At 42.2% G+C, this 72,089-nt stretch overlaps 2 long non-coding RNA genes and 1 other non-coding gene across 3 annotated transcripts; 1 reads left to right on the top strand and 2 right to left on the bottom strand.

Annotated features, from left to right (window-relative positions):
* Positions 1 to 9,247: 9,247 nt before the first annotated feature.
* On the bottom strand, positions 9,248 to 11,435 carry LOC123334895. Its single transcript, XR_006553088.1, has 2 exons — positions 11,127 to 11,435; positions 9,248 to 9,472 (listed from the first exon to the last, which is right to left on the bottom strand). It is a non-coding gene; the product is annotated as an uncharacterized LOC123334895 (long non-coding RNA).
* A 7,016-nt stretch (positions 11,436 to 18,451) lies between these two features.
* LOC102406841 lies at positions 18,452 to 32,280 on the bottom strand. Its single transcript, XR_003110995.3, has 2 exons — positions 30,220 to 32,280; positions 18,452 to 18,690 (listed from the first exon to the last, which is right to left on the bottom strand). It is a non-coding gene; the product is annotated as an uncharacterized LOC102406841 (long non-coding RNA).
* On the top strand, positions 19,801 to 19,873 carry TRNAW-CCA. The gene has a single exon. It is a non-coding gene; the product is annotated as a tRNA-Trp (tRNA).
* Positions 32,281 to 72,089: the final 39,809 nt, after the last annotated feature.

The following is a 72,089-nucleotide window of genomic DNA, read 5'->3' as shown; positions in this document are numbered from 1 at the left end:
ACAATATCTCTGGGGTCTGTTTGCTTTGATTCTAGAAAGAGTCATCAAACATTGAAAATGACCATGTACGGGCTTATACACTTTCAAAACTATATATATGTAACATATGTACATTGTAGAAAATTCTAAAAGCTCAAAGAGGCAAGAAAGTTTACCCCCAACTGTAGAAAATCACCGCTCAGATTGTGACAAGTTTCCTTGAAATCTTTTCTGTGTATATATTTTCATTCAAAAAATTAAACATTGCACATGCTATTTTGTAAACTGTTGAGTGTTTTATGACACTTAATAGATAATGGAAATCTTCCCCTGGTCTAGGATTCTTCTACAACATTATTTGGATTAGCTGACAGCTCTACTTTCAATGATCATAACTGGGTTTATTTAACACATTCCACATCATGAGCCATTTAAGTTGTGTCAGATTTTCTGGCATCATGAAGAGAGCTGCAGCACACATGACATTATATCTTTGTCAGCAGCTGTAGCTATTTTTGTAGGGTAAACTCCTATGAGAGACATGGCATACTTTCAAAGCTTTTTGTTTCTTTTGCATTTTTCTTTCTTTTCTTCCTTTTTTTTTTTTTTTTTTTGCCGGGGGGGGGGGGTGGGGGGGGGGGGGTTTGGTGTGAATGTGTTTTGGTCTTCGGATTTTTTGCTTGTTTTGGACTTATTTTATTTTTAAAATAACCAATAAATACTCTCTTTTTGCTTTGAAAAATCAAAACATTAAAAGCTTAAAAGGGCTAAAGTTCCCATAGACCAGCTTTTTCCTCCTCAATTTGGTGTGGAGCTTTTTATTTCTTTTTGTATGCATTTACAGATAACATATATGTACATATAGAAAATATATCATACTCTATAGTCTTAAATATGATTACAATAATTCAAATTGCACTCATTCTCAGTGATGATCATACATCACTTAAGAGAAAAGGAAGAGAAATTAAAAGCGCTGTAATCAGGTAAAATAAAAATAAAAGCTAAGTTAAAGAAGGTAATGATTTCCTTATTTCCTTTCCACTACTGGAAAAAGACAGCTTAGAGCTTAAAAAAAAAAAAAAAAAGTGATCCTTTCTTTACCTAGTGTCAAGTCAGCCCACAGTTTATTCAATCCATAGAGGTGATGAGAAGCCCCCTGGACTGCCAAGCAGTCATTCCTAGTATAGAATCTAATCCTAACAGTCCTACCGTGCAGTTGTGTATCCTGGTTGGCACCAACCAATATTACCTTAGGAAATGCCCAGTAGATTTGTTGACAATGAACACCAAGCCTGGACGTTTTCTGTCTTTATAACCAATTTTAGAACTAGGTAGAACTGAATTCCCGCCATAAGTACCAATAGAGAGTAGGAGCGACAGAACTGAATTATGAATCTTCCACGCCCCTTTTAACCAGTTTCGGGGAAGGTAGAGGGAGACCCGCGAGCGTGTGGCTTCTAGCGTAATGGGGGCGGGGGCTTTGTTACCTTCTTGGTGAAGTGGATGCCGCTGTGGAAGGGCTCAGGAAGAGGGCTTAGCACGTTGAAGTGCTTCCTGCAGGTATAAAGTGATCCCCAGAGCAAGGTCTCCTTCCCGGCGCTCCCTCCCCCACCGACCCGCACATTCCCGACGCGAAGCCCAGGGAGGCAGAAGCGTATGAGGGTAGTACAGGTTACAGCTGAGTCGTCGCGGGGCCGCCTCATTCCCCTTCCTCCTGACCCTTACGCACAGATGGGTCTCCAACTTTCTTTCTTCCATTCTGAGATCCCCCATTATCTGTCTCCCCAGTGGGATCACCCTTTCCTACCATAAAGGAGAAGTGTAGCCGGGACAGAGGGTTGGCCATAAGATACAGAAGAAGGGAGAGGAAGAGCTATGTAAATAATAAGAATAATATATAACTCCATTCACTTTTGTTTCTCCTTGAAAGTTCTCCCAGCATGCAAATCAACGAAACTTAATTGACCAATTAACTCCTTTCTCCGTTTCTGAGCATCAAACTGATACTAAAACGCCATGAAAACAAACTTCCTGACAGTAAAGACACAGGCTTCAAACTTATGGAAAATACTTTAGAGGCATACAAGACATCAAATAACTGCTACAAAATATTCTGATACATCCAGCCTGAAAGTATCAGAAACAGATGGGCTCACTTCCTCTTGGTATTTCACACCAACTCCAAAATAGTTAAGGAAGAGACTGAAAACAAAAAAAAAAAGAGAAAGTTTTTCCATTTGCTCATCCCATATTGGAAAATTTTGAAAAACCCCAACCCATTCTAATTATATGGTTTTACTGCACTGGGAAATTAATTATTATTGTTCCATTAGAGGTGCTGACAAACATTTGATCTTTCAGAAATGTCTGGGTTTTCTTTATGTAGTCTCTTTTACAAAGGCATCAAGTCTTTCAGGAAAAAAAAAATCTCATAGACCTCCTGGGTTCTGGCATCAGAGCTTATGCCATATTGTCCACAAGCAAACTTAAATCTTTGCACATGCATCCTTCTTGAGGTTTACCTTCAAAACACAGAATGGAGATATTTATTTTCTCTCTAATTAATATGAGCAAAAGTAGTCTCTCAATTTAAGCCACCCAGATTTCTCTAATTTTTTTCAATTTTATTCATTAACTAAATATTTTCTGAACTTTTATTTCTTTCTGAATTATAGAAAAATCTAGGAACTATGAGTATCTCTCCACCTGTGTCTATTTAAATATCTACAAGTGTGAGTGTATGGATTGCTAACATCCAAGTGCCTGGAGTAATAAAGTAGTTCCTACTTCTATGTGCAAATAGAGTGAAATTCTAGACCAAGGAGATTGTATTTGTGAGAAATATTTACTCTTAAAGACCTCTCCCTGTCATTGTTAGCCTTTTTAATTGATCATTTGGTTCTTTTTTCTGGAAAAATCCATCAAGAGTTAGGATCAAAGATGGAGACCCCAAACTTAAACCAGCTCCTTCCTTCCATCTTCTGTTTATTAAATCAAGAGTTAAGACCGGGTGAATTCAATTATTCCTTTGAAGACCACATCTTTGTTTTGAAACGCAGATCCCTAAAAGCAGCATAACTCAAGCATCTGTTCAACTGAACAGTACAGAAATGTGCCCAGCTTGTGCCAACTCTTAGTTTCAAACACAATCTGGAGTGTAGACCCTGGGGCCAGACTGATTCTCTACTGAGTCAGCCACTGGCCACCTGTGTGACCCTGGGCCAGTTTTATAGCTTTTTATGTCTCTCTCTCCTTCATTGGCATAAAGAGAATAAGAGAGCATCCACAACCTCAAGGAACTGGGGTGAAAATTATATTAATATCTGTAAAACTCTTAGTGCCTGACACATAGCAAGCAATCAAAAGATTATTTTCTCCAAAGACTATAAGTGTTAGGTAGCCTATTCAACTGAAAAACTAGAAATTCCCTTTGCCTAGAAAACAGGATATTTAGGCCTTTTCAGGAATTCTCACAAAGGAAATTTGGTCCATATATTGTGGTTAAGTTAGTGTCCCATGGGGAAAACAGGGCTTCTTATGCTACCATCTTGCTGATGTCACTTGTTATACTTAGGGCTCTTAACATGCTTTCTTTTCTCTTTGTTTCATTTTTTTCTTTTTTTTTTTTTTTTTTTTTTGCATAGGATGAGTGCCATGCCCATAACAAGTACCAAATAAATAATTTTATTGTGAATAAATGCAGAAAGAATGGACTGTGAGTTCATTTTTTAATAATGGAGGGGATGGAAGGGGTCATGTATGTGAAGAGTTGAGACATAAATAAGTCCCTCCCTTAGCACCTGCAGGAATTTGGGACCATCGCCAAGGACAGAAACTGAGAACTCTGAGTCCAGTGACCAAGAAGTTGGTTTCTAATAATAGAGCTAGCGCAGCTGACAGAAGCAGAGACAGTAGACCTGAGCGGAAACAACCCGAGAGTCAGGTAAGCTGTTTCCAAGCTTTGACTCCCTCACAAACTGTGTAACATCATCTGGGAAGCCTAGTACTCCCTCTGATGACAATGGGGATAAGAGATAGAACTGTCCTTTTGGGGTTCCAGGAACCACCTGAACCTCAGTTACTTATTTCTAAAAGGAGGATGCTAAGCTAGCCGCAAGTGACTATATCTGTGAAAGTGCTGTGTAATCTACATAAAACAATAAAAAAGTTAAAGGCATAATCATAACTGAATTAGAAGAGAAATTAGGGTTAACCCTAAGAAAGAGGTTCTTAAGAATCTATGGCATCAAGTGTATGCTCAGTCGCTCAGTTGTGTCTGACTCTGTGGCCCCATGAACTGTAGCCCACCAGGCTCTTCTGTCCATGGGGATTCTCAAGGCAAGAATACTGGAGTGGATTTCCATGCCCTCCTCCAGGGGATCTGCCTGACCTATGACATCATACCAGACCAGATTTTGAAAGGAGACTGTGGGATCTCTATATGAGAGGAACTTGAAGGAAAGGAGAGGAAAGAACATCTGTGGGGAGGGGGAGTGTAAAGTGTCCCCAGCAATGCTTTTTGGCTTTCAGATGCCATAATTATGCAGCTGCTAAGAACATGCACCATGATGCCCAGTGGCTCTCAGGATCAGGGCAGTGTCACTTCACCAGTGACATCCAGAGGAGCAAGCCAGCATGGCCCACAGGTGTGCTGGGGCATGAAAGAGGCTGGCATCTGGAAGAAATAGAAGAGCTCCAGACCTGCCGGCTTGGCAAGATCTTGTTTGATGGGTGATCTCTTTTTAGAAAGAGCGGCCTACCTGGTGCCATCTCATTTTTTTAAATACTGCCAACCAAGTTTTGTGGGGCCTGAAGCTCAAAAATTTGGGGGCCCCTCTTTGAGGAACAGATCAGGAAGCGACAACAAAAAGTCAAAATGAAGCCCAGGGTCTTGAAAGGGTGCTGTGCAGATGAGGGCCCTGAGATCTGAGGCTCATTAGCTGCCTGGTATAGCAGCCTGCCTACACTCATGTTATTATCTTTGCTCTACAGATGGGGAACCGAGGTTCAGAGAAGGAACACGTCCTGGGGCGTGCGGTTCATGAATGGCCAAGCAGGAACCAGCTCCCAGTCATCCTCGTTTGTGTGACACCATGGCTGTACTTGGAAGTAGGGTGGAGTCTCTGTTCTCACCTGCGTAAATGCAGATTGCTGGAGCCTCTATTCTGGGAAATGTGTTTGCTTCTAACTCTGAAAGAACAGCTAAATGATGAACATCCTCATACGTGAGTATTCCAAAAAATCTAGAGGTTTGCCAGGCCTTGCACACTTGAAGGTTTGATTATGGGAACTGTAAGTGGGGGCAACTGACAACACCAATGATCTATAAATGTTAATAAGAAACAATGTTTATGGCTATGATAACAGGTATAAGCTCTAATGTCTGTAGCAGAAGTCAGAAACACAGTCACAAAAGTGATCCCAGAAAGATAAAGATATCACAGATCCAGTTCAGTGCCATCTTTCTCCAACTAAAGATGAAAACTAAGGCCCAGAGAGGGTAAGTCACTTGCCGAAGGTCACACAGCTTCTAGTGGCATAGATGGAGCTAGGAATCTACTCCTGCAGTTTCACTTCTTCATTGCCAACATTGTCACTGGGGTTCTAATTCCACAAAGCATTCACTATTTACTTTCTAAACAAGGACAGTAATGGTGCTTTCAAGAGTTTAACAATTAACCATGCATTTTGATTTTTACTTAACCTCAAAGATAAATAAAACAGTATCCATGTATAAGATGCTTGGAAAAAGTCTTCAATCATGATCCTTGCAAAAATAAAGAACTTGCCACACCTTTTACATTTGGCTTTTAAATTTTATTTTCTGGTGCTTTCTATAGTTGACTAAAGAATGAGCCCATTCGGGGGTAGTGGGGAAAAGAAAGTTACCATGTCCTTTTGTTTTGGTGTCAGTGAAGGCATATTTTTATTATGAAGTAAAGGACATATTCTTTTTATTAACTTTTATAAGTTCAGTTCAGTTCAGTTGTTCAGTCATGTCCAACTCTTTGCGACCCCATGAACCGCAGCATGCCAGGCCTCCCTGTCCATCACCAACTCCCAGAGTCCACCCAAACCCATGTCCATCGAGTCAATGATGCCATCCAACCATCTCATCCTCTGTTGTCCCTTTCTCCTCCTGCCCTAAATTTTTCCCAGCATCAGGATCTTTTCCAACAAGTCAGCTCTTCAAATCAGGTGGCCAAAGTATTGGAGTTTCAGCCTCAACATCGGTCCTTCCAATGAACACCCAGGACTGATCTCCTTTAGGATGAACTGGTTGGATTTCCTTGCAGTCCAAGGGACTCTCAAGAGTCTTCTCCAACACCACAGTTCAAAAGCATCAATTCTCCGGCGCTCAGCTTTCTTTATAGTCCAACTCTCACATCCATACATGAACACTTTTTTAAGATCACCACCAATTTAAGACTTAAGATGATCTGTCTCCAGGAAACTGGCTACATCTTTCCCATGATCCCAAACCAAGAGATAAAGTATAGTGGTGAGAAAGGCAATTATCCCTCCCATTTTCTACCCTCCTGCTCCTTTTCCTACCCTGGCTACCATCTGGGTTACTGTGAACATAGTCAAGATTACCCTCTATGGCTGTGGTGTACCATAGAACTGTTCACAATGATGGAATGTCCTATATACTGTCCAATATGGCAGCCATAAGTCACATGTGTTTTGAAATTTGAAATGTGGTTATCGGGACTTAGGAACTAAATTTTAAATTTCATTTTATTTTAATTTATTTTAAATTTACATAGTCACATGTGGTTAGTGGCTATAATATTGGACATGTCCAACATAGAACATGTCCATCATCACAGGAAAATTTATGAGACAACATTGACTTAAAGGATTTACCCCTGAGCAAGAGCCTAGAGACTGTGGCTCCTGTCTGACCCTGAGCTGGGCTTCATCCTTTGGGCTGAGCTGAAAGAGAGGCCTCCAAGAGGGCCTGGTGAAGACTCCTGGGGCATCAGGAGGAAAGGAGGTGGAACAGAGTGGACTCACTCCATTGATTCCTACACAATAAAACAGAGAGGGACCTTAGCCCCTGCCCCTCTTTACAGTTGAGAAAACTGCAGAGCAATGAATTAATGACTCGGTAAAACTTAAAACAATCAGTGAGTAATTGAGTCAGGCTCCTAGTTCCCTTCCTGATTAAGTGACAGACCTGTTCCAAGAGCCAGAAAAAAAGTCATTCGTTCTTTCATTCTTTCAGCAGAGACACATTTTGTTTCCTCTGCACAAGGATTCTAGTGTGTAGGATGAACACACAAGGGAGATGTGAGTTGGTAGAGGAGGAGGAGGTGCCATCAGTGCAAATCAAAGGGCTCTCCGGAGGATCTAATAGGGTGATGGAGCAACCCAGGAGCCTGGGACTGAGCCAGTCTTAGCACTGAAAGTCCCTCATCCCAAGAAGCACCTTGGCTGTGCGTGCTCAGCCATGTCTGACTCTTTGCAACCCCATGGACTGTAACCCTCCAGGCTCCTCTGTCCATGGAATTTTCCAGGCAAGAATGGAGTGGGTTTCCATTTCCTAGTCCAGGGGATCTTTCTGATCCAGAAATGGAACTGGTGTCTCTTGCATCTTGTGCATTGGCAGGCAGATTCTTTACCCCTGTGTCACCTGGGAAGCCTAAGAAGCACCTTAGTCCAGGGCAACTCAAGATAGTTGCTCACCCTCAGACTGGTAATAACATCACTGATCCTCCAGAATCCAGGTGAAGCAGAGAATCAAGGCAAATACTGCCTTTGTGTGGGTGGCTCAGGCATTTATTAATACTTTATAAATCTGGAGGAAAAAAATGTTTCCTGGGGTAATAATATCCTGTATTTTCCCCTTCATCTGCATTCAATTGTTCTCAACCAGCAGCCTGCAAGCAGCCCAACTTTTAAATGGACCATGCCTCTTTACACAACATTACGTCTTAAAACATACCTTTAAATGACCATAACATGATTTTAAAACAGAGATATGGAGTGATTAATCCACAATGTAGAACTCTGTTCTGGAGGCTGAGACTGGTTATTACAAGGTGAAAGCACTTATACAATCATCAGTCACCTGCACCATACCTTGCTTTAGTGGAGGTCTGGGGATTTCTAATGGCCTCTTTAAGAATGTCCTGTTTCCACTTGAGTCAGTCCTAGACAGAAGCATTATTCAGGTGCCCATTGAACACCTGGCCTATGGCATCAATTATCCAAAACCCCAGGATGAAGGAGACAGCAGAGCATACCAGAAAGAGTCCAGGGTTAGGAGACAAGAACTTGGATTCGAGTTTTAATGTTGCCTTTAACTAGCCTGTGTGACCTTGGGTAAGTCACTTTAAGTATCTGAGCCTCGGTTGCCTAATCTGCAAAAGAGAGATTTCAACCCCTGCTCTGATTGCAAGAAATGTGAAAGGGCTTGGAAAGTACAAAATATTACACAATGGCAGGGCCTCTGATAAGTGAAGCTGACATTTGAAAAATGTAACTGTAAGTAGAGATCAGGTACAATTACTGGGCTCTGCAGCAAACCTTCACTTAAATCACCTGCCTCCCTGGAGGACAGGACAGGAGACATGTGAAGACAGGAAAGCAATAGCACAAAGAAGCACAAGTCCAGAGAAAACATGTCAAAGGTCTTGAGAAGTCAGAAAAGCCAGGTGATCTCATTCTGGTGTGTTCTTCTGTGACAAAGACATAACCACAAAGTGAGTCATTTAAAACAAACCATCAGAACAATGGTAAGATCCCCAAAAGGCAGAAATATGCATAAGACACACATTCTACTGATGTATCTTTATGGATTGAGTCTCTAGCCTTGGAATGTATGTCGGTATAGTTTTTCTTGCCATTTCTGTTTGCTCACAGGGCTTCATCACAATTAGATCATCCTCACCTGAAGCCCAAATCAGACTCCTTTTCCTGGAATAATTTTTATAGATAGTTCTAAGTAGTCAGCTTCTGCCACAATAATATCACGTAATAAACGACCACCAAACCTCAGTATCACACACCAATAAATATTTGTTTCTGCTCATGAGTCGAAGGGGAGTTCTGATTTGTGTGGGGCTTACTTACGCACCTATGTCAGCATGGGGAGGGCAGATACATGCTGACCCTGGCTGGGCCCTCATCTATGTCTAGGGATTGGCTGACTACTATATAATAGAACCATCTGGAATCTCTTCACATGAACTAACCAATAAAATACAGGACACCAAGTTCAACTAGAATTTCAGATAAAATATATGTGTATTTTTGAGTATAAGTGCGTCCCAAATATTTGCTGAGTCTGGGAACCCTACCTATGTGTCTCTTTCATCCCTCTAGCAGGTGACCGCGGCATGTTCACGCTGTGAGCTGGGGAAAGAACAGCAGAAGCGCACACAGCTCCTTAGACTCTGGGCTCAGAACTGAAGAGTCACTGTGTTCCATTGGCCAAAGCAAGTCACAAGCCCAGCCCAGATTCACGGACTGTAGAATCATCCTGAGAAAGACATAGATACAGAGAAGGTGAAAACTGGAGCTGTTTTGACAAATCCTCTGCTACAGTCCCCAATGGCAAAATCACCAGCCAAAGGCACAGGAACACTATTGCGTTGTTTAGTTGCTAAGTCGAGTCAGACTCGTTTGCACCTCCATGAACTGTAGCCCGTCAGGCTCCTCTGTCCATGGGATTCTCCAGGCAAGAATACTGGAGTGGGTTGCCATTTCCTTCTCCAGGAGAGCTTCCTGACCCAGGGATTGAACTCACATCTCCTACATTTCAGGTGGATTCTTTACTGCTAAGCCATGGGGGAAACGTATGAGTACAATAGCCTAGAAGAAGAGGTACTCAAATGTCACTTGTCCATTGAATTCAAGCAAGGAAGAGGCATGGATTGAGAAAGCATTGAGGACCTTCAGCTACAGGGGAGAAGACTGGGTTCTAGGCCGGCTTTGTAAATTTTCTTTGTTTCCTTGGACAGAACCCTTCTTCTCTGGGGCTCAGTTTCTTCATCTATAAAATGGTAACCTGCACTCCAGGACCTTGCAGTTCTAAGATCTGATATTCTTGAATATTTTAACTCAAGCTACTTACCTTCTTCCATCATTTCCCTTCAGCAAACTCCTGCAGCCTAATGGACTTTATGACTATATTAGCAATGCTATAACTTAAAACCACCCACCATGGTCCTCATGGACTGCTCCCGCATTCAAAGCAAATTTAATCACCAATGCATATCCAATAAAAAAAAATGGAAATCTTCAGGCCAAGGGGACATCAGCTCCTGGCAAGGAACAAGCCTCTTGAATAAATAAATCTGCTTTGCCTAATATTTCCCCCTCTTGATTTGAAGAGAGACAGTAACCCTTTTTCTGTCATTGAATTAATTTGCTAGAAGTGGCTGTAATTTCTATATAAATCCTGAGATTGTTTCTAATTTACATGTTATATATGAATGTTTATGCATGTGGTCCCAGCCTAATATCCTCCAGGGGTCCTCTTGGAAACTGTATGAATCATGTAAACAAAATTAGACTGAAATAAAAAGAATGTATGATATTTTCTTCACTAGTACTAATTTTTTTCTAAGTTTGGTTTTCTCCATAATGGTCTTCCTGCTGACTTTAATTATATTTATGACACAATTATCCTGTGCCAGGCACATCCTCACGTGCCGGCTGCTCATTTGGCATCTGTCTGGTTTGGGGGGATGCCCTGCAGGCAGAGGGGTGGTCTGGCTTGTTTGCTGTTTGTCTTTTGGGAGGCTGCTGAAGGAAGAGGGGCTAGAAGATGGTATAGGGGCATCTATGTGGCTTTTCTCCCTGTCCCATCCCACCTCCCCTCTATTTTATGGGGATGAATTCGGGTCATGGGCAAAACTGAAACCAGGTCCAGGGAACTTCCTCTTTCTGTGGCCTCCCTAGAGTGCTATTTGAAGACCATTACTGCTGTTAATTAATGATTTGCCAGCTGTCTGCACTAATTTTATAGCATTTATGTATGCACATGCGTTGTACTTTAGTCTGTTTCGCAGACTAAACCAAACACAATGAACATGAAATATGAATTCAAACCTCTGATTTCCGTTTCTAGCAGGAGGCCTGCTGAGCTGGTGCAGTTCTACCTTGTGCAATCATTGGGAGGGTGTACTCACCTCGCGGTTGGCGGGAATATGGCCTCCGAAGTTCCATTTTGCTGGGAGGCCCTACAGGGGCAGGGTCATGAAGGGAGCACGCTGTGTCCTGAGTCAGGGGTAACTGTCGAGTCAACAGTCTGGATAACAAGGGCACAGCTCTTCAGAAAGTTAACCCATTCCAGGTCTCTCAAACATTCATCAGAAGGACGTGTCAACACCTCCTCCGGACCCCTTTCTTGTCATGATCTCCTTTCTCTAAATAGAAAATATTGTGTTTGTGATTCTTTGGAACTACCCATCACCGTTTATCCCAGAGATTGTCATTCTCAGGAATATGAGAAGTTTGCATTGGCTGATCTAACAGACACCTCTGAGATTTAGAATTAGAGTGTTTGTCATGACTAGCTTTGGCTTCTATCATTTCTCTAGGCTCACCCAACATCAGACCAGGTCATTCCCATTCAAACATTTGACTGTTCCCTTCCCTTCCAGAAAAATCAAAGAAAATCATAGTCTGCCTACAACAGAGTAAGGTACAGCATAATGGTTTGATTTTTGCAGAACCATTCAATAATAACAACACCCCAAAACATTTTATTTTACTCTGTGAGGTAGAGAAGAAGACCCAGCAGAAATGGGACATAGTCCTTAGAAAGAAGTGGGGGACCTCATAAACACTTATTACGAGCCAGGCCTGTGCTCTGTCATCTTCGCAACAACTTTTCAAATGTTATCATTTTATAGACAATGAATCTGAGACTCAAAGAAGTTAGATTTTCTCTAGGGGAGAAGCAACACAATTGAAAAGAGCATGTAACTATCAAGTGCCAGGCCAGGCCATCCCTGCCAGAAATGCCACAGAGGCTAGGAAGACAGAAAAACAAGCAAAAGCTGGGGTAGATGGTTTGGAGAAGCACACAAGACTTTGGTAAGAGCTGGATAGCTGCAGGCATAGAGAACTTTCCAGAAGAGAACCTAAGTGAGGAATGAACAGAGCATGTTCTCAGGGAACCGTGAGGGTGTTGGCCTGCTTAAGGCTCAGGTTGGGGTGGGAGGAAGCTAGTGGGCTCCAGAGTCCACACTCGAGACATTGGAAGTTGGCTCAATCTGGACACATTCTGAGCTGTTCCAAGGAGTTAAAGAAGGAAGCAAGGTGACCCGAATGGTCACAGAGTCACCACCGTCATTCTGCCTCTTGGGCGGGGCCCTGAATCTGGCTGGAGGACCCTTTTCAGCTTACTAAAGCAATTAAATTCAGAATATAAAGGTATATGTAAACACCACTACTTCTAGAAATGACTAGTAAAATAAGTACCCACAATATGAGTATAAAAGCTGGACACCTTGGTGTTCTGGGTGCATGAGTGGAAATATATTTGATGAAGGCATGAAACAGAGGTTGCCAAGTGGTGCTAGTGGTAAAGAACCTGCCTGCCAGTGCAGGTACATAAGAGACGCAGGTTCAATCCCTGGGTCTGGAAGATCCCCTGGAAGAGGCGATAGCAACCCACTCCAGGATTCTTGCCTGGAGAATCCCATGGACAGAGAAGCTGGGTGGGCTACAATCCAAAATGTCGCAGAGTCGGACACAATAAAAGTGACTTAGCACGCATGAAACAGATCTAACATATCACTACCTTTTGGAGGTTTTCCCTTTTTCTAGGTTTCTTTCAGTTCAGTTCAATTCAGTCGCTCAGTCGTGTCTGACTCTTTGCAACCCCATGAATTGCTTTAGGACATTGCAATTAATCCTGATATTCCAATATCCTGTACTTATGTCCTGTTTATTCATCTGTCCTTATGAACATGAAGATTTTTGTAAAGGCGGGAAAGAAGCAAAGTAAATTTGGGAGATTATAAGGCAGAAATGCTTCTTTAAAAGTTTTCCTTTTCAATATTGAATCAATTCAAGAATTCAGTTGACAAGGTCAATGCTGGGTCACATATCCTGACTTCCTTATACCCACAGCTTAATAATCTAAAAATAAAAATCAATTCTTGTCTGAGGGTTGTGAAGGGCTCATAATTGCTTTAGAGTGAAGCTCAGAACCACTGTGCCTTCTCTGGCCTCCCATTTCTTAGACAGGAGAACACCGTTTTTCAAGTCCAAGGCACTGTCAGTATTAGATTGCATGGTGACCAAATAGGAAAATCTCTGTTTAAGATGAGATGATAATCATTACAATCATCAGGCAAAAATGAGGCCCTTTCTTTAATGCTGCCTATAGAGATGGCAGAGAAGTAATAAGAACCAATTGTTGGTTAGAAATCACTTCCCTTAGAAAAATTGGTTCATAATCATTTTCCTTCCTATTTTCATGATAGTATTTTGAATCAAAGAACTTGCTTTGATTTTTAAATAAAACTGTTTGCCCCCCTTCCAGCTACTGAATTTTCTTTCTCTTTAACCCCAAGATCCAGATGTGCTTGGAACTTCATTATAGCATACACTTTAGCTGTGAGCCTGGCTGGGGTGAATTTCTGGTTTGTTTGCTTTATTAGATTTTGTGCCATTAAATAAAACCTTGAACTTCTAGAATGCTGTTGAATTTCCCATCATAGCTACACCTCCATTTGTACATGTGAATATCTGTAATAGAGCCGGCTTTCTGTTTTTATTAGCACTTCCTTTTTTTGTTGTTTAAATGTATTTATTTTTATTTTATAGTATAAAAAAAATTTACTATGAGATTTACACTCAATAGTTCTTTTATATATACTGCAATTTTACTCAAATTTCACAAAAAAATTAGCATGTAGGAAATTTGAATGAAACAGTATGGTAAAAACAACAAAGAACCAAAAAATCTAAAAAGGAAGTACACCAATAGATGACAATTCAACATTTATTAGGGTTTCAGTTTTGGTTGACACTTAATGCTTGCAAATTTTGAAACAAACTTTGAGATCATGATAACTATTCTGAAGAGATCTCAGCACCAGCATTAAGACTTGTATTATACATTCAGTTGGTATTAGCACCTTCTTATAGAAGTATTTAGCCTTCTAATCAGCCACAGTTTTTAAAAACCAATTCCTGGAGTTTTCATAAAATTTTAAAGTATCTATCAAGAGTCTTTTAACTATAAAGATCAGCCATAAGATGGAAATGGAAGAGTCCATTAAAATCTCATTATGGAAGAGAAATTCTCTGCCACTTTTTCTTAATTCTACCCCATGGGAATGTAACTGCCCTCCCTCCCCCCGCTCTATCTATATAGCGCCCGATTAGAATCCAAGGACTGGGATGCGAGGGGTCAGTGGAGACACGCATACACCATCCTCATCTCAGCCTGGGTCATGGAAATGCACACCCAGGTCAGCTTCCTCCCATCCTTGGTCTCCCCAATCCTGCTTCATCCACCTTCTACCACCACAGCCTTGGAGAAGCAAAACATGCCTCCTGAGTCTCCCAAACCTTATTTTTAATCAAAATTTAGGCATTTGCACAACTGATTTCTTTTAGACCAAGCCAACTTTCTTTTAAGCCCAGTCTGTTCTGTGAGGCCAGCTAATTAGCCTGCCTGTACCAGAAGTACTCACTTTTTATTACCTTTAATAAAACAAAGCCAGGTTTGAGGAAGTGTTGGATGGAAGCTGTCTCCAAAACCTCAGGAAGGGAACCCCCACCTTCTAAGCCCCCACCTCCTCCCCAGTAAGATTTGTGGTCTGGTTAGAAGGACCATTTAGATGATGAAAGGAACCAGTGGACAGCCCCTGATTTATAACCAGCGTGATTTTTTTTAATATCCACCAAATTAATATTTTTATGTCTGTTCCCCCATCAGGTTGCTTCGGTTTGAATTTCAACGAGGGGGAGCCTGCCAAGACCATGTAGTAAAATACAACTGGATCATAAATCCCAGCAGGGGTGGGAGAACGTAAGACAGATTGCTAACACCTTAAAAAAAACAACACTGAAACCCCCAAAGCAGGAATTCGCTTTAAAGTACTCCAGGCCCAGCAGGGAACAGGAGAGACACAAGCCTTCAGAACGTGAAAGTTGGTTCGCCTTCCCTTTATCACTTCCCGGCAGACTCCAACTCATAGCAAGCCATTCTGGCAGGTAAATCAGGCCCCCTGAGCTTTCCACCCAACGCCAGGGATGTTTCTCGGGGATGTGTGCTAGAGATAAGGCAGAAATACTCTCAAATGAGCACCTTCTAGCAAGTCGAGTCTTTCTGCAGCCCTTCCTCTGGAATGGCGGTTCACACAGCTCATCAAAGTCTCCTTTCATTAGTGCCACACCGAGGGAAATAAACGCAGCTGGCAAGACGGGGTTTGAAGCTGTAAGAAGAAAGCCATGTGTTTCCTTCCTAAGACTAAAATCATTTCCCTACGAGGAATAAAGAGCTTTTACAAACTTTCTGGAGGGATACGTCTCGGAGGGGACAGGTTGATTACTCTCACACCCGCACTGGGTACCAGCAGGAGAAACAGAAGCCTTGATTTGCTTGGTTTTATAACAGGTTGACTTCACTCGAGCATATATGGAAAAGTAAACGCCCTTATAACCTAGCTTATTATTGCACTCATTTGGATAAACTACAGGACGAATTGAGTCGGCTGAAACATAACTGCTGCCAACAGGAGAACCCTGATAGAGCTCAGTGGATAGCCCATAAAATAGAGGCTAGTCCTGTCTGTCAACACCGGCATCGTAAAGGCCGCTCACTAATCCTCCTCGTGGGCAGCGCTAAATCCTGGCTTCATGTTGTCTTTTCGTTCTGTCACTTGCCTGTCCCTAGGTCTTGGGACACACCACTTGATCTTGGGAGCCAGATGACCTGCTCTCAGCAGATGCATGGAGTGACATTCCCAGTGTCACAACTTCACCAGGAATTGTTTCATAGAAACCCACTTACAGACCAGATTACCCTTTCTCATCACACGTTACCAAACAAACGAACACCCTTCAAACCTTTGTTTCACCCACTCTGTATTCAGAGGCAAAGTCACGGCTGAGACTTTCAGAAAATTTGTGAACAGGCAAAGGCACAGCACCAGAGAGGGTCCAAATCGATGTGTAAAGAGACTCACACGAAATGGAAATGCATGGAGAAACCTAGAGTTTGGTTTGATTTTTTTGGTTAGAATATAAAGATTTTTAGTTTGTTAGTATGGATATTTCATTACAACCATAAAAACAGAATTCTATATATAAATATTTATGTGTGTGTGTGTGTGGTAATATTGAGTTTTTAGGTAAATAGCCTAAAACTTTAGCAGACTCACACAAGTCCCCACAAGTGGAATATAGGTCTAACACAAACCCAAAGTATATGAAGACATTTTTCTAGAAAGGACATTAGTAGGACAAGTACTGAAATTTGAAAAAGATCTGCAAGTTAGTGATATTGCTTTCCTGGATTTAATATCTGCACTGGGGTTGTATAAATGAATCTAGGAAATATGTTCAGGAATAAAAGGCAGCATGTCCACAATTTCCAAACCATTCAGAAAAGTGTTACACACACACACACACACACACACACACACACACACACACGGAGAGAGAAAGGAAACATGATAACATATTAACATTTGAAGAATCTGAATTTAAAATAATTCTTGTTACTATTTTTTGCACCTTTAATGTAGATCCGAGGTTATTTCAAAAGTAAAAGTTTTTTCTTTTCTTAAAAAAAAAATGTCTCCCTATTTAGACCCCCCAGATTTACTGTGTCTTTTTCTTTTTCAATTTTATTTTTAAAATACTCATTCGTTTATTTTTAATTGAGGTATAAGTGACATAACATTATATTAGCTTCAGGTGTGCAGCATAACGATTTGATCTTTGCATACATTGTGAAATGATCAGCAGTAAGTCTAGTTAACATCAATCACATAGTTATGAAATTTTTTTGCCTTGTGATGAAAACTTTTAAGGTTTACTCTTAGTAACTTTCAAGTATGCAATACATTATTGTTAACTATAGTCAACACACTGTATGTTGCATCACCAGGACTTGTATTTTATAACTGGTTTATACTTTTGACCCCCTTCACCCATTTAGCCCACTCCCCACTCTCTTATTTAAAATAAAAGCCTATAAACATAGTTTGAAAGACATGATTTAAAAGAAACAAGATTACAACTCAGTCAAACAAGTGTAAAGGGAAAATAAAATCCTAATTGAGTATATTTGTAAGTTTATTTATTTGCTTCCCCACATCAGTCTAAAAATGATTTGGTGTAGGTTCTCACCATTTTGGATATCATTTAGAGCCCTTAATCTTGAAAAACAGAGGATGGGGAGCTGGAGATGAGATTGGTAAAACTACCAGTTAAGAGTCTGTCCTGAGAAGAGAGGCTCTGGAAGGAGAAGACCTGGATTCTCTAGGCCTATAGGGTTCCAGGCCCTGGGACTTTTTCCCTCTGTGGCCCTTAGTTTCCTCATCTTCAAAATGGGCATGAAGGCAGGGCTGTCGTGAGGATCAGCTTGGGATGTCTTGTCTTGTACAGAGCCCGTCACCTGCTCAATCAGGGGTGTCTGCTCTCAGCTCGGACACCTCTCCTGCCCGTCTGGAGCAGGGAAATGGCACCCATGGCATGTGGTAGGGCTCACCAAGGGCCGCACAGTTTCTAAGTGTTGATGATAGCCCAGTGGGAAAGACAGTGATCATTAAAGCTCCACGTAGGCACCTGGGGGATCGTCCTCACCCTCAAAGACAAGCCTTTCCCTGTAGCGCTTTAGTAATGGAAACATCCCAACTGTGCTTCTTCCTGTGAATCAAATCCCATTTGGGCTGAAGACCTGCTGACATTTATTAATCCAAATCTGCTTTTCAGAGACTTCTGCTGACTTTGAGCTAAACATGTGGGCCCCAGCCCTGGGCTGAAATGGAAATGATGCTTTCTTCTTTCTCTTTTTCACCAGAAACACCATTCGGACGCCGTCAGAAATTGATGCACCTGAGTACAAAGTGTCTGTTCCCTGCATCCTTCACATGAATGTGGTCCAGGGTCCAACACAAGCCCACACGCACACATGTGCGCACACATCCTCAGCCTAACACATGTCCACATGCACGCATGCACACACATCCTCAGTCCAACACAAGCACACATGCCTCACATGTGCACACACATACTTAGCCCAACACAAGTTCACATGCACGCACATATGCACATACATCCTTGGCCCATAAAAGTCAATGACACCTCTGAATATCTGAAACCCACTACTCAGCAAACACCGTCTCCTTCCTGGAACTTGAGAATGGAGACAACGTCTTGTCATGGAGCATGTGTGTAGCTTCAACTAGCGATAAATCGAGGCCCTATTCCTGATGCATAACAGCATGGGCAGTAACGGGCAAGAACATCTCAGCAGACGACACACATATAAATCATGTTTATTTTCATATCACATTTAAATAATGTTTTGGCTCTGGGGATTTTCCACCAAGTAATGAAGCATCACCCAATGAGAGTCTGCGACGTTGCTCCGATCTGCAATGCCCCTCACAGCAGACGAATAAAGCCTGTGATTTATATGGGTGTCATCAGGGTGGTGGAAGGGCTTCCTTTCCTTTGCACAAGACGTTGCTCTGCATCCAGATTAGAGACGAGATTTATCTGCAAAATAAACAAAGAACAGGTCCCCACACCCTGTTTTTCCCTTCATCACACCAGACGAGATCTAAAACTATCACACGCATAAATATGCACTCACTCAACAGCATCTGCCCTCCACACACACAAATACAGACAGGTTTATTATGAGATAACAGAGCAAACATTCTTGATCAAGATGATCGTTTGTACACTGATGAAGATTTGTCTTGTCAACGATTCTTTGCAGGAAGCATCTAGTTGGTGGGCTCCCATTGTCCCTCTGCAGTGCTGCCCTGCCCCTGTCCACACGGGTGCCTGTGACCATCACACCATACAGAGAAATCAAATTTCCACATATCACAAGGTGATAGTGCTATGCAAATTCACCTGCTGCTTTCTATTGTCTTGTTTTGAGGGAAAAGATGACCTCATTCTAACAAGATTTCCCTTTGGATTGTCATATGAGTGGTTGCCCCTGGTTACTTAGGATGAATTGCAAATCATTATTTTGAAACCATCATGAATTCCTTCTTCCTGCCTGCCTGTCTTCCTTCCTTTCTCTCTCTCTCTTTTTGCCTTCCTTTCTTTCCTTGTGGCAGCCATCTATTCTCTAGAGCTCGTTATGACTCTCTATACATTTTAACTTGAGGCTACTGCCCACCTTGCTAAGTGTAGGTTGCTTCTGACAGTTAGGGAAACATGTACGCTACATTTCAGTGAAGCATGAACTTGTGAAAATACAATTTATCATTTACAGATTGGGATACAAATCTACAGTTCATTCTGCGACTGCCAAAATAGTTCAGCTCCATCCAGAATACAATGAAGTGAGAATAGTAACTCATGTTGTACTGGTACTTTACGATTCGTTGTTGTTTAGTCCCTAAGTCCTGTCTGACTCTTTGTGACCCCATGAACTACAGCCTGCCAGGCTCCTCTGTTCGTGGGATTTTCCAGGCTAGAATACTAGAGTGCGTTGCCATTTCCTTCTCCAGAGGATCTTTCCAACCTAGGGATTGATTCCACATCTCCCAGGAGGATTCTTTGCCACTGAGCCATTCAGGAATCACCTGGAAATAACCAGTGTGTGTGTGCTAATTAGTAAAATAAATATGTCCCTATACTAGGGCTTCCCTGGTGGCTCAGAGGTTAAAGCGTCTGCCTCCAATGCAGGAGACCCAGGTTCGATCCCTGAGTCGGGAAGATCCCCTGGAAACTGAAATGGTAACCCACTCCAGTATTCTTGCCTGGAGAATCCCATGGATGGAGAAGCCTGGTAGGCTACAGTCCATGGGGTTGTGAAGAGTCGGGCACGACTGAGCGACTTCACTCACTTATACTAGGTATTATTACCACAGTTGGTCTTCTCACAGACCTTAGTGACAGGTAGGGCAGTAAGCAGGGCATATCTGACATGTGGTCCTTGTGTGTGGACAAATCACTGCTGCTTCAAGGACCCAAAGGTACTTTATTTTTCTGCCTCAGGTTCACATGTTTCAGTATCACTGGAGAAACCAAAAGTAGAAAGTCTGATATTTCAATAAGCAAAACGATTCCTTGGCTGCCCAAGAGTGGAAAATGGATGGCTGATGGCAACTTTAATGACAAGGATGCTAAACAGCCAGTTTCACTTGAATCAACCCAGAGTCAAGGTCAGCATCACTGGATGCCACCCAGATATTACTAAGTGAGGGTTATTTCCCAGAAAAACACATTCTCATATTTACTGATGCATATGCCATTTTCAAGCCAGAAGGTGAGCCTTTCATTTATGCAGTCTGATTTTTGTGGAATGGAGAGAGATTATAAAGCTCCTTTGTGCAAAGGTCCCTATGCCTAGGGGAAGGTAAACGTATTTTCATATTGTGGTCCAGGTCACACATTTAAAATTTAAATAAAGGCAAGCTCAGATTTCCCTTTACCCTTTGAAGTGGTCATGTCAAAGCAAGTCCCCAGCATCCACCTGTCTGGATGCAAATATACACTTTGTTTCTTGTCATCTTAATTTCTCAGATTTGTTGTGAAGTTGCACTGTAACTATCCATGTAGCAAGGGGAAATGTTTAATCTACAAAGATGATTGCCCCAAATTAACATTTTAAAAAAGACAATCAGAAAAAGCAACAAGGCCAACCAACAAGACTAATCCATGACTGCTGGGGAGGGTGGTCCACCCCCAAAAGTAGGGTAACCACAGTGGGTAGCTGCCTGGGGCAGTTCTGGCTGGTGCTGTTGTCTCGACTCAACTATTAATAGCTTCTCTTTCACTTTCACAGTTGTCCCAGTTTGGACGCTAAATTATAGAGTCAGTCTACCTAAAAGCTGTAGGGAAATCCAGCTGAAATAAGTCTTTTTTTTTTATTTTAACGACTCTGAAAACAACCTGAAAATGAAACTGGAGCGGGGGAGGTAAGGAAAAAGAATGTGTGCAGTCAGTTCAATTGCTCAGCCATAGAAGACTTGGTGAGATTGTATCTGTTTTGTTCATGTAATTCTAATTATGAACCAATAATGTGGAATAGAACTAATTTTATTACAACCACTAGTCTGCAATAAAGCAAATGCACAAAATAATTTGTTGAGTCATAAGGTCCAGATACAGATTAACTCAAGTGTTCACGTGGGCAGCGAGAGGAAGGCCCATCACTTCCCATCTCATCTCATGTCCGTGTAGGTGGCGGGTGGGAAGGAGCTTGTCTGGGCTGTTTGGTTAGCAAATTGTAAGTAGATGGAAATGCCACCCTAATTAGATTCTGGATGGTGAGAGCCAGGCCCAGGGGGATGAGCAAGCAGTGGACACATCACACCTCCCTGCCTGGCACCTCACACAGGGTGCATGCCCCATGAGCCCCATATGAATACTCCCGGGCTTTAGGGAAGAAATGGTGGCACTTTTCAGTGATGGGAGTTTGGTATCCTTTGAGCAAAACAGGATGTGTTTTTTCATTCCTGATGCATTTGATGCCCTCTTTAAGGCAGGCATGTGTTTTTAAAATCTATCCCCATTGTGACTGCCTCAATGGCAGATATGGAAGAAGCACATCCCCAGTTACACGGCAGAGAACCAGGGGGATCATCTCTGCCCGGCCAGCTCCACTTTGTCCTCCAGACAAAGCCCTGAACATTCCAGGAAGCCCTCTCTAACAGCTCCGCTTGTTCATCTGCACCCCACCAGTGGTCACCCCGAAATAAGCACTTAGAGCTTGTAAAACTGTTCTCAGAGTTTCCACAGCCTGCTGGGCACATTTCTGCCATAGGACTTCACACCTTAGATGGCTGCTTGCTCCTTTGTCTCCTCTCCTAGAGCCTTCAGTTTTTGAGGTCAGGGACATTGTTCTTTTCTGGATCTTCCCAGTCTAGCCCAGTGTCCTGCATAGGGCACTTGGCCCTTACTTGTGGGATGAATGTATGAGCAGGCTGAGACCCATGCAAAAACAAAAATAAGTAGTATAATAATAGGGATGGTATATTTATCAAGCACTCAGTACGTGGCATGAAGATGAGTCCAACTCATCCAGTCTCTCGTTGATTTCATGTTTGTATAAAAATGTACTTAGATTTTATATAGACAGAGAAACACATCAATTTCTTTATTTCATGAAAATAGATATAAACATACATATATTCAAAAAATGTATGTGAAACTTGAAAAGGGCACATGATAAATATTGGCCAATTCAACTATATACAACTTTCATCTGTACAGTGGCAAATTTTGATGTGAATTTAGTGATGAAAGAGGAGTTAATTGTTTTTAAGATTTCTTTGAAATGTAAAGCTGAATATAGGGTACTTTGTCCCTACTGCAGAGAATAAACGTGGGTACTGCTATGACACAGCAGTGAATCAAAACCACAGATTTTTTTGTTGTCAGTAAATTCAATAATTAATAATAACAGGTGTGAGTGTGTGCTAAGGGTTTTTAATGGATTATCTTGTTTAATCTTCAGGAGGGTTCTGTAATAAAGCATCTTACTCCTACTCTACAAATGAACAGATGGAGGCTGGGAGAAGTTGGTGATAAGATTGGAACTTGAAGCTAGGTCTTCTTGCCTTGGAAGCCAGACCTTTCTGCCACTGCCCTATCCTCGCACCTGGCTACAATGAGGATGCTAATGCCTCTAATTCAACTGCTCTTTCCAAAACAAGTTATCAGTCCCAGAATCAGAGGCTTGTGGGGAATACTGCCCCCAAATGGAGGGTTCCTTTACTGTTTTTCACTTTTATCATCACCCTAGCAAGATGAGCGGAGAAGGCAGTGGCACCCACTCCATTACTCCTGCCTGGAAAATCCCATGGACGGAGGAGCCTGGTAGGCTGCAATCCATGCAGTCGCGAAGAGTCGGACACAACCAAAGCGACTTAGCAGCAGCAGCAGCAGCAGCAAGATGAGATGTTGGCAGAGCTGTCCTCAGGTATTGTCTTCGGTCCTTCCTTTGGCCATTTACTTAAAGACTTCATTGTTCTAGAGCAGTTTTAGGTTCACAGCAAAATAAAGAGGAGGTACAGAGATTTCACATATATCCCCTGTCCCCAGAGAGCCTCCTCCACTATCAACACCCTGCACCAGAATGACCCCTTAGTTACAACTGATGAACCTACACTGACTTATCACTATCACTCGAACTCCATAGTTTACATTAGGGTTCACCCTTGGCACTGTACTGTACATTCTATGAGTTTGGACAAATGTCTAATGACATGTCTCCACCATCGCAGTATCAGAGCAGTTTCACTGCCTAAAACTCCTCTGTGCTCCACCTATTCACATCCCCCACTGTCTCCAACCCCTGGCAACCAGTGATCTCCATGGCCACAGTCTTGCCTTTTCCAGAACATCATATAAGTGGAATCAGATTGGCTTCTTTCACCCAGTAATATTCATTTAAGGTTATCCATTTATTTTCATGGCCTGATAACTCATTTCCTTTCAGCACTGAATAATATTCCATTGTCTGGATGATTTATTTATCCATTCACGTAACTGAACGGAATCTTTGTTGTTTCCAAGCTTGGGCAATTTTGAATAAAGCTGCTATAAACATCTGTGTGTGGGTTTTTGTGTGGATGTAAGTTTCACCTTCTTTGGGTAAACACTAAGGGGTGCATTGCTGGATCGGGTAGTAAGAGTATGTTTGGTTTTATAAAAAGTCACCAAACTCTCTTCCAGGGTGACTGTACCATGTTGCGTTCCCACCAGCAATGAATGAGCGTTTCTGCTGCTCCACATCCTGCCAGCTTTTGGTGTTGTCAGTGTTCTGGATTTTGGTTGATGGCAATTTTTAGCACCTGTGTGCACTTGAATCGTGGTGACAGAATATATACAGCCCTTGACCTCATGCGGCTTACATGAGAAGGAGCAGGCATTGATGGTGTCGTTGTATAATTACACAGCCAGGCACTATGGATGGTTTCAGGATGCTGTGAGAGCACACAGGGGCCCGGCTCCTTTGGAGCATTTACACGTGAATCATTTTCACTTTAATCAAAGTTAAATACCATTTACAAAGGACACCTGCAATGTGTCAGCCCCTCTCCTATTTACATCCCAGTTCTGTAAAGTAGGCATTATTATGCCCAATCACTGGTGAGAAAAACTGAAGCTGAGAGAGGTTAGGAAACCTGCCAGAGGTTGGCAGGGGGCAAGCCAGGGTTTGAATGAGGACCAACAAGTTCCAAGGCTCTTGGTTTCTTCTTTACCCCCAGCTCCCTCCTCATATTGCAAGGATCCCTGTAAGCCCCAGTGACAAAGCCAGGAGAGAGTTGGAGATGCCACACCGTCGTTGCACTGAAAATCTTTTGTCTGCCTGCACTGATCCATCTCCAGCCCCCTCCAACTCACCCTCATGTCCCTCTCCTGCCAAACCCTCCGGAGCAGCCGAGGCCTCCGTTTAGTACACAAGTTGGGGATGCTTTCAAGGCGTGGTCCTCTTCCCTTCACACACCCTCACTAGACAGAAATGCAATTCTGGCTTCTTGGCCTGGGCCAGGGCCTGTTTCTTATAACACCCTTGACCCTCTTTTGCCCCCTGGTTAATTCCTGTCTCCCAAGGTCATGTCCTCCAGTGAAGTGTCCCCTGGTTGCTCCATCCTTCGAGGCTCAGCCTGCTTGCTCCCTCTCTAGCCCAGCATCCATCCCACGGATTGGAAATGGTGGGAATTCCTGGCACGTCTCCCTCCTGGGCCTGGAGCTCCTGAAGGGCAGGGACCCCACTATGCCTTGGTCAAGCGCAGTAAAGCGCCTGGCACCCAGAACTGAGCGTTAAATATCTGCAAACTGAATTAAGCTGACTTTTGTCATCATGGAGGGGATAGAAGAAGAAAAGTCCTTTCTTTCTTTCTTCACATTTCATACTCTTGGCTGCAACATTTAGACCTAAGCCAAATTCACCCATAGATATCCAATAACCTCAAATCCTTGACAATTACTTGTCACCATTTTTGCTTACTAAATGGCTATAATTTAACTAGTCTCCCTTTCCTTGGAATATGAATATCCTTATTGAAATAAATTTCAACACACTTTTTAATGACAAAATACTTCTACATTTCATCCACAATCTTCATTCTTGTTTCATAGACTAGCTCTGTATGTCTTTTATTTAAATGAATAGGTCTCAAGAAAAACATAAAAAATGGCTCAATTATTGTATGTGATAATTAATCTCTGAAATTAAAAACTGTCCTCTGTCCAACTGATTTACAAAGAACCTCTTAATGGGCAAAAGAAACTGCTTAATAATCTGCCTTCTGACAAATAAAATTAAAAAACCAATAATTTTTTAGAGGTGAAAGAGCTTTTTTTCAAGATAGCACATGGCTTCAGTTTTAAATATTATACCAGTGTTAATGTATTAATTATTTTGACATTGTGGTGGTAACCCATTTGAAAAAGGACTGAAAGAAAGGATTTTCCCAGCATCCTCCTGCGTCTTCCACTCTGCCTCTAAGTAAGCCCCAAGCTTATAAATAAATCAAGAAACATGCTAATGACTAAAGCGGGGCACAATTACAGGCTCTGGCAATTCCATAGAAGGGGCACCAGGGGGCACTACAGGACCACATTTGGTAATTCCAGGCGCCATTTTACCCTTGGACTTGGGAAAATAATTTTTTGAAAAAAAAAAAAAAAAAACGTTAACCTTCTGAGCCCCGGACGTCGTTTTATTTATTACTTTCAATATGCCATTGCCACTCATCTTAACTAACCCGGCTTGGAAGGTTATTTTAAAGGACAGTGCCATAAAAAGTAAACACAGTCAGGCTTCTTGGCTTTATCTCCCTGTAGAATGTCGCCCTGGGTGTGTGTTGGGGGAGGCGGGAGGGCGGTGGGGGGGGGGGGGGAGTAGGGGGTGGGGGTGGGGGGTAGGGGGTGGTGGTGGGGGGGTAGGGGGTGGTGGTGGCGGGGATGGGGGGGTAGGGGGTGGGTGTGTGTCTGTACATTTTTATTATTAGCTTTACAATTAAAGAAACAATTCACAGAGTTCAAAACTACAATAGAGGGAGTTCCCTGCCCGCCCAAAACCTTGGTGTGTCAGGCAAATGGGTTGTTTTCATTGTTATTACTTGTGTACCTGTCTTCATTCATTTATTAATTCAATATCAGCAAATATTTATTAAGCCCTTAATGTGCCAGGTCCTGGGTACGTCAGGAGACTTGAGCCATGTCCCTTCCCCCAGGGTCTTATCCAAGGTGAGAAAACAGTTCTCTTTCCTCCTGAGAGCCAGATTTCATCTTAGAGCCTGAAAATCCCTAAGTGAAAGGTGACAAGTGCTGTTTAGATCATTTCTCTTTCCACTGCTAGCCAGAAATTTATTATTTTTTTTCAAAAGAAAAGAGTTAAATCGTTGCTCTCTAGATGTGTCAGTTTCAGCCTGAGCATGAGGGCTTAAAATCTCAAGCAGGAACTATATGCTAAATGACTGAATTGTTATTAATCAAATAAAATAGATGCTCCTGAGTTATTGTTTTTCTTTTCCTTTCAAAATCCTATGTCGATTAGGATGAATTGTGTTGAAATTTAATAAGAAACAGAAGAACATGCCACCACTCTCGGCATCTGATGGAGCCTGCTTTCTGGACTCAGCTGGGCCCTGCTTGGCAGTTCAGGCACACAGGGCTGAACGAAATAAGACACAGGAACTCAGTCTGTTTTCTCCTCCTTTCCTCTCCTTCTCATCCCAGTGGTGTTTAAAATCAAGGTGAAAGTGTACTGTGACATAGACATTTTACAACCATTTAATTCTCATAGTAACCCCACAAGCCGCCCGCATTTCCCAGCTAAACAGAGGCTAAAAAAGATTGATTCTTTGCCAAAGGTCATCCAATCAGTATCCAAACCCAAGTCCATCCAACTACAAAGATCACACGCCCTCTGCCCCTCAACATAAACCTCCCAAAGCCTGAAAATGACAGTGCTGCGGGCTTGTCGAGACCCATCCCATCTCCTTGTTGGGCACGCAGATGGACGACATTTCCCAACCTCCCTTGCAGAAAGGCAGCCTTGTAAATGGCTCCCAGCCAGTAGAATATGAATAGAAAGAAGTGAGACACCCCACTTCCAGACCTGACCATCTCATGTGCAACCCTTCACTCCCTCTTTCTACTTGTCTCAATCTAACAACTAAGTTCAAGGCCCTTGGGGATGGAGGAAGCCATAGAACAAAAGATGTTTGCATCCCTGAATGGCTGCATGAAAGGTACCCAACAGACAGACTTTAAATGGTTCAACAAGCAAGGTGTTGAACTTCTTGTTTAACTTCTGCTGTGTTAAACCACTATAATTTGGGGTTGTGGGTTAGTTTGCTTTCAATACATAATAATAGACAAGGAAAGACGATGGCATCTTGAAGGCTTCCATTCACCCACCCAGGGGCCTTGGGGCCTTGTTCTAGTTCTCAGATCATAAACTTGTCACAACCTTCCTGGGTGTCACTAAAAGACAAGCATTGAACCAAATGATCTTTAAGGTCTTTCTGTGGTCTGAGAAATGAAGTGAAGTCGCTCAGTCATGTCCAATTCTTGCGACCTCATGGACAGTAGCCTGCCAGGCTCCTCCATCCATGGGATTTTCCAGGCAAGAATACTCGAGTAGGTTGCCATTTCCTTCTCCGGGGATCTTCCCAACCCAGGAAAGAGAAAGTCCTGTAATTCTGTGGTGCCCCTCCCTCACCCACTGCAGTCCCTGCCACCCCCCACCCCCACCCCCACTACCCATCCTTATATGCAGGATCACAGCTGCCTGGACCAGGAAAGACTCAGTTCAAACTCTGATCTGCCCAGGTTTCCTTTCCATCTGACACCTTTCCTCCACCTGCCAGGCACCCCTCTCAACCACAACATGAGATGCAAGATGTACCATCAAGGGAACGAGTGTCTTCAAATGGCTCACCCTTGGACATCACAACCTCCCCTGTCACACTCCTGCCTCCTCTGTGATCTGCATTGGGATAAAAACATCTTCCACAGGAGTAGAGTTGACCGTAGACCAAGACCTCGAAAGTGGTCAAGCATCAGAATAAATAGAAAGGAATTCCGCTCTTTGAAAGTAATGGTTCTTCACATAAAGTCACTTTGACATCTATAAAAGATTATACTTAAGATAGTAAGAATATCTTCAACGGTTCCTGTGACATCATTTTCTGTCACTGAATACAATGTGTGCAACATGAAGATAATGTTAATACAGAGAAAGTCTGCAGAGGGAGGGTTTTAATCACACAGACTCCCAGACCAGTCAGGAAGGAGTGTGTTGTTTGCTGCATTTGTGATTCGAGCTGGGTGCCCTATGCTGGGATGAATCTCGCCCTCTTCTGGCCCTGCTTGGCACTTTCAGAAATAAGATGTGAACACTGGCAAATCGCTCCTGCTGCTGCCTGCCTGCTTCCCGAGCTCTGCACCTGGGGCGGCAGGGAGCCTGGCGTCCCTGTGGCTCATGGTGCCCACGGGGCCCACAGCAGGGTGTCTTGAATTGGATAGTGCTGGGATATCCAAAAGAACCAGTGAGGGATGAAACCTGGGTTTTTGAAAGTTGTGACAAATTGGGGGGCAGATGTAAAAATCCAGGACTCCTATGCCAGTGGTACTAGATTTCTGGATGTGTCAGAAAAGACAGGAACAGAGGAGGGAAATCTGTCAGCTGAGCAGGGACACAGATGCTCTTAATAGTACACCATTACATTTTAACCTAAATCTGATGAACTATTATGATGGACATTGTTTGGGGGCTGGCGGCTAATTTTCCTCCTTTCCCTTGGTCTATTACACCCTCACTGATCTCAGGAGGAGGTGGGGTGGACAGCAGGGGGATGTCTGTCCCAGGCTTGGCCATTCAGAATCCCTCCTTCTCCACCAAAATCACTGGCCATATAAAATCCATCCCTGGGATTACCTGCTGAACCATGGCCCCTGTCCCTGCTTCCACTCTTCCAGGCTGTAAACGAAAGAATCCTGACCACTCAAGCTATTGACAGGACCTATAACATGTATTGTTCTAATGCATTAGCACCTGATGCAACCCAAATTATAAATTACCATAATCACCAAGGGTAGAATCCAAGGTTAATGATGAAACAAATTAATGCGTACTTAAAATATATAAACGTGTTCTTTAACTACTACAAGATGAAATAAGGTTAATTAAAGTAATTTTCAAAATATTAACAGCACCACAGTTCCAGCGAGTGCAAGAACATTATCAGCACATTTGAATCATTAAAGGATTTAAACAATTTATAGAGTCATGGAGAGAGCACTTATATTTTCGAAGGTCAAAAAAAGGATGAACTCTTGAGCTTTCTTGTGTTGTGTGTGAGCCTCTTTTGGTTTTCACATACTGTGGCATTATTATATATAAGATTTAAGCCGCTCTATTATTCTACTAAATAGTAGATTTTTATTTATGAAAGAGGTTATCTTGCCTATAGGAAAAATAATTGATTAAGTTTAACCGTTCACAAACGGACAGTTATTTGTAGGTACTTAAACATGAAGATCTATCCAAGTGTGGTCATTTGTCATTTTTACTGCTCGTCTGACTGCGTATAAGCTCTCAACTGAGTACAAAATGGTGAAGCTTTCTATAGTGCTACTGCTGCTTTGATTGATAATGGGAAGATAGAGCCACCATTTTTAATTTTTAAAATGCAAGATTATTCTGGAGTAAATTAACCTAATCACACAGCACAAGTAAATTAATGTCATTTCATTACCTAATAGCAAAAATAATATTAACCTAAAGAATCTAAATCCACTTCTGACACATATTCAATTTTTATAATGTTACGTTGACAGTTTTTTTCTGGATTATATGTGGTGGTTTTCAACATTAGCTGCTCTGCTAATTGGAAATTCTGGGACTGAGAGCACAGATATCCCCATGGTGTGGAGGAAGGCCAGGAATTGATCCAGCTGTATCACACCTCGGACACCACGCCACTAAAACACCACTGGGTAGTTTGTGTGGCCAGTCTGCCGTAAATTCACCCCATGAGAAAGTCTCAGGGCTTTCACTCCTGTGGCATAAGTGGATTTTTTTCCCAAGCAGCCCACCTGGAGCTCTCGTTTGAAGAATTCAAGTTCTCCAGCTCCTTGACACCCCAACACTGTGTGCGGCGCCAGAGTCCAACAGTGTCTACATCATCTTCCCCTGCACCCCGAGGGGGTCTAGATCTTCCCCAAATGGGGCTCCACGCGTGGGTCACACGGGCCGGAAGAAAGGCCCTGAATTCACAAAATGTCTCCTCAGCCTTAACAGCTAGCAAAGTTGGGAAATTTATGTTGCAACCTTGAGAAAGGCAGAGTAAATACAGTGCACGCCAGCTATTTGTTTTCCTGTTGATGAATTCTCCAAGTTCAGACTGGAAGCCCTCCAAGGACTAAAGTCTCCTCCCAGAGTGGAATGTTAACCCCGAGTCCTTCGGCTGCTTTCCCTCTGGGTCTGTACTTCTCTTTCTTCCCTCCTAGAAAGTCCCAAATTATCTCTGGGCTTTTGCTTGCTGGGGATGTTGTTCAGGGCTGAGCCTGCTTCTCCTGATCCCACAGGACAAGCCAGGGCCAAAGACAGTGAAGGCAGAAACCACGTGACTACCCGGTAGAGGAACTTTCAAGAAGTTCTCGTAGCAAGGCTTCCTAGAGCCCAGCTCCTGCACATTTAGTGGAACTGGCTCAGCTCATGCAACAGAGTCAATTGTTTGGAGCCAAAATTTTCTAGCTTTAAGTATTTACCACACACTCTATTACAAATCTTATATCATAAATCTTGTATCATCTTCTCCTTGGCAACGTAACAAATTAGCCCTCCATTTGTTTGTTTTTCTCTTTACATGAGCTAGTTTATAGACTAGCATAGGTAAAATGATGATTTTAAATACTAACCACTATTTGCTTTTAGTGTTTACTCTGTTTTTACTATATTTAAAAAGTTAAATAGAATTTTTCCTCACTATAAAATTGCTACATGCTCTATATGGAACATGAGAAATGACTAAAAATTTAAAAATATTATTTATAATTTCATCACCCACAGTTAAGCATTGTTAACATTTCCATAAATTCTTTTTTTCCTCTGGTAGCTACACTATCTGGATGCTGACTTTTTTCATTACATCTTATATCATGAATATCTTCTCAATATTTATTTACTATCAATAATCTTCAAAATGAGGTTTTTAATGACTTTGCTAACATTTCATCATTGGAATGTATCATAATACTCTTAACTAACCTCCTATTGGTGGATATTATAAGTAGCATTCCAGTAAACACATTCCTATGTAAATCTTTAGTCACATATCCTTAGTATTAATTCCTTAGGATAGATTCCTAGAAATAAAATTAATGGGTAAAAGTGTAGAGGAGCAGTGTTAATACATTTCACCAAACTCTTTTTTCCAATGCTTGTCCATTTATGCTTCTACCAGCAGTGAATGAGATGCCCTAGTTAGCTGTGTTTTCATCCACGTGGAAAACTGCTGTTTTCCTACCCTGGTCAATACAAGAGATACTTCTGGTGTCGAAACAGGTGGTGTGGCCCAGGGATGGGGAGGGCTGTAATCTGGGAGTCCGGAGGCCTGGGCTTGAAGGTAGGCTCTTCCATTAGTTAGCTCTGCAACTCTGTGGAAAACCCTCAGCAGGAAGAATGAAAAATTGAAACAGTAATGGCTGCCCACATGAGATAATAAATATGAAAATGTTTTGTAAATGTAAAATGTAAGGGCCTCCCTTTGCCACAGGTGGCGCTAGTGCTAAAGCACTTGCCCACCAATTCAGGAGGCATAAGGGACAAGGGTTCGATCCCTGGGTTAGGAAGACCTTCTAGAGGAGGAAACAGCAACCCACTCCAGTATTCTTGCCTGGAGAATCCCATGGAGAGAGAAGCCTGGCAGGTTACAGTCCATAGGGTCACTCAGAGTCGGACACGACTGGAGCAACTTAGCATACACAGACACAAGGTTTTCCTGTTACTGCCAGGTGCTTACCCATTGCTGAGAGAGTGAGTGAAAGTCGCTCAGTCGTGTCCGACTCTGTTCAACTCCATGGACTGTAGCCCAAGAGGCTCCTCTGTCCATGGGATTCTTCAGGCAAGAATACTAGTGGGTTGTCATTTCCTTCTCCAGGGGGTCTTTCAACTCCATGGACTGTAGCCCAAGAGGCTCCTCTGTCCATGGGATTCTTCAGGCAAGAATACTAGTGGGTTGTCATTTCCTTCTCCAGGGGGTCTTCCCAACCCAGGGATCAAACCCTGGTATCCTTCATTGTAGGCATATTGTTTACCACCTAAACCACCAGAAAAGCCCTACCCATTGCTACTAGTACCTAAGAAAAATTAGGATTTGAGTATGTACATTATAAACAAAAGATGAAATATTGATTTAAGTTTTCCTTTTTCAAAATAAGAGAAGGTGGGACATCCTTAGGAGTCCAGTGGTTAAGACTCTCCTTCCAATGTAGAGGGTGCAGGTCTGATTCCTGGTCTGCCACATGCCTGGCAGCCAAAAAACAGAAACATAAAACAGAAGCAATATTGTAACAAATTCCATAAAGACTTTAAAAATGGTCCGCATCAAAACAATATTTTTTTTAAAAAAGACATTTAAGAAAATAAGAGATGACTTTCTTATTAGCATAATTTCTCACATCTCTTTCTGAAGTCACATATACACACAAAAATTATGAGATATCTGAAATCTCAGATGAGCCTACTGTAAAATGCATGAAATAAAGTTGAAGACTGTCTTGGATTATGCAGACTAAACCGACAGTCAACACTTTTATGGAAAATGGATTCAGGTGTAATTGGCATTTAGAGGGAGGTGGCAGAAACTCAAGAAATTTTTCAGTGTTAACTGCAGCAACCCAATTGAAAGTCTTCCCTACAATCAGGCTGTTTCCATTAATCCAACGCACAACCCTGCATCTATATTCTATCTCCCCATCCAGCTGTAGCTGTATTTCCTTTTAGGTTTACCCAGGATCGCCTTTTTCCTGAGGTCTTTCCCTGGTGCCCCAGAGGGAAAGCTTACCCTTACCTTACCCTTATTCTTACCTGCAAACTCCAAAAGCCAGCTCTGGGTTACCCCCTGCTTTGTGAGGTCCATTCATCATTTCTAGGGTGTAAATATTTCCTCCCCAGATATGCCGGAAACTATCTGAGAAAAGAGATTCTTCCTCTGCACTGGCAGCTCTGTATATACTCTCAGCCCTGAATTAACTTGCCCCTGAGGTTGATAAAGAAAGGAGGTTTTACCCAGGGCCAAGGAGTCACTTTCCCAGTAACTCCACTGGGGAAACTTTCTCTAGACTTTGTCCCTCTTGGCATGAGGGGAATGGAGGGCAGGTCAGTGCCTCCAGCCACATTTCTTCTGGGGACTATTTTTCCTTCATTAATTGTGCTGACAGGATGAGAATAGCTCAGAGCCCAGCAGCAAAGGCTGTGTAGACAGTTTTGCTCTTTCTTCATTTTTTCCTCACTGTACTCTTCCTGAGTCACCCACACCCCAACCCTCCTTGCTAAATGTATCTCTTTTCTGATTAAACATTACTGTTTTCTTCTAAACAAATCTAAAGAAGAGGCTACATTTTGGTATAATCATTATGAGACCCAAAGAAATATTAATGTTCTGAGGACAATAATATCCTGCTCACATTTTGGAGAGGTGAAATTTGATGATATTTTAGTGACACGTCTAGACACCATTTCAGTTTTCAGAGGTTTAGTTAAGCAACGTGTGATTGTATGAAATAGAAAGCTACCCAAATTATTCAAGTCCGTGAACAGAACAGAGGTAAGGGAGCTATGCTAATCTTTTCAGCACATCAAGCTTGAAATCTTGTGTAAGTTATAAAAGACAATACTGGTTTTAAAAGCATCCAGAAGGACTATGCTGGACTTGGAAATTGTTACCTTAATAGAGAGATAAGATTCCTTGCATTCCATTAGGCAAGGAGGACATCAGATAATCTTTCTAGTTATTGAGAGCTTTGGGAGGATGTGGGTGATGTCTGGTTTCAGCTCTAATGGAATATAAAGATTTGCAACCATGTACGTCTACAATTGGGGCATTAGGTCCTGGGCAATGACCCAAGACAACTTTCCTCAGATTTTACAACACACTTACAAAAAGAGCAGTTGGCAACTGCCTGGAGAAGAGGTTCTGAGAAAGAGCTCAGCAACCCAGCCAAATATAATTGACTCCCCAAATCAGGTCAAAGTTGTCAGCGTTAGTTGAAGGACCTAGACGTTAAAGTCAGAACACAGACTGGTCAGTCTATAAACATATTCATTATTGGCTTTCTTCATAAACTAGTCCATGGACCCTATCCACTCTACTGGCAATAATGTTTTAAGAAAATATATTAGGAGCAAAAGTTGAAATCTAAGTTTGCCCTCAACCCCATGGACTGTAGCTCGCCAAGCTCCTCTGTCCATGGAATTCTCCAGGCAAGAACACTGGGTTACCATTTCCTTCTCTACATTTGCCCTCACCACTACCAAAGGAAATCATTCCACAATTCAGAACTTTCGTTTACTTGTGTAACTGTGTTCATGCCATTTCACACTTTATTTTCATTTTCATGATCTTTTAAATTCAGAATCACCTCAGAAGTTTTTTTTCATAACTACTGAAACAAAGATATTAGGTAACGCTATGAATAACTTGCAACCCCTGGCTTTGCCGGACTGGGGAACAGTATAGCTGTACTCTGGCTCCCAGACTCAGTCACTCCAACCCATCCCACCTCCCATTCCTCCAAGCAGCTTCCACAAACACAGGCCAGATGTCACTCACATCTCTAACAGGGAACAAAAGACACAGTAACAGTCTACCAAGATTTAGTTCCAGTTATGTAAGACTGTTTTTGTTGATAATCCTGTGTGCTAGACCAGTTCCCAGAGGGTGAGCTAACAGATTATATCCTCCTTCCTTTTGTAGATCTTGCTTCCTGGGTACCAAAGCTGTTGAACCTAAGAAAATGAAAAGGAAGTCCAGCAGTTCCCTTAACTGTCAGAAATTCTACTGCAATCAAATGAAATGAAACATGGAAAAGGACTTCGAGAAGGATAAAGCCTTAGACAATGTGACACCATGAAAGAAGTATCACAAGGAGTGTCATGTCACTGATTTTGGACAAAAATTGAATTAATCATATCACAAACATTTTGAATGCAGAGTTCAAAAAAAAGAATTAAAATCCAACCAAAACCAGTCTGCCAAAGAAGCACGAGTGCACAAATGGTCCCTCTGCTCCCTGACATTTCCAACCTCTGCTGCTGTTAGTCCAGGGGCCATGTGACTGTCTCTGACCAAAAGACTAGGAGCAGAAGGGCTGGTGGACTGTGTATTGCTTTGGTCCAGAGTACTTAGGAACAGTCAAAAGTACCCAGGAGTCCCACACATTTGCCTACTTCCTGCTTCAGTAATCCTGGAAACCAGGCATTGAGATGGAGGGAGCCTGGATCCCTGAGTCACTCGATGGAGGTGTACCCTCTAACCTGGAAGGCAAATGTTAGTATGAGGGCTAAGTCTCAGAGAGTCCAGGGTTCACTTAATGCCAGAGCATAACAAAACCTATCTTTTTAAATACAGTGATTTTTTTTTCTTTTTAATTAAATTTCTTTAGGAACATAGCATCTTCAGAGATGCTCCTGATGAAAGGAAGTGATTGTACATGGAGTAATTCTTGCACTAGGGCTACATCCTCAATGATCTAGGTATCAAAGAAAAAACAGTCAACCCCAAATCAGATAATGCTTTATACAGTGAATAAACTTCTAAGGGAATGGTTCGGTGGATTCAACAAAACGGCTGACTTTGGCACTCAGAGGTCTCATTCTGATAGTCATTTAGTTATTTTTTTCTCTCTCAAACCCTAAGTAATTTAATCTCTTCTCTCTGCTTTGGTTTAAGTAGAGAAGGACCTTCCTCAGAGGGTTTTGGTGAGCAATAAAAATAACTGTAAAGCACTTTTCCGGCACAAAGTGCTACATAAATGCTTAATGATTTCCTTTAATGATATCATGGACAGGGGCACTATACTTTTAGGTGAAATATTTTCATTTGAATTATAGCTTGCAATACACTAGATGTCAAGGCCTGATGGACGGCTGAAATAAGGATCTTTTGTTTTTCTGGAGCCCAGATAATTTAATTATTTCTTCTCCATCTCCCAAAATTAAATCTAATTAAACACATCAGGATTTGGATCCAATAGAGGCTAATGAAGGGCTATATAAAGAGAAAGGACATGAATGATATAGCCTTCAGGCCATCAGTTTTGCTCACAAATTCTGCTTTGGAGAAAAAACACTCAGTTGGGCTTTTTCCCCCTTTTTTCTTTCTTTCTTTTTGAAAAATAATTTACTTTGCTTAGAAAACCATAGCCTTGGGACTTCCCTGGTGGTCCAGTGACTAAGACTCTGAGTTCCCAGTGCAGGGAGCCCCATTTGATTCCTGGTTGGGGAACTAGATCCCACATGCCACAACTCAGACTAGTGCAGCAAAATAAATAAATGAAAATAAATTAATATACTAAAATATATATTTGAAAAATACTCAAAAAAAAAGAAAACCAAGTCTTCCCTTGTGGTACAGTGGATAAGAATCCACCTGCCAGCCCAGGGGACATGGGCTTGATCCCTGGTCCCCAAAGATTCCTTATGTCTCATGCACCTAAGCCCGTGTGCTGCAACCTATAAAGCCCACACACCCTGGAGCCTGTACTCCATAAGAAGCCACTTCAGTGAGAAGCCCATTCACCGGAACTAGGAAGTAGCCCCAGCTCACCACAGGAAGAGAAAGCTCGAGTGTAGCAGTAAAGAACCGGTGCAATCAAAAATAAATTAAATCAATTGTTGTTATTGTTTAGTCACCCAGTCATATCCAATTCTTTTGTGACCCCACGGATTGCAGCCCTCCAGGCTCCTCTGTCCATGGGATTTCCCAGGCAAGAATACTGGAGTGAGTTGCCATTTCCTTCTCCAGGAGATCTTCCCGACCCAGGGATTGAACCGCATCTCCTACTTGGCAGGTGGAGTCTTTACCACTGAACCATCAGGGAAGCCCAGATAAATAAATAAATATACTTAAAAAAAAAGAGGACCTACCTGGTGGCTCAGTGGTAAAGAATCCGCCTGCCAATGCAGGAGACACGCATTCAATCCCTGATCCCAGAAGATCCCATATGTTTTGGAGCAACTAGAAAGTAACCCCCACTCTTTACAACTAGAGAATAGCTCTCACAGCAATTAAGACCCCTCACAGCCAAATATAAATAAATAAATAAAAATTTTTAATTTTAAACTAATTCTTAAAAAAAAGAAGAAGTCATATCCTTATATTACTGAGCCCAAGTCAGTCTCTCTGATACAGATGGGCATTTTGTTCTCTAGAGCAGGAAAGAGAGCCTTCTGTTAAATATATCCACCCATCACGGAGGGACCACATTCTTCTCCATAACTATTAAGGAGTGAAAAGCAGTGGCATGTTTTTTTTGTTTGTTTGTTTGTTTTTTACAAAAACATGGTTATAGAACACTTTTGCCATCTTCTATGTATGTCATAAAATGATTCTGAGAAACCCTGCAATGCAGGTTGGTGTGCAAATCCCTCAAACGCTCTTCACGGGGAGGCCCCCACCTCTGAGTTACTCCACTTCTCCAAGGGCACACATGCCCTCTTTCCTTCCCGTGCGTCCTTTCCCATAGCTACCATCCGCCCAATGCTTCCTTTGTGCCAGATTGTGTACAGTGCAGTGGACATCATCTCCTATGATCCATATGATATAATCCTGGAGGGCAGGAAGTATTTATCCCATTTTTCAGATGAGGAAATGATGCTCAGCAGAGTTAAATGATTTACCCCCAAGTCATACAGCTGGTAGGAAGCAGATCCTGGATTCAAACCTGGTCCAGCGCTCTAGCATTAATAATTATTTTTTCCTTGGAGTCTCATTCTTTAGCTGCTGAGGAAGGAAATAGGAAGAATGAAAGAAGGAAGGAAAGTGAACAAAAGTTACTGCTGCTTATTTTTCTTAGAAAGAAAGAATGTTTAGAAAAATCTCTCCAGATTTTACAGTAATTTCCCACACTTTTTAGAAAAGGAAACAGATATTCGGACAAGTGAAACAGCACGTACAAAGTCATATAGTACCCTGAATAAGTAAAACTGTTCAGTGTGTTGGGGCCAGAAACTGTACCCAGGATTTCCAACTCCCAAATCTACTTCTTCCACCACAACATCCCCCTACCCTACCGCATCCTTAATTTAAAAAAAAAAAAAAAACACCTCACATTAGTGAATTTATTTCTTAGTTAAAAAATATAGGTAAATAGTTTGTTTCAGTGACCCAGAATAGCAGTCCATCATAGACCTTGGTGTGGATGGAAAGACTAAGCCCTAAATTCATTCGTTGTTCATTCAGCTCATAATGTGGAGTACCTACCAAGTTGCAGAGCTCAGGGTCAGGGTTAGAACAGAGTCCCAAACTGGGTTGATTGGTCCCTACCTACAAAATCAGTTTCCAGCCTAATGAATCTAAAATTTGATGGATTTGACTCTTCTATTGTACATCATAGGTGAAGAGGAAAAAAGTGAAATTGAGCCAAACCATTGATTTCTATACTCGTTCCCTTTCAATAATTGAATCCTTTGCCTATTTCTATAGTACCTCATACATTTTTACATATGATGAAGGAAGGTGTTTCCTTGTACAAATATTTGTACAAAGAAACTTCTAGGCAGTTGAAATGTATCACTAAACGAAATAGTCAAAAATATCTGTCCTGACAGAGATTAGATCCTAATTGGGAGAAATAGACAATGAACAAGGACCACAATGAATAAAGAAAATATATATTATATTGGAGAGTGATGTGGGTTAAAGGAAAATATAAATACTGAAGGATAAGAGGAGTTTGGAATTCAGAGGGGCAGTGGGACAGATGGCAGTTCTAAAGAGGATGCCCAGAGCAGGCCTCATAGAGAATAGCTGAGCTTGATTGAACATGAGTCAGTTAGCTTTGTGGATTTCTGGGGTGAGAATGTTCCAGCAAGGTCAACAGTCAGTGCAAGGTCATGGCCAGGAGCTGTAAGCAGGCCAGTGTTGCTAAAGCAGAGTAAGCAAGAGGGAGAGAGGAGGAAAGACCACAGAGAAGGGGTTGGGGGCGTGATCTTACACAGCCTCCTAGTCCCCTGGAAGGCCCTGGCTTTACTCTTGGCAAGATGGGACACCCCTGAGGGTTGCGAGCTGAGGAGTGATATGATGAGACTCGGTTTTAAAAGAACCACCCTGGCCGCTGTGTTGAGAAGAACCTCAGGGGCAAGGATAGAGGTAAGGAGACCAGTTAGGAGACGCTAAATATCCAAGTGTGATCTTGTGATTCATAATAAAAAATACGTATTTGTTTTTTGACCTCTTCCTGGCACAGCGTTCCTAACATCCTTGAAATTTCTTAAGTTAAGAAAGCAAAACAGATGCCCTTTGTTATGTAAATGAGGTGACTTTTGGTGAGTCCCTAGGTCACCTAAGGATGGGGGTTGGTCACAGAGGAACCAACCAGGTGTTAAGAGGGTTGGAACTTTCAGTCCCATCCCCCAACCCCCATCACCGGACCTCCTGGGATGGGAGAGTAACTAGAGGTTGACGCAATCACTGATGGCCGACAATTTCATCAATCACATCTATACTACATGACTTCACTATGAAGCTTCCATAAATGTCCAAAAGGACAGGCTTTGTCTTGCTTCTGGACTGGTACACACGTGCAGCTTTGGTGGTGCACCCAGGGAAGACATGGAGGCTCCTTGTCCTTTCCTTACACCTTGCCCTGCGCATCTCTTCCATCTGACTGTTCCTGCTGCTGCTGCTGCTAAGTCACTTCAGTCTTGTCCAACTGTGCAACGCTATAGATGGCAGCCCTCCAGGCTCCTCTGTCCCTGGGATTCTCCAGGCAAGAATACTGGAGTGGGTTGACATTTCCTTCTCTAATGCATGCATGCATGCTAAGTTGCTTCAGTCGTGTCAGACTCTGTGCAACCCCATAGACGGCAGCCCACTAGGCTCCTCTGTCCACAGGATTCTCTAGGCAAAAATACTGGAGCGGGTTACCATTTCCTTCTCCAGACTGTTCCTGAGTTCTATCCTTTTATAATAAACCAGCAGTCTGGTAAGTACAATGGTTCCCCGAGTTTTGTGGGCTGCTCTAACAAATTAATCAAACAAAGGACAACATTGTTGGAACTTCCCATCTTTAGGTTGATCAGAAGCACAAGTAACAACCAGGACTTGAGGCTGGCCTCTGAAGGGGGAGGGGGACCGTCTTGAAGGACTGAGCCCTTAACCTGTGGAATCTGATACTATCTCTGGGTAGATAGTGACAAAATTGAAATGAATTGTAGGGCACAGAACTGATGAAGCAGAGTTCTTGTGGAATCTGTGGAGAAACTCATCACCCCTCCCATGCACCGCCCTCGCCCTGACACACACACATTGGAACTTGGCCCAGAATCCTCGCTAACTGAAGTAACTAGTTAAGAGACAAAAGTAACCTAGTCTCAAGTGGTAGCAGCTGAGGTGGGAGAAATGGATGGATTGCGGATAGATTTTTGAAGAAGGAGTCACAGATTTTCCGAGCAGATTGGATGGTGTAGGGCGGGGTAGGTGAGCAAAAGCAAAGAGTCCAGATTGATGCCAAAGTTTTTTGTTTGCTTTTTTTTTTTTAATTGAAGTATAATTGATTTACAATATTGTGTTAGTTTCAGGTGGACAGCAAAATGATTCAGTTATATGTGTGTGTGTGTGTGTGTGTGTGTGTGTGTGTAAAAGCACTGAGTCATGTCTGACTCTTTTCGACCCCATGGACTATAGTTCACCAGGCACTTCTGTCCATGGACTTCTCCAGGCAAGAATACAGGAGTGAGTAGCCATTCCCTTCTCCATGGGATCTTCCCAACCCAGGGACACAGCCCAGGTCTCCTGCATTGCAGGCAGATTCTTTACTGTGTGATCCACCAGGGAAGCCCATATGTATATATTCTTATGCATATGTATTTTTATTCTTTTTTAGGATTCTTTTCCATTATAGGTTATATCAACTATAGTTCCCTGTGCTATATAATAAATCCTTATTGCTTATCTACTTTATATATAGTAGTATCTACTAACCCCTACTCCTAATTTATCCCTCCCTCCCTTCTTTTGCCTTTGGTGACCATAAATTTGCTTTCTATGTCTGTGAGTCTATTTCTGTTTTGTATATAGATTAATCTGCATTATTTTTCAGATTCCACATGGGAGTGATATCATATAATATTTGTCTTTCTCTGTCTGACTTTATTCAGTATGATAATCTCTAGGTCCGTCCATGTTGCTGCAAATGGAAATATTTCATTCCTTTTTATGAATGACAAAGTTTTTTTTTAATTATTTTTTGTTTTTGGCTGTGATGGGTCTTCATTGCCGTGTGCAGTCTTTCTCTAGTTTTGGGCTTCAGTAGTTGCCGCGTGCAGTCTTAGCTGTCCTGGGGCATGTAGGATCTTCCCAAACCAGGGACTGAACCTGTGTGCCCTGAACTGGCAGGCAGATTCTTAACCACAGAGCCACCAAGGAAGTCCCTGATGACATAGTATTTAACCTGAGCTGCTGGAAGGCTGAACTGGCCATCTCCTGATGTCACGGGAGACCAGGTGGCACAGATTTGCATCAGTGAATTCAGGAGTTGGGTGTAGTTGTCTTAGAGACAGGAGCCTGTCTTGGGAGAACAAGCTGGGCTGGAAATGCAAATTTGGAAGTTACAGTCTACAAAAACTGCAAGATTGGACAAGACCTCTAAGGGGCTTATGCTGTCTGGTAAAGGCTGGTGAGAATGACCCATTCATCCAAATGGAGAATTTCATTTCCCCAAATGTTTAAGAACAGGGAGAAATGATTAAGAGCAAAAGGATTGTTTGACGATGATTTAGACAGTTCCCCACAGGAAAACAAAATTATGGGAGCAAATTTAATTTTTAAATTTATTTTTCTCCATTACGGTAACAGATTTTGGCCAGGAGCCCCATGCCTCTACAAAAAGCTCACAAATGTGTGGGCAAGGAGTAAGTGTGGAACTTCCTTGTGTACATGAAAACACTGGCACCAGGCAAAACTCACAAGTGCAGAGAGACCCAGAGGCCACATTCTTCAATTACTGGGAGACAAAGTTTCACTCTTAGCATCCAACAGCCCAGGACACAAGGAGAGAGGGGACATACAGGTCCCTGGTGAGCAGGACCCCTAATTAAAGTCCATGAGACTATTGCACAGCTGGATATTTATATTAAAATGTCTGCCCTTCTAAAATCTACCCTTGTTACCAACAAGAATAAGAGGCTGAGTGGTTTCTCCCACTACTTTAATTTCTTCCTAAATGGTGTAAGTGGGTGGCTTGTGAAGTGACCAGTTCTGAGTCATTCATCTCTTCATTCATTCACTAAGTAGCTATGGAAAGCCATTGTAGCTCCATCCACCTGCATGGGAGCAGTGAGCCTGCCCTGCAGGTGACAGTGGGCACCTGCTCAGGAAGGTTTGTACAATCCTTTGCTCAGCAAAGGAACCCCCTTCTCTCAAGGGGTTTCCCACTGGATTCACCTCTGCATCTTGTCAATACAGTCATGCTGCCAATACAAAAAATGGAAACATCTGAGCAAGGAGTCCAGCAGTATTCAATTTGCCCTCCTAAAACAAACGTGCTCCCAGGACTCACTCGATTGCTACAGTTGGTTAAGAGCCACTGTATGGATTTGCTTCATGCCCAGAGTTGCAAGCCCACCAGTCTGAATGACTCTGTGCTGCACGGACATGCAATTAGATCCCAGACTTCTTTGGCTTTGCACCCTTCCCTGGTGAGCACTCAGGTGTTTCTTTCCCTCTACAGTGCTCCAATCTCAACATGTCAAATGATCTCTCTCTCTTTTCTTTTTTTCTGGTCAAATTACACAAGCCTAGGTCTACAAGTGCCCAATAACACAGATGTTGTGCACCGTCAACCAATCTCTTCTTGCTTTGTGACTTTTTAATTCCCCTGTAAATTGCAGATGGGAACTCTGTGTGCCTATATTTCCACAAGCCAGTCCTCTCTTTCCAAGCAGTCCTCCAAGGAAATTCTTATTCTACTGGCATCAGTGTGGCTGCTGTAATTGCTCATAAAGGCATCTGTGGGACTTTGCAGCCGGCGCCTTTACTAAGCTCTGTAATTAATTCTTGGAAAGCCATAGAAGAAGCTTGTTCAGAGCACTGTTAAATCAAAAGCAGGCTTCCTGTTGGCCCACTCAGATGGAGCCCTGATAGTTTAAAACAGATAATGAACCAGGCAAAAGAAATCTCCAAACAGCCATTCATTCCTCCAGCAGTAGCATCGATGTGCCACCCAAGGCATAAATAGCACGTGGGTCATATGCTGTTGCAGAGACCATGGTTCTTCCGATGCACAGAGGGGCTTTGGAACATGAACTTTAACTATTGGCCAGATACTCAGTTGCTTCACATGATTTTCTTTAATGCATTTGTTTGCTTGTTTGTTTGCTCATGGATGCTGAGATTGTTCTGGTAAAAACAATTCAGAAAGATGTGTGGGTGTTGTGTGTATTGTGAGCTGAAGGGGTAGACTCCTCAAGCCAGTTGATGGTCCTGGTCTACATGCATGAAGTCAGTTTGAATAATAATAATAGTAAAAGCTGCAATTTGTTGAGTGACAGTATGTCCCGGCAGGCTTTGACGCTCTGTGCACACGTTCTTCCAAGGGCTCTAAGAAGACAGAGTGATTGCCTTCATAGTACAGAGTGAAACCTGGTGTTACAAAGTCATCATGCTCCACAGATGGCTTCATGAGAGTAAGGCAGACCTTAGCTTACTTTCTATATGCCTAAATAAAACTGTTCCTGTAAAAGCACCATGTCTTGTACACATTAAAGACTCAATACATTGACTTATTACAATACACTGCTTATTGACTCAGTGAAACCCACACTAGTCACTAGTTTTAAAAGGGAACTTGCCATTTCTCTATAATAGTAATTCTCAGTTGGGGGTGATTTTGCCCCCTAGAGGACAGTTTTAATTGTCACAGCTGGGGAGGGAGTCTTTGCTACTGGCATCTAGAGGGTAGAGGCTACGGATGCTGCTGGACATTCTACAATGCACAAGACTGCATACCCCCTCAACAAAAAGTTCTCCAGCTCGAAATATCAATGGTGTTGAAGATGAGAAACCCTGATCTATAGCCAACATCAACCAATAAATATATCATCTTTTGTAGCTTAACACCTATATTATAAAATGTCAGACTGAGAAAAGAAAATGATTAACCCCATAAGCTCTGACTTGCATTCTAGAACTGGTCAAAAATGTGTCTTTTATTTCCAGAATCCAGACAAGACTCGAACACAAATATCAATATCAGGTAGAGTTTGATTTGGGAGATATCTGAGAAAGATTGGGGCACCAAGCCCAGATTTGTGTATGGAAATTAATTTTGAGTTGTCATGCGAAAAGAAAATCCAGCCAATATACAAGTATAAAAATTGGCTGCCCCGAGGCCTGTACCAAATAAGAAAATTTCAACAAATTTCCAAGAACTGATATCATAGACACAGTGTTGTCTGTCCACAATAATACAAAAAATATCAAATAGTAAACTCCACAATAAAAATAAAAAGTTTATTTTCGGAAAAGTAAAAATAGACATCTAAATAATTCTTGGATTAAGGAATAACTCATACGACTTCATCATTTGCTTTTGTCACTTAATAATCTATCATAAAGTTTTCTCCTATACCTTCAAAATATGTTCTAAAATGTTTTGGGGGGCAGTATGATATTCTAAAATATTGATGACATAATTTATTTAACCAATCACTTGCTTAGGCACATTTACACTATTCTCAATTTTAAACTATTATAAATATTGCTATAATGAACATGAAACATTAATATTTTTACTTCATTGTTCACAAATATATCTTGCACCATCAAGTTCTCCTATGTTTCTTAATTAGAATGTTCCCAATTGGAGATCAACTGTATAACAACTTCATCTGAAGGAAGAATAGCTGTAATTTTTCAAAAAGAAAGAAACTTTCATTTTAGATCTTTCAGCAAATATCAGATTGCTCCAGGAAAATATCAACTACAAGGATAGTGACTTGTGTCACCATTTTAGAAAGAATAAAGAAAAGGGCAGTACAGGCACTGCATTATCAGATGCCACTTTTATAATTTGTGGATCCCACACATCAGTATGTAAATAAGAGATGCTGAGTTATTTCCTCTGCAGGCTTCCTCTAAATTGAAGTAAAAGCTATATTACTGAAGCTAGACCAGCCAGAACAGCAAAAACAACAAATTGAACAATATTCGTGGCATTTAACACTGAGAAAACAAGCATTTCTAGATAACTACCTATTGTGTAAGACAAACAATTCTGGAAACAGGAAATAAATGGGAGAGGGAAAACTAAAAGGAAGAAAATTGAATGAAAATTCATAAGGACTGAAAATATTGGCAGTTCTAGAGCAGAAATAGTAGCTGAGTAATGAGGTGGTATGCATGTGAATATGGACACAGTCCACACGGCCTGAACTCGGGGAAACCACGTGCAGTGCTTGTTAAGGGCCCACATTCCTACCAAACTGCCTTGGCCTCATTTTGGTGGTAGAGGTGGGTGACCTTGCCCAAGTTCACCAACCCTCAGTTTCTGTATCTCTAAAGTGGCTGTAATAACATCTTGTACCTCATAGGGATGCTATGAGAATTGATTGCAAAAACCCATGTAAATAAAGGGCCTAGCATCGTGCCTAGCACATTTGTGTGTGCTCAATAAGTATTAAGTATTAACCATTATTACATGAACGCCAATTAACGCCACATGGTTAATTGAGAAACAGGAATAAGAACTAGCTGTTGTTATCATGCCCCTGTGATAAACTCACATTCATTTTAAATGAATTTAAAATGCAGTTCATTTTAACACAAAGATGTAAGTTGGGTTCTGCAATACACTTTTAAAAAATTCTAAATTCTAAAATAATAATAATATTTTAAATTCTAAAATACTATGAAATCTGGGTGCAAGCTTAGACTCTAGTTATTAAAATATTTAATTTGTCATGGCCAGCCTTATCATGGAAATCTTCAGGCACTGATGTAGCAGCTTTAGGGTACATAGGATCAGGTCACCTGGGCAGCCCAGATAGATTGTCTCTAGAAGTGGATTGCATTCTTTCAAATGGTGAAGATATAGATCCACTCTCCATGATATGGAAAAAAAAAAAAAGAATTGATTTATATTTGCCAAATGCAGTCCCTTGATAATAGCTAGATTCCATAACAGGGTTTTTGTTTTGTGTAAGGATTTGGTTTTGAAATATGGAAATTCCCATGGTAAGAGCACTCAGTAACAACTAATGACCCTGAATAACTACTAACTACTGAGAGTTCCTCTCTCCAGGTATTTCTTGACTTCCTACTTTTGCATCCCAGTCCCCTATAATGAAAAGGACATCTTTTTTGGGTGTTTTTTCTAGAAGGTCTTGTAGGTCTTCATAGAACCATTCAACTTCAGCTTCTTTAGCATTACTGGTCGGGGCATAGACTTGGATTACTGTGATATTGAATGCTTTGCCTTGGAAACGAACAGAGATCATTCTGTTGTTTTTGAGACTGCATCCAAGTACTACATTTCAGACTCTTGTTGACTATGATGGCTACTCCGTTTCTCCTAAGGGATTCTTGCCCACTGTTGTAGATATAATGGTCATCAGAGTTAAATTCACCCATTCCAGTCCATTTTAGTTCATTGATTCCTAAAAAGTCGACGTTCACTCTTCCCATCTTCTGTTTGACCACTTCCAATTTGCCTTGATTCATGGACCTAACATTCCAGGCTCCTATGCTCTTCCTATGCTATCGGACCTTGTTTCCATCATCAGTGAGCATGACCCAGATAATCACGATGCTGTGATCACTCACCTAGAGCCAGACATCCTGGAATGTGAAGTCAAGTGGGCCTTAGGAAGCATCACTTCGAACAAAGCTAGTGGAGATGATGGAATTCCAATTGAGCTATTTCAAGTCCTAAAAGATGATGCTGTGAAAGTGCTGCACTCAATATGCCAGCAAATTTGGGAAACTCAGCAGTGACCACAGGACTGGAAAAGGTCAGTTTTCATTCCAATCCCAAAGAAAGGCAATGCCAAAGAATGCTCAAACTACGGCACAATTGCACTCATCTCACACGCTAGTAAAGTAACGCTCAAAATTCTCCAAGCCAGGCTTCAACAATATGTGAACTGTGAGCTACCAGATGTTCAAGCTGGTTTTAGAAAAGGCAGAGATCAAATTGCCAACATTCGTTGGCAAGTAAGAGAGTCCAGAAAAACATCTACTTCTGCTTTATTGACTATGCCAAAGCCTTCGACTGTATGGACCACAACAAACTCTGGAAAATTCTTAAAGAGAAGGGACTACCAGACCATCTGACTTGCCTCTTGAGAAATCTGTATGCAGGTCAGGAAGAAACAGAACAGGACATGGAACAACAGACTGGTTGGTTCCAAATAGGAAAAGGAGTACATCAAGGCTGTATATTGTCACCCTGCTACTATGCCAAAGCCTTTGACTGTGTGGATCACAATATACCGTGGAAAATCCTGAGAGAGATGGGAATACCAGACCACCTGACCTGCCTCTTGAGAAATTTGTATGCAGGTCAGGAAGCAACAGTTAGAACTGCACATGGAACAACAGACTGGTTCCAAATAGGAAAAGGAGTACATCACAGCTGTATATTGTCACCCTGCTTATTTAACTTCTATGCAGAGTACATCATGAGAAATGCTGGGCTGGAAGAAGCACAAGCTGGAATCAAGATTGCCAGGAGAAATATCAATAACCTCAGATATGCAGATGATACCACCCTTATGGCAGAAAGTGAAGAAGAACTAAAGAGCTTCTTGATGAAAGTGAAAGAGGAGAGTGAAAAAGCTGGCTTAAAGCTCAACATTCAGAAAATGAAGATCATGGCATCCGGTCCCATCACTTCATGGGAAATAGATGGGGAAACAGTGGAAACAGTGTCAGACTTTATTTTCTTGGGCTCCAAAATCACTGCAGATGGTGACTGCAGCCATGAAATTAAAAGACAGTTATTTACTCTTTGAAGGAAAGTTATGACCAACCTAGACAGCATATTAAAAAGCAGAGACATTACTTTGCCAACAAAGGTCTGTCTAGTCAAAGCTACTGGTTTTTCCAGTAGTCATGTATGGATGTGAGAGTTGGACTATAAAGAAAGCTGAACATTGAAGAATTGATGTTTTTGAACTGTGGTGTGGGAGAAGACTCTTGACAGTCCTTTGGACTGCAAGGAGATCCAACCAGTCCATCCTAATGGAATTCAGTCCTGAATATTCATTGGAAGGACTGATGTTGAAGCTGAGGCTCCAATACTTTGGCTGCCTGATGCGAAGAACTGACTCATTTGAGAAGACCCTGATGCTGGGAAAGATTGAAGGCAGGAAGAGAAAGGGACAAGAAAGCATGAGATAGTTGGATGGCATCACCAACTCAATGGACATGAGTTTGAGTAAACCCTGGGAGTTCACGATGGGCTGGGAGGACTTGCATGCTTCAGTCCATGGGGTCACAAAGAGTTAGACTGACTGAGTGACTGAACTGAACTGGACTGAGAGTTCCTCTCTAATAAGTCCACGGTGAAAGTTGCTCAGTGGTATCTGACTCTTTGCAACCCCGTGAACTATGCAGTCCATGAAATTCTCTAGGCCAGAATACTGGAGTTGATAGTCTTTCCCTTCTCCAGGGGATCTGCCCAACCCAGAGAGCCTACCCAGGTCTCCCACTTGTCAGCGGATTCTTTACCAGCTAAACCACAAGGGAAGCCCAAGAATACTGGAGTGGGTAGCCTATCCCTCCTCCAGTAGATATTCCCAACTCAGGAATTGAACCAGGGTCTCCTGCATTGCAGATGGATTCTTTACCGACTGAGTATAAAACCCTTCTAAATGGAGATGACTTCAATTTGCTTTTAGTCAGAATTCAGCCTGTCTATATAATGGACCACTTTCTACTTCATCATTTTCCCAGTAAGTATTTTAAAGCATCTTATTTATTTGCAAAACTAACCAACAGGTAATCAGTTTTCCTCTTTGAAAGCAAGTCTCTTTGCTATTAAAATTGAGAAATTAAGCATGGACGAGTTTTATATTCCCAGAGATCTTTACCTTCAGGGAGAAACATCTGACCCCAAATGACTGCTTGTGGAGTGACTGGCTCCCTATGAAGACTTCTTTCTGTGTGGAAGTGAGGGGAAAGTGAAGTAGATATTCTAGAGCCCCTCAGTGTGGTTAAGTCCATTTTACACCTCTAGTTATTAGTTGGATACTTTGCCTTGGCAAAGAAATGTACTGTCTATTTTAATGCTGACCTGTGATGTTTTACTCACATTTTAAATCTTTTATCGCCTGAGGCTCCCATGAGATTTTTCCCTTTTGTTAGCATTTTTTCTGATTGGTATTGATTCTCTATTTTGCCAAAAGGTTAGGAAACCTACTGCCCTGTTGGCATGATTGCAAAAATAACTTGACTGCTGTTTTCCTCCCCACAAGAGAAGTATCTATAGCTGTTTAATTATATAGTTTATTTTTAAAGCAAGACTGAAAGAACCAGGAGTCATCTTTCACTTAAACTCAGCTTCACATGGTCTCAGAATGTTAAACATTCTCAATTCCTTCAGTTATTGAAATGGGTGTCCTCGACTAAAGAAAAATCAGTGCCTTCAGTTTCACCTAGTCTAACGTCACAAGATTTTTATTGTATACTGTTTTCTTTCTTTATTGAGAAATAGAGCCTACAGCCTCAAATACTGTCAGAAAGGAATGAACATGCTCTGTGGAAACAGTAACAGCTCTTACACATTCCAGCTCCATACCTTCCATCAGAGGCAGCCTGCATATAATGGTGACCCCAATGTCCCGAATGGTCCAAACTGAAGTGGCTCCTGCATTTTCTATCTAGAGGATACCAAGGTGTTCTCTAGCAATTTAAATTTCAATATAATAAAAAGTTTATTCACAGGTAAGATCAATAGAAAACAGGCGGGACTATAACTAACATTCATGTTGTCAAACGCCAAAATGTATGCAGCCAGAGACAGCTGACTGTCTAGACCAGAGAGAAATGCTTTTTCAATGGGGGCACCCAGAATTCCAGATCTCAGGGTGCTTCCTACCCCACAACCACCTTCCCTCCACATATAGGGACCCTTCCCCTTCCTGCCTGTAGACTTGGTTTTCCAGGTGCCTCCACTTTCTGGAAGCCGGAAAGTCCAAAGTTCCAATGTACTGGGCGGTACTGCGGCAATTTCAAAGGCCTCTTGGGTGGAGGAATTACAGGGGAGAAGCCTGAAGATTGAAGCCTCTGATGCAGAGGAGATGCCCGGAAACTTCCCTTCCAGGTGCCCTCTCTGTTCACCTCCACCCCAAGGAGCAGCTCTTGGGCTCTCTGGGAATGGTGGAAGTCTCACAATGTGGCCTAGGGCTCCCAGTTCTTCTGGATCTCTTCCCAAAACACAACCGTACCCTCCAAAGGCACAGCGGAGAAGTACAGTGTAGATGCCTATGTCGGCCCCAGGATGGGCAGTTGACTCAGATGCCTGGTGCTTCTCTGGCATCTGCTGGGATGCAGGAAATGCCAGGACACTCCCTGCTTGGGGCAACTCCAACGGCTCTGCCAGATTTGAAGAGCTTTGGCCCTGCCTTCAAGGCAAAAGGTTGAGTCCCTGAATATATAGTGAGGCAAGGGGCACAGAAATCTGGTCAGAGCTGGGAAAACAAGCATGAATATCTCTACTCACATCTCCCACACAAATGGGGCTCCAACTGTGTAGACTGAAGCTACAGAATCCTGGGGAAGATGCATTATGAGTGACGCTTTCCTGCTATTTTGCAAAAATTTTTTGATGGTGACTGAACTGTCCTCCAGCCTCACTAGCGTAACTGCAGGTTACTATTTTTACCAAGCCCAGAAAGCATGTGAAGCCTCATCTGCCCAGCTGAAGGGCTTCACCTCCTCCCCCACCTCCACAGTTGTTTCTGAAAATCCCCAGTGAGTGTGCCTTTTCTCGGAAGCAAACACACCTGGGTCCCCAGGGTGTGGCCTGCTTCTGAGAGGCCTTGAGCCGCTAGAGGGACGAGTCGCTTCCTGGCCTCGGCTGCTGCGCCCCCAAAGAGAGCACACTTTCTTGGCCGTACTTCTTCATCTTCATACCACCATCACCCTTCAGTCCACCAGACACTGGTCCTGCTTTCCTTACAGAAATCCAGAAAGGCCCATTTCCCCAACTTAGGACTGAACCCTCACCAGGATCCACAATGGAAAACAACCCCTTCCCCACCTGCTTGCATTCATTCTCTCCATAAGAGTCTCTGAAGTTCTCAGACTTGGGCAAGGGTGGGATTCACCTGGGGAGACTGTTAGAAATTCTATCTCACCAGAGATTCTAATCCAGTAGCTTCAATGAACTACTTTTTTCTTTTTCAATTCCACTTGTAAACATCTGACCTACAAACAAACTCTTTATTTTCATCTTTTAGCTGCCACGTGGCTTGTGGGATCTTAGTTCCCTGACCAGGGATCAAAACTGCATCCCCTGCCTTGGCAGCACAGTCTTAACCACTGGACTGCCAGGGAAGTCCTGATGAGCAGCTTTTAAACAAGCTCCTCAGATGATTCTGAAGCACGTGGCCCGGATGACATTTTGAAAAAAGTCTGGTAGAGACAATGTGATGGTGACTTCCACACACTAGTTTTCTGTGGAGAGGAAGCCAAAGAGCATCTGGAAGAACTCCACAGTAAAGCATGTGGTGGATAAAAGTGGTCAGTATGTACAGGGCTAAAAGAGTAAAAAATCAGCAGAAAGCATCAAAATGGCAACCGTGGTAAGCAATCAGAACTCTGGTAAGTAATCAGAACAGGGGATTAGCACAGCACCTCCACCCCCAGCTTCTTCCCTCTCCCAGACAGGGTGCCAGGAAAGAAACCACCAGCACCCCACTTCCCATTAACTAAGTCCTTCTATGTGCTTTTTCATGCAGGCCAACACAGCCAGCAGAAAAGGAGTATCTGTTAGAATGTTCCATCATATGAAGTGGGGAAATGACAAGTTATGCAAAGCAGTTTCAACAGGGCCTTTCCGAAGTGTCTTCACCTGTGATGGAACTTTAGCTATTTGTGCAGCTAACCGACTACTGCCAGCATCCTCCCTCTGCCTTCCTCTTCCCATCACTCTTTAATTCATCTTTTCCTCTCTACAAGCAGATCAGGGAATGGCTTCATGTAGACTAGAAAACAGGCATCAAAGTGGGAAATGAGGAGTGGATTTGGGAGGGCTGCCATTGTTTCACATACCAGAACACACTCAATGTACTGAAAAGTCATTTTCAGACCACAGAGACACACAGGTGTCCCCCATTCCTCTCCTTTTGTGGAGGACATGATTATCGACTCTTCTCAAAAGCTACTCACTCCCTCAGCCACTTAGTACATGGCATTCCCGTCCAGCCCAAATTGTGTCCAAAGCTGGTCCCATCAGACTAGAGCAGTGCTGTCCAACAGAAACATAAAGCAAGCCACAAACATAATGCTGTTTTCTAGTAGCCACACTGTAAAAAGAAGCAGGTGAAATAATTAACTTCTAAAATACATTTGCTGCTGCTGCTGCTGCTGCTAAGTCCCTTCAGTCATGTACGACTCTGTGCAACCCCATAGACGGCAGCCCACTAGGCTCCTCTGTCCCTGGGATTCTCCAGGCAAGAACACTGGAGTGGGTTGCCATTTCCTTCTCCAATGCATGAAAGTGAAAAGTGAGAGTGAAGTCGCTCCCTTATATATTTCCAAAGTATCATCATTCAAACATATAATCAGTCTAACAATTATTGAGACACTTTACATTCTTTTACTTCATATGAAGTCTTCAAAGTTGAGTGTGCTTTTTACACTTGCAGCACACGTCCATTGGAATAGTCATATTTCAGGTATTTATTTCTAGTTTATTTCCAGTTTGTTGTTACCAACCCATCTCCCTCCACCCTCATGCATGCGTGCTCAGTCATGTAACCCCATGGACTGCAGCCCACCAGGCTCCTCTGTCCATGGACTTTTCCAGGCAAGAATACTGGAGTGGGTTGCCATTTCCTTCTCCATATTTCAGGTATTTAATAGTCACATATGGTAACCACTACCATAATGGACAGTATAGGAGGACTTTAATCCCATGTTTTAGACTGGGATGGGCAGAATGGGGAATATTCCAAGCTTCGAGTAAGAAAACATATTACCCCTTCTGGTTACTGGCAGCCTTCTGTGACCATGAGGTGATCCGGGCTGGATCCTTGGGTCCTAGATCATATACCTGAGTTTTGCTGCTTCAGAGCCTGACTGCCTCTGAACTTCTAATAATGGGAAAAGAGACATTTCTCTATTATTGAAGTCCATGTGAGTCCCCCTTTCTGTTACATGCAGCAAAAACATGCTTATGTATATACCTTCCCATCAGTATTCAAACCACAAAAGAGTGTTCCAACCCTTGGTGTGATGGATTTACTTGCCATTCCAAGCAAGTGGATACAAGCCAAACACATTTCTTCTCCACGTTATAAATTTGGAGAGCCAATAAAACCCTAATCCATCTCTTTCCCTGAAGAGTTACTATTTTTACTCTTGTTTAAATACTACTCCAATTGATCTATTCTTAATGAAGTTAAGGTAGCACTTCATATTAAATATTTTAGAAGCAAAAGTAGACTCATTTCCTCTAAGCATTGTTTCAAACAAAATGAGTCCATTGTTAAATACAGATATAATCACAATAAAATAAAATTCAGTTCAGTTCAGTCGCTCTGTCGTGTCTGATTCTTTTCGACCCCATGAATCGCAGCACGCCAGGCCTCCCTATCCATCACCAACTCCCGGAGTTCACTCAAACTCATGTCCATCGAGTCAGTGATGCCATCCAGCCATCTCATCCTCTGTCGTCCCCTTCTCCTCCTGCCCCCAATCCCTCCCAGCATCAGAGTCTTTTCCAATGAGTCAACTCTTCGCATGAGGTGGCCAAAGTATTGGAGTTTCAGCTTTAGCATCATTCCTTCCAAAGAACACCCAGAAGTGATCTCCTTTAGAATGGACTGGTTGGATCTCCTTGCAGTCCATGGGACTCTCAAGCGTCTTCTCCAACACCACAGTTCAAAAGCATCAATTCTTCGGCACTCAGCTTTCTTCACAGTCCAACTCTCACATCCATACATGACTACTGGAAAAACCAAAGCCTTGACTAGACAGACCTTTGTTGGCAAAGTAATGTCTCTGCTTTTCAATATGCTATCTAGGTTGGTCATAACTTTCCTTCCAAGGAGCAAGCATCGTTTAATTTCATGGCTGCAATCACCATCTGCAGTGATTTTGGAGCCCAGAAAAATAAAGTCTGACACTGTTTCCACTGTTTCCCTATCTATTTCCCATGAAGTGATGGGACCAGATGCCATGATCTGTTTTCTAATGTTGAGCTTTAAGCCAACTTTTTCACTCTCCTCTTTCACTTTCATCCAGAGGCTTTTGAGTTCCTCTTCACTTTCTGTCATAAGAGTAGTGTCATCTGCATATCTGACTCAGGTTATTGATATTTCTCCCAGCAATCTTGATTCCAGCTTGTGCTTCTTCCAGCCCAGCATTTCTCATGATGTACTCTGCATATAAGTTAAATAAGCAGGGTGACAATATACAGCCTTGATGTACTCTTTTTCCTATTTGGAACCAGTCTGTTGTTCCATGTCCAGTTCTAACTGTTGCTTCCTGACCTGCATAGAGGTTTCTCAAGAGGCAGGTCAGGTGGTCTGGTATGCCCATCTCTTTCAGAATTTTCCACAGTTTATTGTGATCCACAAAGTCAAAGGCTTTGGCATAGTCAATAAAGCAGAAGTAGATGTTTTTCTGGACTCTCTTGTTTTTTCCATGATCCAGTGGATGTTGGCAATTTGATCTCTGGTTCCTCTGCCTTTCCTAAAACCAGCTTGAACATCTGGAAGTTCACGGTTCACATATTGCTGAAGCCTGGCTTGGAGAATTTTGAGCATGACTTTACTAGCGTGTGAGATGAGTGCAATTGTGCGGTAGTTTGAGCATTCTTTGGCATTGCCTTTCTTTGGGATTGGAATGAAAACTGACCTTTTCCAGTCCTGTGGTCACTGCTGAGTTTCCCAAATTTGCTGGCATATTGAGTGCAATACTTTCACAGCATCATCTTTTAAGATTTGAAATAGCTCAATTGGAATTCCATCTCTTCCACTAGCTTTTTTTTGTTTGAAGTGATGCTTCCTAAGGCCCACTTGACTTCACATTCCAGGATGTCTGGCTCTAGGTGTGTGATCACACCATTGTGATTATCTGGGTCATGAAGATCTTTTTTGTACAGATCTTTGGTTTACTCTTGCCACCTCTTCTTAATATCTTCTGCTTCTGTTAGGTCCATACCATTTCTGTCCTTTATTGAGCCCATCTTTGTATGAAATGTTCCCTCGGTATCTCTAATTTTCTTGAAGAGATCTCTAGTCTTTCCCATTCTATTGTTTTCCTCTATTTCTTTGCACTGATCACCAAGGAAGGCTTTCTTATCTGTAGACCTTGCAATTCTTTGGGACTCTGCATCCAAATGGGTATATCTTTCTTTCCTTTTCTCCTTTGCTTTTGACTTCTCTTCTTTTCACAGCTATTTAAGGCTTCCTCAGACAGCCATTTTGCTTTTTTTGCATTTTTTTTTCTCAGGGGTGGTCTTGATCCCTGTCTCCTATACAATGTCACGAACCTCATTCCATAGTTCTTCAGGAACTCTATCAGATCTAGTCCCTTAAGTCTATTTCTCAATTCCACTGTATAATTGTAAGGGATTTGATTTAGGTCATACCTGAATAGTCTAGTGGTTTTCCCTACTTTCTTCAATTTAAGTCTGAATTTGGCAATAAGGAGTTCATGATCTGAGCCACGGTCAGCTCCTGGTCTTGTTTTTGCTGACTATATAGAGCTTCTCCATCTTTGGCTGCAAAGAATATAATCAATCTGATTTCGATGTTGACCATCTGGTGATGTCCATGTGTAAAGTCTTCTCTTGTGCTGTTGGAAGAGGGTGTTTGCCATGACCAGTGCATTCTCTTGGCAAAACTCTATTAGCCTTTGCCCTGCTTCATTCTGTACTCTAAGGCCAAATTTGCCTGTTACTCCAGGTGTTTCTTGATTTCCTACTTTTGCATTTCAGTCCCCTATAATGAAAAGGACATCTTTTTGAAGTGTTAGTTCTAGAAGGTCTTGTAGGTCTTCCTAGAAGCATTCAACTTCAGCTTCTTCAGCATTACTGGTTGAGGCATAGGCTTGGATCACTGTGATATTGAATGGTTTGCCTTGGAAACGAACAGAGATCATTCTGTCGTTTTTGAGACTGCATCCAAGTACTGCATTTCAGACTCTTGTTGACTATGATGGCTATTCCATTTCTCCTAAGGGATTCTTGCCCACTGTAGTAGATATAATGGTCATCAGAGTTAAATTCACCCATTCCAGTCCATTTTAGTTTGCTGATTCCTAGAATGTCGACTTTCACTCTTGCCATCTCCTGTTTGACCACTTCCAATTTGCCTTGATTCATGGAACTAACATTCCAGGTTCCTATGCAATATTGCTCTTTTTAGCATTGGACTTTACTTCCATCACCAGTCACATCCACAACTGGGTGTTGTTTTTGCTTTGGCTCTGTCTCTTCATTCTTTCTGGAGTTATTTCTCCACTCTTTTCCAGTAGCATATTGGGCACCTACCAACCTGGGGAGTTCATCATTCAGTGTCCTATCTTTTTGTCTTTTCATACTGTTCATGGGGTTCTCAAGGCAAGAATACTGAAGTGGTTTGCCATTCTCTTCTCCAGTGGACCATATTTTGTCAGATGTGCAACTTCAGAAGATTCTTGCTACCAGTGGATAATTGCTGTTATCTGTTCTTGAGTCAAATTGAGTTGAAATCAGTACCTATCCATTACTCTGGGGGGAATTTCCTTCTGAGTTGAGGGTTCGAAGATGGTTCTTCCTGAAGGTCTTACTGTAGGCAAGGTTGACCTTGCCAAAGTACCTATCCTAACTCGTGCATTTACTGGACCATAATTGTATCTGATGCTTTAAAAGCCTTTCTTTTGAAAGTAAGTTTTATTACAAAATCACTCTTATAATGGTTGCATTGAATTTCCATTCTCCTGAAAGTATTTGCCATGTACTACTAAAGAGAACACTATTAACATAATTTCTCTAAAAATTTGGATCATTATCCAAGTAGTTTTCAAATTCTAATTTTATATAAGCATTCATTGCCACAAATAAATACAGGAATCTCTCAACATTTCTCTTTACTTTCAAGAACCAAATGTGTATTTGGCAGGAAAGCAGTACACCTCATGTTACTTTCCCCTAGAGCTTCAGGAGTAAATATTTTCCACTATCAGTATCTCCAGTCACAAATACAATCCAGAAATCACTAAGTCTGCATTTCAGAGCTGATTAAGACACACCAATGAAGTAGGAAGGAGGCCTAGTTTTCTTCCAGAGATGATGAAAGTTTATGAAATTCAAGGAGTTAAAAAGATAAATTAGGGGCCACTGGCTCACTCTAAAACCAACCACAGTTAGAGTGGGTACTCCTGTGGTAATGGGACATGCCATAGACTAGGATCTGTGTTCTACACCCAGCTCGACGTCTTCTGATCCATCCTGTTTGGGACTCTGATCAGTGAAATGGGGATGAAAACATCACCATGGCTTCTAGCCCATGGCATTGCTATGGAGAACAAATGAGATAATGAGATATTATATACAGAAAGCTCAGAAAGCTATAAACTGCTCTACTGAAGGCAGAGTCATTTGTTGCTGTTGTTTAGTCACTTAGTCATGTCCGATTCTTTTGCAATTCCATGGACTATAGCCTGGGCTTCCCAGGTGGCACTAGTGGTCTAGAATCTGCCTGCCAGTGCATGAGATGTAAGAGATGTGGGTTTGATCCCTGGGTCGGGAAGATTCCCTGGAGAAAGGCACAGCAACCCACTCCAGTATTCTTGCCTGGAGAATCTCACGGACAGAGGAATCTGGTGGGCTACAGTCCATAGGATTACACAGAGTCAGATACGACTGAAATGACTTAGCATGCACACACAGACTATAGCCTGCCAGGCTCTTCTGTCCATGGGATTTCCCAGGCAAGAATACTGGAGTGGGTTGCCATTTCCTTCTCCATCTTCCAAACACAGGAATTGAACCCACATCTCCTGCATTGGCAGGAACATTCTTTACCACTGAGCCACCAGGAAAGCCCAGAGTTATCTAGGCCCTTGCAAAGACAGTTAGCATTCAATCACCTTAAAGAATGCTAGAACTTTATATATTTGATTAATCTTTTAATTGCTTGCAATCAGGCCTCCATCTCTGTACACCATGACACGTTCTAAAGAATGTCACAACTTTGAAGTTGACAAAGCATAGAGATAAACTCACAAAGGAACTAAAAACAAACTGTCCCATTACATAGCTAGCCTATAGTTCCTATCCCCCAGACCATCTTCATTTACACAACAGACTCTTCCTCCAAAATTGCCTATAGAAGGGATCTTTTGAAAATCAAATCACACTTTATATAGACAGTGTTAGTTCATAGGGCCTGCAGTAGTAAATCCTTTGGAAAGTGAATTATTATCCTTAATCTATCTGTTGTGTAAATACAGATTTTCATATCCTGGGTTTGCTTGAAATATATATATACTTGAACTGCAGGGTCCCCAGGAGTGATTTATTCTTCAGCTGCAGCTAACAAACTGCGGTTCTCGATGCATGATTGCTTTGGCAGTGAAATTGGGATTAAGAAGGAAGGCGATGGCTCAGGCCTCCAGCACCATGTGTGGGGATGACTCACTCAGGATTCTAACATGCTCCATTGTGGTCCTCAAGACGAGAATTTCTTTGCTTTTAAATGAAAGGCAATCTTAGCTATAAATACTTATATTACATGAATTCCAAATAACAGTTTTCTCAACTACAGGCTCCCAAGGGCCTATCTTTCTTATTAAGCGTACAGTTTACCTGTGTAAAAGTATACCATGCAGTTTATAAGTGCTACATAAACATGAATTAATAGAACGAACGTTCAGAGAAAAAAAAACAGTAAGCACCTAGAAGACTATGTACTTACTCTAAGGATTCAATAACATTCCTTTATTAATAACTATTATGTATCAAATCTAAAACACAAATTCTCAGCTGGACTGAATAATCATTTTGGTTAAGCAAACCTTATGAATATGAATGAATGAATGCACATCATTTTATTGAGTCCTCTCCCGCTTGCATTTTTCTCTTTCCAAAGCATTTCAAGGCTATGGTTTTTCCTGTGGTCATGTATGGATGTGAGAGTTGGACTGTGAAGAAGGCTGAGCGCCGAAGAATTGATGCTTTTGAACTGTGGTGTTGGAGAAGACTCTTAAAAGTCCCTTGGACTGCAAGGAGATCCAACCAGTCCATTCTGAAGGAGATCAGTCCTGGGATTTCTTTGGAAGGAATGATGCTAAAGCTGAAACTCCAGTACTTTGGCCACCTCATGCGAAGAGTTGACTCATTGGAAAAGACTCTGATGCTGGGAGGGATTGGGGGCAGGAGGAGAAGGGGGCGACAGAGGATAAGATGGCTGGATGGCATCACTGACTCAATGGACATGAGTTTGAGTGAACTCTGGAAGTTGGTGATGGACAGGGAGGCCTGGCATGCTGCGATTCATGGGGTCACAAAGAGTCGGACACGACTGAGCGACTGTACTGAACTGAAAGCATTTCAGTGTGTCCTGCTGAAGAATTGTACACTGATCTTTCAGCTAGGTAAATTGAGACAAACATTGTTTTACAGGCACTTGGGATTTGTATTAATCAAGTATGGTAAGGCAGGCAGATACAGAAAAGACAGTCATAAAGGAAAAAGGCTTTATATTTATAGATCCTTAAGAACAGGAGACATAGCTTGCCACGCAAGGCCATGTGGGAAAGTCAAGGGCAAGAATGGTGCTACTTCCTCAGACAAGAAGAAGATGGAGAACACAGTATCTAAAGAGGTCACTGCCCACAGGGCCACAGAGAGGATGAAAGCCAAGGCCCCTGCTCCTCCTGAGGGTGGTACTTCCAAGACGGCACCTGTACCACTGACCAGGAAGGCAGAGGCCCCCAAGGACCCAAGAAAACATGGCATTCGCACCAAGGCCTCGTCATCCAACGTGGCCAATAAGAAGGCAGCAGCTGAGAGTTAGAGGCAGGTGGAGAGAGACTGAGATTCTACTCTTCTATTCCCCTAAAAACCATCACTCCATTTATTTCTCTGTAACCCATGTATTAGTATCAACAAAGACTTCCCCCTGGCCCCCACATGCACACAAAGGTCAGTAGGAAGCAGAGAGAGGGAAAAGCGTGGGCAAGAGCCTTTATTGTGGTTTCTGCAGGAAGGTGGACAAGGTAAGGTAAGCAGGTTTAGTATTGGCAAGTTTGAATAATTTCAGGGGTCTCCAGGGTGAGGGGCTGTCTCTAGGTATCTGGATCTGGGGTGATGAGGTCAGAGGAGTGATGGCTCAATGAGTAAGAACCCACCAGAGGCAGTGGTTGGGGATGTGGGTTCTGAACTGGTTGGTCTGCATATGAAAGGCAGGCTCACACGTGAGGTGTTTGCTCTCACTGGGCATTAACTGGCCCCGGAAAAGGCAGTCTTTCCAGGGTCAGTAAGACTCTGACATGTCAAAGCACCAAAAATGCAGAATAAAAAGACATAACTAATAGACACACCAACTGTAATTCTCTGGAATTAAACAGGAAGTGAGAGTTAAGGTCTAAACATGTATTTCACCCCTCATTTCTCCTGAACTCAGGAAGATTCTTTCTGAGAATTTCAAAGAAATGAAAGCTGAAGTAAAGAAATAAAATCTTACTTGTCTAGGACTTTTCACTGAATAACCATAAAACCACTCACTTGAACTGATAATGCATGGAGGTCCTCAAAATAGAGTATGTATCAATTCCATAAATACATTGTGAATTCATTAGGGTTAGGTTTTGCTCTATGTGGCTTATAATCAACTTAACAATGGCCTAACCAATGTAAAAGCTTTGTCTTTTTCATGTAAGTGAAATCTAGAAGCAGGCAGTCCAGGATGGCTATGGCAGTGTTCTCCACTGAGTCCTCAGGGATCCAGGCTCATTTGAGCTCAGGTTAAGCTCTCTCAAGATCCTCTTTTGGCCCCAATGTTAGAAGATGACAGCAACCATATTTCAGGCAGCATGATGAAGGAGGAAACAAAAAATAAGAAAGTAAAAGGTATATATGGAGAAGAAAATGGCAAACCACTCCAATATTCTTGCCTGGAAAATCCCATGGACAGAGAAGCCTGGTGGGCTACAGCCCATTGGGTCACAAACAGTCAGACATGACTTAAAGACTGAGTAAGAGGCATATATCAGCTGTGTTTCAAAGTTGATTCATAGATTTATCACATGACATTTATCAGTTTTATCCTTGTTGGCCAGAACTTAGTCGCATGGCCATGCCTAGATACAAAAAAAAAAAAACTGAAAAATGTAATTATTTAGTTCAACTAAAAATCAAAGTTTCTATTGCTCCAAAAGAAGACTGGACTTGGGAGAGAACGAACAGTTCCCATGCCAGCATTCTGTATTGAATTTCTACCACCTATCCTTCCAAATTCCCTTCTCTTTTATACCACAACCAACACATCCAAAAGTAGTAGTCTAGAAACTTTTCAAGCCAGAAATCTGAATGTCAGCCTAAGCCTCATTTTCATTTAGGCCAAAACTAAGTTTGGCTTCTCGCACATCCTAAATCTCTCTTAAGCAATTTCGCATGAGTTACTACCATATGAAGATGTAAATTGGTGCAGCCACTGTGGAAAACAGTATGGAGGCTCTTCAAAAATCTAAAAATAGAGTTGCCATATGATCCAGAAATCCCACTGCTGGGCATATATCCAGAGAAAACTATAATTTGAAAAGACACATGCACCCCGATGTTCACTACAGCACTATTTACAACAGCCAAGACATGGAAGCAACCGAAGTGCCCATCAGCAGCTGAACGGAAAAAGAAGTGGGACATGCCTACAGTGAAATACTATTCAGCCATTAAAAAAGAACAAAATAATGCCATTGGCAGCAACATGGATGGACCGAGAGATGATCATACTAAGTGAAGTAAGTCAGACAGAAAAAGACAAATATCATATAATATCACTTATATGTGGAATCTAAGATACAACATGAACTTATCTATGAAACAGAGATAGACTCACATACAGAGAGAACAGACTTGTGGTTGCCAAGGAGGAGGGGGATGGAGGAGGGATGGAGTGGGAGTGTAGGGAGTGTAGGATTAGCAGATGCAAACTATTATAAATAGAATGGATAAAGAACAAGGTTCTATTGTACAGCACAGGAAACTATATTCAATATCCTGTGATAAACTATAATGGAAAAGAACATGAAAAATAAGGTATATGCATGTATAACAATCGTTTTGCTATACAGCAAAAATTAACCCAACTTTGTAAATCAACTATACTTCAATAAAATAATTTTTTTTTAATTACTACTACCATAACCTCCTATCTGGTCTACCATTCTCCACATTTACTGCCCACATCCCCTGCTCAACACCCACAAACCTATTCCAAATCATACTTCTCTCTGCAGCAGGAGCTATGTTTCAACATGTTCACCACGTCTCTTCCTGTGTATAGCCCTTCAGAGGCTCCTGATGGCTTTTGGCATAAAGTCCAATATCCTGGCATTGAATATTAGGTTCCCCGTGATGTGTGGTCCCTGTGTGTCTCTTGCCTTGTCTTCTTTCTCCTACACTTACAAGCCCATACTACAACAGCCCATGAAGTCTCAAACACAGCATGTAGAAATGCATGGAGTCACTGAAGATCTCTGAAGACCCATTCTGAAGATCTCTGGGCTTCATAACATTAATCAAAGATATTATGCTATTGTTTTAAAAGAGAGAAGTGGGCATGTTGGCATCAAGAAGAATAAGGAGAAAGGTTTCTTTCTATTATAATCATTCCGGGCTGGAAACTTTCCAATCCAGGGTCAACCTAAAAAGAAATGTTGGAAGATAAATATATGCTTTAACTAAGTCCACAAAAGAAAACCCTGGAAAGCAAATATATGGAAGGATGTGGTAATCTCACTTATTAAATATCTAAAGAACCCACATCAGTGAAGATAGATTGAAATTACATTAACTCTCAAAGATACTACAACACACATAAGGTTAAGACCCCCAAACTCACTTACACATTCAAGTCTTTATGGAATGGCCACTATGTGTCAGTCAGTCAGTTCAGTCGCTCAGTCATGTCCAACTCTTTGCAACCCCATGGACAGCAGCACACCAGGCTTCCCTGTCCATCACCAATTCCCAGAGCTTGTTCAAGCTCACGTCCATTGAGTCAGTGATGCCATCCAACCATCTGACAAATGTTGGGATGTAGCAACAAGTCAAGTACAAATGATCTTGCCCTCATGGAGCTTAGAGTCAAAACCAGTGTGGCCCATGTTCTAGGAATTGTGCTAAAATTTATTTTCAGTAAATCATATTTCAGAAACAAAATGAAATCTCTTGTGTTGCATTGTGGAGGAAGGGATTATATAAGGGAGTAAAAGTTTTCTACTATTTTCTGTTTTTCTACTCAAATTTAGTTTTTCAAGGTAAATTATTCACAATTTATTGTATAGTGAAGTGCCAAATAGTGATTTCAATTTGAAATCACTATTTGGAAGCCAGAAGGATGAACTGAATTCAATTTTCAGTTTTCACAAGGCACAGATAAATCCTGATCAACTGTTAACATCAGATGGTTTAACAGCCCCAGCTAGGCTTGCTTAACCATCCTCTTCCTTTTCTCTCATCCCCAGACAACACTGTGACACCCTTACAAACCAATTCTCAATGGTTTTTCAAAACTGCATTAGTTGTCTTTCCTCTCCCCTAACATACACACACACACACAGAGCTTATGAAGACTGAAAAAAACTGAAGGCGTATTTTCCATAGCACTTCAGCTCATGGTAATAACTTCAAGATAAATGTTGACTCACAGGGAAACAGCAGCCAACTGGAATTGTAACTTAAGAAATGAAATTAAAAGCAAGACCTTATCTGCAAATACTAGTTATTTTTCTGTGCTGCTACAGGGGTTTACAGAGTCGGACATGACTGAAGCAACTTAGCAGCAGCAACAGCAACAGGGGTTTATCTTCGCCACTGAGATGGAACACATTTTCTGACAGCATGCTGCATAATTAGGAAAACAGGTCTAAAGATCCTCTAATTAAGGGTGCCATTTTCAGTGAAGGTGAACCCAGGTCTAGCCCAGGAAGTTGTGACGGACACAAGTCCCCTCCCAAATCATTGAAGAAAATGACACCACTAACCTGTTCTTGTTGGAGAAGGCAATGGCACCCCACTCCAGCACTCTTGCCTGGAAAATCCCATGGAGAGAGGAGCCTGGAAGGCTGCAGTACATGGGGTCGCTGAGGGTCGGACATGACTGAGCGACTTCACTTTCACTTTTCATTTTCATGCATTGGAGAAGGAAATGGCAACCCACTCCAGTGTTCTTGCCTGGAGAATCCCAGGGATGGGGTCGCACAGAGTCGGACATGACTGAAGTGACTTAGCAGCAGCAGCAGCCTCTTCTTGTGAGCCTATGGAGGCCCAGGGTAATGTCTGCATAATCCCTGTCCTTTCCTATAGATTTCCTACCCCCAAGCAAGGGATGTGTAACTAAACTTTTTTAAGCAGCGACATATGATGATGATTTTAAACTTTGATTAGGAGCTCTTGAAGATAACTGTCTCTTCCTGTTTCATCCTCAAGTAAGATCTCCCCTTCTCTAATTTGGTCACAAAGTGGTTTCCTTTTAAAAGGACCATTCGAATTTTGGAAAAAACAAGAAGAAACAGTAATCACATACCACAGAATATGGGCACGGAGTTGCTAATAAATTTCATTGTCCTCTCACCTCCAATCCTGCTGTCAAAAAAGTAGAAAAGAAGAAAAGCTAACCAGAAATCTAAAATCGATAGTGCTTTTGAATCAGTTAGCTCTTGTTCAAAAAGGGAGAATGAGGGCAGAAGGGGGGGCAGTGACTACTCAGTTCTCCCATCCCCTTAAAAAAAGTCACTTACAGATTAAACACCAAGGAACACAAGTCTTGGTCCATGACCTGGCTCGGACTCTGCTCTGCCTCTTTGGGATAGACAGGCTTGCTTTACTTCATTTGTCAAACCACAGTTTTATCCATAAAATGATGGTGCGAGGACAGTACCCAACACTCAGTAAGAGTTCAATCGCTGTGGGTAGAAATGTTTCTAATAAGAATTCTCATAAGAATGAATAAACATTGATGATTTACCATGTAGCAGGCACTAATAATTTTAATCTGTTCATCAGTCCTATAAGGTAAGTACTATTATCCTCCCTGTTTTAATGACTAGAAAGCTAAGGAACAAGGATGTTAAAAACACTTTCCCAGAGCCACAAAGCTACTAAGAGGCTAAGACTTCACTTGAACTCCAGCAGCCAGGTTTCAAGCAGCGCAGTCTGATAGACCTTCGTGCCATGGTTGAAATGTTCTATAACCTAAGTTGTTCGACATGGCAGCCACCAGCCAAATGAGATGACTGAGCATTTGGAATGTGGCTGGTGTGACTAAGGAACTGAATTTTTTATTTTCTTTCACTCTAATTCATCTAAATTTAAGCAGCCACGTGTGATTCGTTGCTACTGTGTTGGACAGGCCGGCTCAAAAGGCTACACTGTTAACTACCGAAGATTAGGCCCATCCAGTGTGGGCATGAGACTTCAAAAAAGATAGTAACAAAGTAGGGATTAGTTTATTTATACCTGTGACTATAATGTGGGAGGGCATTATCTCCTTACTAGCAGTATATTATTGTCACAGTCCTACTCTATGTGCCTTCTTCCCATGTGGCAAGTTGTTTTTATCACAGAAGTATTATACTGTTAAACAAGGTAAGAAACCAAAAGTGTATAATCTATTAAGTGAAGTTTCCTCTTTCCACCACCACTGCCTTCCCCATCTTAATCCCCTTCAGAGCAGAACATACAAACTTATGTCTATTCTGAGTATATATATATAATACTTAAGTGAACCTAGAAGGATCAAAATAGGATCAACCTCCTCTGTTGTTCTATAGTGTTTTCCTTGCTGAAACCTAAATCTCATTCATTCATCCATGTTGATTGCATGCATAGCTATTGGGCTGGCCAAAAAGTTCATTTGGGTTTTCCCATAAAATATTATAGAAAATCTGTATGAACATCTTTGCCAACCTAATACCTTACCCTCTCCATGGCACCCCACTCCAGTACTCTTGCCTGGAAAATCCCATGGACGGAGGAGCCTGGAAGGCTGCAGTCCCTGGGGTCGCTAAGAGTCGGACACGACTGAGTGACTTCACTTTCACTTTTCACTTTCATGCATTGGAGAACAAAATGGCAACCCACTCCAGTGTTCTTGCCTGGAGAATCCCAGGGACGGCGGAGCCTGGTGGGCTGCCGTCTATGGGGTCGCACAGAGTCGGACACGACTGACGCGACTTAGCAGCAGCAGCAGCAGCTATTTCACTGTATGGCAATATTGCAGTTTATCAGTTCTCCACTGATGGACATTTTGATTGATTCTAAATTTTTGCCTTTAAAAATAATATTGCAACAAGTGTTCATTCAGCATGGAGTTGCTGCTCTGTTAGACTGCTCCTTAAAAATGGTTCAAGAGACACTTCTGTTTGCCTACCCAAAAGACACAACCTCCTCCATCTTGTCTTTACTAACTGAATAAATTCAGATCAGGGTCCACCTCAACTCCTCATGAGTCAGAATGAAGTCCTGTTTGGTCCAGGCCAGTCATATGGTTCCACTTTCACTGGCAGTCATTGGTTAATGACTGAGCATCCAACTCGATTGGCTCCAATGAGAAACAGTGTGAAGTATCTGGGCCTTTGAGAAAACAAGAGGCCCTGGGACATTCTCCTGTCACATCCAGAGTTGATGCAGCCTTCACACAGCCATGAGAGGACCTAGTCTGAGAATGAGGCAAAGGAAACGGAATGGCAGAGGGAAAAACGGGAAAACCCAAATCCTTAATGCGCTGATGAGCTGCTGAATTAACCACCCCTGAAGTCTCCCTCCTTTAGGGCTTCTTGTCAAGTGAGCTAAGTATTTCAGTCAGTTGAGTTTGGGTTTGTAATACTTAGAACCCAAACTATTTCAACCAATGCAAATAGGATTGCTGGTTGAAAGGGTATGAAAGGAGTTTTATTCTGATAAGCACTCTAATCTCTGTTTAACCTTTTCATAGCATTAATATGAAAAGGACCTTAGCGGTTTGGATACATCTTCCATTCCCTAGGAGCTTCCTTGGTGGCTCAGATTGCAAAGTGTCTGCCTGCACTGCGTGAGACCCGGGTTCAATCCCTGGGTCAGGAAGATCTCCTGGAGAAGGAAATGGCAACCCACTCCAGTATTCTTGCCTGGAGAATCCCACAGACGGAGGAGCCTGGTGGGCTACAGTCCATGGGGTCACAAAGAGTCGGACACAACTGAGTGACTTCACTTTCTTTTCTTTCTCTAGAATGGGAGTTTTATAACTCCCATTAATAATGTAGCCTTATTAGCTACATTAGTCCAAGTGTATTTACACAGCGCATCCCTCAGTGTCCCCTACCTTCTGATGCACACAGATGATACTGTGTGTGTGTACTCAGTCGCTTCAGTTGTGCCCAACTCTTTGTGACCCCATGGACAGTAGCCCACCAGGCTCCTCTGTCCGTGGGGTTCTCCAAGCAAGAATACTGGAGTGGGTTGCCATCCCCTCCTCCAGGGGATCTTCCCAACCCAGGGATGGAACCTGGCTGGGCCTCTTATGTCTCCTGCATCTGCAAGGAGATTCTTTACCACTAGCACCACCTTTGTAATAAATATAAAATCAGAAATCTGGCCAGACTAAAGATGGGAAACTTCCAGAACTGTGCTTCCTAGACTTTCCCATATCACACTACACATAGTAAATGATAATATTTTAGGGCACACTGGGGTAAATGGATAAAACTGTTCAAAGCCAACAGTTTTCAGTCTAAGGGCTCCAGCTGCCTGGCCTCCCTGAGGGCAGAGGAGAACAATATTTGGCCCACTTGAAACCCATTCATGGAACACGTATTGTGAGTGATACTCTCGAGAGATTTATCATATCTCATTGATTCTAAGCAATGTATTTTTTCACATTTTTATCTCTGAAATTAAGATGCATCTTATAACAGATAACACCTTGTAAGTACTGCCAGCCAGGCAGCAGGTATCATCTCATTGACATTTTCTACCTTTGCACAAATTCAATCTGAAAATCTTCTGTAGGTGCCTTCTGGTAAGGCCAGGAAAACCCCAGCATCACGGGAAGTTATTGTCTGATGGGTAGAGAGTTTCAGTTTGGGCTGACGAAAAGTTCTAGAGATGGATGACGGTGATAGTGGCCCAACAGTGTGAATGAATTTAACACACTGAAGTACACACTTACAAATGGTTGAAATGGTAAATTTAATGTTATTTAAATTAAAAAAAATTTAAAGGCCCAGCATCAACCTTACACAAAAGGTATCAGTGGCTTGGATGCAGAGACAACAGTGGGGTACCCTTCTAAGAAACACTGCATCTTGACCTGTGCTCTTATTGGCACAGAGGATGAGACTATGTGAAAAAATTAGCCATTGAGGATGCTGAATATGAGGTTCTAGGAAGACTTTAAGCAATTTATCTCTCTGATAGTTTTCCTTGTTATGTATGCACGGGAGGACAGGAGACAATACTTTGTTTTGGCAATTCTCTATTTGAGCCTGCAGATGCACCCTCCACCCTTTCCTACTCGTGGAAGGCTGAACTCTATGGACATTTGGTTCCACGTTTCTACTCCCTTGGGCTTCCCAGATTACTTGAGTGGTAAAGAACCTGACTGCCAATGCAGGAGACATGAAAGACGTGAGTTCAATCCCTGGGTCGGGAAGATTCCCCTGGAGGAGGAAATGGCAACCCACTCCAGTATTGCTGCCTGGAGAATCCCATGGAGAGGGAAGCCTGGCAGGCTATAGTCCATAGGGTTGCAAAAAAGTCAGGTGCGACCGAAGCAACTTAGCAAGCACACACATAGCAAGCACACACACATCTACTCCCCTGGCTCCCTCTTTCCTGGGCTGTGGGTTGGTCATAATTGCGTTCCTCCACCAAAGGCCCCAGATCCTATGCTATGGGACAGCTGATTTCTACAGCAAGGGTCCCCAACTTCTGGGATCTAATGCCTGATGATCTGAGGTGGAGCTGATGAAATAACAGAAACAAAATGCACAATAAATCAATGCACTTGAATCATCCCAAAACTATCCTCCTCCCACCATTACCATTCAGGTTCCTGAAAAGAATTGTCTTCCATGAAACTGGTTCCTGGTACCCAAAAGACTGGGGACCACTGTTCTACAACCTTGGCTCTCTCCAGGATCTGTCCTTCACCCTTTGTGGCCTGGAAGTGGTACCTGCTTTCCATGCCAACCAACCCCGGGCATCTAACTCTTTCCTACTGGTTTCCCCCAACCCTGCCTACACCCTTTGTTTAGTATTCTTTTCATCAAACCCTCAACAGTCCTCCAAGTTTTGAGGGTACTCTTTGTTTCTGGCTGGGCTTTAGAGGGTGATTTTTGTTTCTGGCTGGGGTTCTGGTTTTTTTTTTTTTTTTTAAATCATATCTTCATTAATCTAAGAGATCTTTAAAATTTCCTTGAAAATCTAAGTGACACATAAGCACTGTGTCATAGTTTAATTGGAAGCACTTTTTCCTTCTTAGTGACACATAAATGAAGGTACATCTTGAAATTGTTGACTTCTCAGATTTGGTGAACTAGGATAAAATTTCCAATATACCATAAAGGGTTAAGGAGATGTTTCTAATATTACACTTCCAGAATTTACTTGAGATGATAGCCAAGCAAGTTTAATATTTCGAAATATCATACACAGTGCAGTTTAGTGCCAATTTCATTCCCTGGGTGAGTACGACCAACAAAATGTATGTAAGGGCCTTAGGAGCAGGCTGCCTTGGAAGGCTGCCCTTGGTCAGCTGGTCTTCCTGCTCAGTCTGTCCACACCCCTTCTGTGCATCCCACTGGCTCTTGTTCTGTTCCCTGCTTTACTCTAATAGCTTAGAAACTGGCTCATCCACCTCTAAACAACTCACACTTTCCTTTGCTGCCAGAATACATCTAAAAAAGCAGAGCTCATCAGGTTTAAGATCCTTTAGTTACTCCATTTCAGGATCAAGTTCAAAAATTTAAATACACCACACAAGGCTCATCATGGTCTCCCCCTCCCAACCCTGCCCGCCAATCTCCTTAGCCTCATTTCCTGTCACTCACTTGCACATGACTTAGCCTGCCACACATAAGAACTTGCAGACTCCTAAACACATCATACTGCTACACATTTTCACAAATCTGTACCTGCTGTTCCCTTGAACTAGAATGCCCTTCCCTCCATTCAGCTACCTCCTACTTATCCTATACCACTCAGCTCAGTTATCACCTGTTCTGGGAGGCTTTCCTGGACATTCCAGGTTGAGTGATCAGTAGTTCCCAGCACTCTGAGCATCTCACACTTCACTGAAACTGCTCACATCCAGGGGCTGACTCATGGTAGGAATGCAAAGTTATTCAGTGAGTACATTAATAGTTATTTTTTATTTCTATTGCTTTCTTTGTACTGTATCAAGCAGGACACTTTGATGAAACTTCTGTTCTCTCTTTTCAGGATTCAACTCTGCCCAGTGGCAAAAGTGACCAGTGGACTCAAAATAGTAAAATAATGCTTCAAGTAGTGCTACCACAGGGCCCTGGGAACCCACCTCACATGCTAAAGACAGACGAAGATTTGCATTGAGGTATAAACCCTGATTGTATTCAATGCTTTTAACTTTGAACCTCTCAGGCTTTACACTTTGCTGTAACCAACTAGACAACTGAATGATACCCAGTACAGCACAGCTGCTAAGATTATAGACTCTGAGCTAGACTGCCTGGGCCCGTGCCTTGCTTTAGCCACTGACCAGTTTTGTGCTGTGGGCATGTTATTTAACCTCTTTAAAGGCTCAGTTTCCTTATCTGTAAGATGGAAATGGCATTAACAGAACTGACCTTAGAGTAAATGATTTAACAAGTGAGAATGTTTATAATAGCACTTAACATAAATAAAGTACTATTTAACTACTAGTTTTTTTGTTTGGTTGGTTTTTTCCCTATTAAATGGTAAAGAGAGGCATGTCTGAGGAGCAAAGCAGACAAGTCATTTCAAGAGTAGCTTTTTGCTGTGGTGAAGTCACTGCTAGCTCTCCTAGCACCAGTTAATAAAGTCACAGGTCAGAATCATGAGACCTTGTGTCTAATGTCACCAGGGGTCTGCTGAAGACACACCATCCTCCTTCCATCTGGTTCCGCCAAGGTGACCAAAGCGACACAGGTTTTTATTCCTGACATGTCACGTACAGCAAGGTGCACAATGAGTTGTCTTTTTCTTTTCCTGCCCACAGCTTTAGTTTTTTGAAGGTTCCTCTGTGTCTGTAGCAATTATGTCATCAGAGCACCCTGTATGTACTCCCTGCATGAATAAGAAAAATTTAAGTCAAGTAAGAAGAG

Source organism: Bubalus bubalis, chromosome 8, assembly GCF_019923935.1.
Source record: "Bubalus bubalis isolate 160015118507 breed Murrah chromosome 8, NDDB_SH_1, whole genome shotgun sequence".
Taxonomy (NCBI): domain Eukaryota; kingdom Metazoa; phylum Chordata; class Mammalia; order Artiodactyla; family Bovidae; genus Bubalus; species Bubalus bubalis.
Note: the sequence above shows the minus strand (reverse complement) of the source record. Positions and strands in the feature narration are given on the sequence as shown.